The sequence below is a fragment of the Falco cherrug genome, chromosome 9 (assembly GCF_023634085.1).
Source record: "Falco cherrug isolate bFalChe1 chromosome 9, bFalChe1.pri, whole genome shotgun sequence".
Lineage (NCBI taxonomy): Eukaryota > Metazoa > Chordata > Aves > Falconiformes > Falconidae > Falco > Falco cherrug.
The window spans coordinates 19,256,576-19,309,275 of record NC_073705.1 but is presented as its reverse complement, the minus strand read 5'-3'; the positions used below and the strand labels follow the sequence as shown (position 1 = coordinate 19,309,275).

At 39.6% G+C, this 52,700-nt stretch overlaps 1 protein-coding gene across 1 annotated transcript; it reads left to right on the top strand.

Moving 5' to 3' along the window:
* The first annotated feature begins 300 nt into the window (after positions 1 to 300).
* Positions 301 to 44,948, top strand: INPP5F (inositol polyphosphate-5-phosphatase F). The gene is made up of 20 exons (XM_055720338.1): positions 301 to 650; positions 15,701 to 15,781; positions 22,731 to 22,867; positions 24,110 to 24,238; positions 24,960 to 25,127; positions 25,452 to 25,508; positions 27,052 to 27,250; positions 29,591 to 29,770; positions 31,310 to 31,377; positions 31,817 to 31,941; positions 33,294 to 33,371; positions 34,107 to 34,227; positions 36,248 to 36,376; positions 37,875 to 37,992; positions 38,546 to 38,744; positions 39,736 to 39,807; positions 39,901 to 39,974; positions 41,217 to 41,345; positions 42,085 to 42,172; positions 43,397 to 44,948. Exons 1-20 carry the CDS (start codon positions 554 to 556, stop codon positions 44,529 to 44,531), a joined length of 3,384 nt encoding a protein of 1,127 aa, XP_055576313.1. The 5' UTR covers positions 301 to 553; the 3' UTR covers positions 44,532 to 44,948.
* Positions 44,949 to 52,700: the final 7,752 nt, after the last annotated feature.

Below are 52,700 nucleotides of genomic sequence, written 5' to 3'. Positions count from 1 at the left end.
GCCCCAGCCCGTCCCGGCGGTTGTTGCCGGTTTCCCCCGCGGCGGAGGAGAGGGCAGTGTCACCGTTCACCGTCACCACCACCACCTCCCCCCTCACCGCTGCGCCTCAGCCCGGCCCGGTGTGCCCCCCCTTCCCGGTGCCCCTGCGGGCCCCAGCTGAGGGCAGCGGCCTGAAGGGAGCGCCGCGGGGCGGGCAGCAGCGGGAGCCCCGCCCCTCGCAAGCCCCGCCCACCGCCGCGTTCCTCCTTTAAGCGCGCAGCGAGGCATTGACGGGCAGCGTCACGTGCGGCGGCGGGGCCGGAACCGCGGTTCGTGCCCAGCCGGCCGAGGAAGCGCCCTTGGCCGGGACCCGCTGGGCTCTCTGCGGCAGCGCGCCTGCGCGCCCCCGCGTTCGGCTCGGGAGCGCGCCCCAGCCCGGCCCTCCCACTTTCGGCTCGGCGTGCGCGCGCGGGAGCCGCGCGGCTGCGGAGCGGCGGGAGCGCCCCGCTCACCCACCCTCCCTCCCTCCCTCCCTCCCTCCCGGCGGCGGCACGGAGGGCGGCGGCGTGCGGGGATGGAGCTGTTCCAAGCCAAGGACCACTACATCCTGCAGAGCGGGGAGCGGGCGCTGTGGTGCAGCCGGCGGGACGGCAGCCTGCAGCTGAGAGCCGGTGAGCCCCCGGGGCCGGGGCTGCTGGGGCCGGCGGGGCGCGCCTCCGTGCCCGCTTCCTGTGTGAGGCAAGGCGGGCCGCGACCCACCCGCCCGGGGCGCCCTCGCCGGGGGCCGCTGGCGGGAGGGACCGGTGGCAGCGCGCTGAGGGGAAGGGCGGCGGCGCTGCCCCCTGAGGGGACCGCGGCGGGCGGCGGTGCCGAGCCGCGGCTGAGGGTGGGTGGGGGGCGGCGGCGGCGGCGGTGGTCGGTCCTGCGGACCTCGGCCCTCCGCGGGCGGGACCGGCCGCCTTCCCTTAGCCCCCGCGGGGCGAGCCCGGGCCGCCGCCGTGCCCGGTGCGCGGGGCCAAGCCGCGGGGCGGGAGGTCACCCGTGTCCCGGCGCCGGTGGCCCGGCGGGAGAAGCGCCTCCTGCGGGTTCGTCCGCATCCTTGCGCGGGGTGTTTATCTTTGTGCACGACAGTGGGGCTGCCCGCGCAGCCCGGTAGTCGGTAACGTTGGGAGGCATCTGGTCACCGTGATGGGAGCATCCGTAAATCAGAAGGGCCATCTTGTGTTGGTGCCAGCCTTATGTAAGTGATGCTTGCAAGTGTCTCTGAGTGGTGAGCGCATCTTTGGATAAACGCAGTCCCTGGTCCCCCCTTCCAGGAGGAACTGAACAGGTGTCTATACTTGGGAGATGTTCTCCAGTTCTTCTAGCGGTTATAGGTAGCATAGCTGACAATCGCAGGGGAGGACGATGTGTGTTACTGTCAGGCTGAAGAGACGGCAGTAGGAACAAAACCTGCAGATATACCGAGTTATGTTAATGGAAATTTTGCAGCAGTGCTAATTACAAGACCCTGCTGGAGAGCTTAGTCAGTAAAGGTGCCTGTAAAATGAAATACCATCCCTAGAAATCGGCTTGCTTTGAGTAATACATGTAGCTTAGATGTAAAGGAGTATTGTGTACTTGTGTAGAAGTTAAAAATACTCAGAATAGCTAGATGCTTCACCAAATATGTGACAGGTTCCACTGGGATCTGTGTTACGCCAAAAAAGCCAGTTAAGCATGCGTATGGCCAGGTTGGCTGAGTACAGTATGCTTCAGCTTTTTTTGACTGACTGGAAGAACTTTCTATGTAAACATCAAATACCATTGTTATCTGTATTTATCCAAAAAACTGTTTTTCATACTGGTCTTTCTTGTGCTATGTTTTCATACTTGAGTCATGTCTTGTCAGTGCAACTTGTTCACATCCTTTAGATAAAATTACAGTCCATCTCAAGTTAATGTGACTTTTGTCCAGCAGCTTTACTTATGGTTCAAAGTCCAGTAACACTTTGATTTATCAATCACCTTATAAAATACTTGATGTTATGTTAGCAAACAATATTGCTAGTCAATGGAATACATGTTTTTTACAGGGAGGGGAAAACCCCAACTATCAGTTTTAGATTTGCGATGGTTATAATAATCTGCCTAGGCATAAAAGCTCTTACTGGACCCAGAGTAATAAAGGCAGACTAGTGAACTGCAGTTCTGGAGATAGCGTTTGAAGGCTTTAATTTTAAAAGCATTCAGTTGCTTGTTTTCATGCAGCCATTGCTGTGATTTTTTTTTTTTTTTTTTTCTTTTGAAGACCATTAACTTCATGGAGGCTTTGCCAGTGCCCAGCAGTTTATCTGCGTGCTGCTCAGCAGCATTTTGTCCTTAGCCTACCTTTTAAATTTTCAGTCAGTATGCATGTGATCCCTATTGTATGTGACCTACAGATTAATGAAAGGTAATATGACACTGAATTCTCTTAGTCTGCTTCAAACTCTTGATTGTTAGTCATGCTTTCCCATTTCAATGTCTGTAGTTTTGTTTGTCCAACCCTATCTGTGGATCATCTTACTGAAAGTGGGCTCTAGGGCTGTGAAATGAAATACCTTAATATGTTGAAAATAAGCCCAAGAAAGAAACAGTTCTTTTGCAAGAAGTATTTCTTTGATCGGTAGCTCTTGCTTGTATTAAAACAAAGCTGGATATCCTTAAGTTTACAATTTTATTGCATTTGACCATTTATAATCAAGGCCACTGTCCGGATATGAGTAAATGGATTACTGTGTGATGAGTCAGTGCCATATTAAAAAAAGCAAAGTCATAACTTGTGTTTGTTGACATGTTTAGTAGTCTGTCAAAAGGCTATAATGTAACTGTGTCTTTACTTGGTTTTGGAGCCCTTGGTTTTATTCTGCCCCACAGAGGCTGTTCTGAATTAATCTTTATACATTCAGGGGCTGAAATAGATAATATTGGCAAACCTTGCAAAGTACTGCTTTATGTGATGGGTCTGAACCTAAAGAGCTGATGCTAAGGTCTGTAATACTCTCCTCCTTCAGCTGTAAAGGCATGCTCAGAAATCTGCTCATCTTGAAAGCTGGATTTGTGACCTCTTCAAATCATGGAGAGAACAGCTTGAATTAAAAAAGGCAAAAATAACTTGGTAAATATTTGCTGTAAGCAAAGTCTGAGGCTGGCCCTAGTTTAAAGGATGTCTGCCTGTGTTTACAAGATGTTTCTGGTGGTTTTTTTCTCTGAAGTGAAAGCACTAATGAGTCACCTGCAGGAAATCCATGAATCATTTTGGCATCATAGATTTTGTTAGGAATTTAGCTGTCTACAGTATACTTTTTTCCTTAGTGTAGTGAAAAAACATGGGTTGTTCACCTGTGCTTTAAATATTTTACTTCAGATCTTGATTGGAATTTCACTCTTGGTTTACTCTGTTTATGCTCGGCTTGGCTGTTCCTGATTGGTAGTTCTACACAGATCACAAACATTGTTTTATTGATATTGTTAGTATAAGTTATTTATTTATATATGCATGTAGATAGATATATAGGAACGAGCAAAAGTGAAAACGCTGACTTCTTGCAATTTGCTTATCAGCAGAAGAAGGAATGAGACTATGGGGTGAAAACTTATATTACCATTGTATTTGTCAATAATACTTTGGGCAGTAGTGCCATATTGAATAGGATTGGGAATAGTAGTACTAGTAATAATGCTGGTTCCCACCACCCTGGAGGAAAAAACCCAAAACATGAGATGAAGTGATACATAGACTGGAATTATTATAACATAGCTTTTGGGGACTTCATGCCTGAAGACTTGGTTGCCTTGGGCTGTGAGAGTAAGGTGGTGGTAAGGTGTGCCTTACCTCTGGAGTTGTAACTACAGCCAAACGAGCACTTGTTTGTTTTAAACGCTTTAGGAAATTAGTATTACGGTACTGATTTTCATCTGTTATAAATGGTTGTGAATCAGCAACTAAAGCAATGACTCTTGAATACTTTTAATGAGACATGTTGCCATACTATTTTCAGAGGATCAGGGGACAGATTTCAGGTTGGGTGTCATAGTCTGATGTGTGAAATCTTCTCTGAATCATGAATCGTAAGGCCATCTAATATTCTAACTACGTGCGCATGCCTTACTCCTCAAAGGCATTACAGGAGGCATGTAGGAATTGCATGTCAGAATTCCCAAGCTGTTCCTCATGATTGTAGACTGGAGCAGAAGAGCAGTTCCTTTGTTTGAAGTCCAGTGCCTGTATGTGCTCAAGTGAAGACCTTATGAATAGCGTAAGGAGCAATGCCACTGGTATCAATAGGTTTATCAGTAGGTTTAAGACTACAGAACAGTCCTAAGCATGGTGCTGAGGGATGATGGCCTGAGTGCTGCTAACTCGTGCTACCAAATGAAGTATTTCATACCAAACTGACTTCCTGAATTTCAGCAGTATGTCTTGAAACTGCCTGTCTATTCTGGAAAACGAATTCCTGAGGAGGCAGTTGTAGCTTCAGAAAAATTACCTCCCTATTTCAGGTTACTTCATAAGGAACCTCAAACTGTTTTTTGACACTCTTTAGCTACAGTGGTTGCTGAACTGTTTCTCACCTTTGCCTGCTCATTCTATTCCCTCTTTTCTGTACACTTAGCTGTCAGCACAACATACTTGTGACGTATGTGACAAACCAGATGTCAGAACTGATCCGTATTAGCTGCAACCCAGCAAGAATGTATGCTTAAAAAATCTTGAGCAGTTAGATCGCTGTTGTTGCTTGTACCCTCTCACAGAAGAGAGCAGAGATGACTAGGGGAAAGGAGTGGGGTGCTGTATATCCCTTCATCTGACAGAATATTACATACATTAGTCAATTTTGTAGCTTCTGGCTGTGAGGTGAGATCCTCAAATTTCTTTACCAGAGAGAAATTTTCTACTTTCATTAAGATCTACTTTTTAATTCCATCCATGATTCTCTTTACAGAGCATAGTAAACCTAAACCTGAGACTTCAGTGGGTCGTAGTATGCTCTATCCTAACCTGGTGAAAATTAAATAAATGTTGAAGTGAGATGTTCCTTTGGTTTCTTGATGCGTCTTAGTAGCAGATGACTATATGAATTGAATGTAACAAGAGTGTTCCTGGTCCCCCCCTTTTTTTTCTTCCCCTTTTCCTTATATCAAGACATCTGGAAATGGCAAACTTATCCCAGCTCAAATGCATAGGTGACTTGGATTACTGCTCACACTGAAAACATTTCAGGTTTGAAATAAATACATGAAAAACCTCTTAAGTTTGATATGCTGTTGCTCCTGGACATTCCCTCCCCCCCCCTCCCCCCCTCCGATTAAAGTGGATCTGTAATTCAGGTGGATTTTTGTGGTTTATATTTTGCTGCAGAGGTCAGACATGTCTTTGGGCTAGTATTAACTAAATAATGAATAGGCAATGGCACAGTAACTGCAACTGAAATACTTAGAACAGAAGGCACTGACAGGTAGCAGCCTTTAAACTAAGAAGGGTTTGCATCTGTATCAATGTCTTGTGGTTTTTTGATCTGTGAATACTGTTGTTCTTACTAGGTTCTTTCACAGTTTAACAGTGTGGGTGATATTTCAGTTGTATGTGTAAAGAAACTTTAGCATTTTAAGTGACTTAAGTTTTCAACTGAACTGTAGGAAAAGGTGACCATTTGTGTTCTTATGCCACTTATGTTCTTTCAAAACAACTGTTGTTGATTGGAATGTGATTTTTTTTTAAAAAAAATATTTTAATGGTCTTTAATTGATACTATTAAGCATACAGAAGAGACCTTATGTTGCTGAAGTTACACCACAGAAAGAATGGTTAATGCTGTAGTTTAAGCTGGAGGGTGTAAATTTAAGACCAGACAGCGTTGGGTAACTTTAGGAAGTGATGTGGTGGGCAGTGGGCTGCTTGCTGGTAACAAAAGAGTGAGGCTGAAAACAAGAGAATGTTTTCTCTTGGTTCGCTTCCAAACTGCTGTGCTGTATGGGAGGTCCACCAGGAGCCCTGAGATGTCAAAGGACTTTACAGTAACTTCCACTAAATACTTCCCTCAAACTGTGAGACTTCTCAGATGGTTTGGAATTTTCTTTTAGAAGCAAGTTCTTCAGTGCAATATCAAACAGGTCTTAATTTGTAGCTTTATTAAATAGTGAATTTGTGTTTCAGAAAACCATTATGCTAGGGTTGTGTATTAAGACTCAAGGCTCACAGTTTGGCAGACTGTACTTTTTTCCCCTCAGATGTCTCAAAGATTTGTGACTAGTGACAAGAGGGGTTTTTTTTTGTCAGTGTTCAGAGGCTTCATGATTCATGTTATAAAGAACGTGAATTTTTAATATACGTAGAGGTTTTGAGAGAAAAAGATACAAACTGGGTAATTCAAAATTTGCTTCTCATCAAGTGTTAAACTTATTAAAATCGCATTTATAGTAGTTCATCAACTGTTCTGGATTTGTTATAAAAGTGTGTATGGTTACTCTAATTAAGAAATTCACATGCACAACTAAATCTGTATTTCTTGAAAACCCGCTCTCCTATTTATTAAACAACAACAACCTTTTCCCAGTTTATCTTCAGTTGTGGTTTAGCCATATCACTTATTCTTACAAGAATCATTTGCAGAAAACTTACCCAGGAGACAATACTTGTTGTAAGATAGAACATGAAAACAGTCCATTGAGGAGGGATGTTCCTATGGGTATTTGCAGGTTTCTTCTTCTCCCTCTGCTTAAACCTTTTGTGAAGTGCTCGGATTCCTGTCTGTGGAGTTAAGGCTTCCAGCTGATAGTCATCACTTCTATCAGCTGATCATATTCTAATTATATCCTTCTTTGTCAAAATCATTGCATTTCCCAGGTCTTCATAGGAAGCTAGTAGGAATGGAGTGTCAAGAAGAGAAGAAGTTGTTGGGCAGATTTCTAGGGAAGGAATTTGGAAATAGTGCAAAACCCTTTTTTTATGAAAGCTTTGCTTTAGTAAACAGGAACATTGATACTCAATGATCGGTTTTATATTCTTGTTCCAAACATCTGTAATTCCTCCCCCAATAAAACATGAGAGAGGTTGTTTGTGTTTGTTTTTTTTTTTTTCCCCTGAAAGCTGAATTGAAATTAATTGAGTTCCATTTGAACACTTAGGTTTTCCTTATAAGGGAGAAATCTTACTTGAATGGAAGCCCTGAAACAGTGTTCATTGTGTCTTTGAAAAACTGAAAACAAGGCATTTTGAGTGTGAAAACTTATGGTCTATTTTGAGTACTGTAGTTAAGTCTTTATTTCTGATAAAATGTTAGGGATCGTAAGCAAGATCATACTGAGATGCTGAAATAAATGGTATAAAGTGCCAGCACTGTGCAAAACAGAATTCTGAGCAAATTTAAAAGTATATGACCTTGCCCAAGAGGTAGTTGCAAAATGTAAGTGGCAAATGTGCTGATCTGACATTAATTGTTAACTTCCAGTTTGTTTTCTCCTTGTCCGTTTCTCAGTTTAGGAAAAACGGCAACTTTCCCACATATGACTAATGCTTAAGTTTTTCCCTACGCTGATGTGACCAGGGGAGGCCACGAAGATGACCGGAGGGCTGGAGCCCCTCTCCTACCAGGACAGGCTGGGAGAGCTGGGGTTGCTCAGCGCGGAGAAGGGAAGGCTCCGGGGAGACCTTAGGGCAGCTCCCAGCACCTAAAGGGGCCGACAGGAAAGCCGGGGAGGGGCTTGTTACAAGGATGTGTGGCAACAAGACAAGGGGGAATGGCTTTAAGCTGAAAGAGGGGACATTGAGATTAGATACTAGGGAGAAATTCTTCCCCCTGAGGGTGGTGAGGCGCTGGCACAGGCTGCCCAGAGAGGTGGTACGTGCCCCATCCCTGGGGGTGCTCAAGGCTGGGCTGGATGGGGCTGGGGGCAATTGGTCCGGTGGCAGGTGTCCCTGCCTGTGGTGGGGGGTGGAGTGGGATGGTCTTTAAGGTCCCTTCCAACCCAAACCGTTCAGTGATTCTATGTCTTCCAGTGGTGGTTGAATGATATATTGCTTCTTGTCATTTGATTAGTCAATTTTTCCCCAACAGTTAAAAAAAAAGCTGTGTGGCATGAAATCCTTTACTTTCTGTTCTTGAAACACATGTCAAGTTTTGAGTATAACTCTCTTATTTTGTGTTTGAATTGGTTGTTCCCAATCCATAATTTTTTTCTGCTTTGAATTTGATTAGTTGGGCAGTCAGAGAGGAAAGTTAATTATGGAATGAAAAGAAAAAGTGACAGTGAAGGAAAACCTTTCTCTCATGGTGCTTAGGAAGCATTAACATCAGTTCAGTGATAAATAAAACTTTTTCATAATTGTGACATACTTCTGCTCAATTAATGTTTATCTTTTTTAATTAATGTAATCAAAAAATCTTTTGAGGATGGGGTAGCTTTCTTGCATTCTCTTTAGGATATAGCTGTAACTGTTGAGCAAAATTTTAAAACCGCGTATCTTCAGAATGAGTGAACATAGTGTTTAGGCTGACAGTTTTGTAAGTAGGTTTGAATAAAAACTCTTGCCTTTCTGATGATTTCCCTCTTACAAAGTAAATCAGATTAAAAGAAAATATAGACAGCCTACTGCTTTCCTAGCTTTAAGGGTATACCCACAAACTTGAGCTTTGTTGAAATACCAGCTGAAAGTGGGAATGTGTGTTAATCTGTAATAATATTAATTAGTACAGTGTTGTTACTTTTGGAGGGATAAAAGATATTCTTTCCTTACCTTAGTGTCTTCTGAGAAACTATGTGTGTGCTAGTAGAGGACTTGAGCAGTGTAGAAGAATAAATTGAAATTCCAAAATAAAAAAAACCCACCCAGAACCACTGAGCTTCAGTGGCTTAGTGCCTACTTGCATTTTAAGAGTCACTGCTGGTCACTTGTCTGAATGGTATTTACAGGTTTGTGGGAGGGCTGAGGAGGTGATTCAAATTTCAGGTGGTTGAAATGCATTTAACAGCTTGTGGCATGCATTTAGCCACCTACAGCAGTGGTCTCTAAAATAGGGTGCACATCTCGTGAGGGTGTAGAAGACAGTTCATTGGGGTGTGGGAAGAAAGTATTTTGTACTATTAATAAAGATAAACAGTATTTTAAAATTATTTTATTTAATCCATTTAAAACTCCTATTTTTGTGTTTATATATTATGTATGTTTTATAATGTATGTGATATTAGTACAGTAGGACATGTATCTGGGGTGCATGCTAAAATATCTTTTCACTGGTGTGGTGTGTGATTAAAAATAAGTTTGGAGACCACTGATCTACAGGCTCAAATTCTGTTTGGAGGGGAGACATTTCACCTGGTGACAGCAACTGGTAACAGCAGTTTGTTACCACTTCTAGTACTGGAGTTCCTTGTGCAATTACTTGTAATGCTGGATACTCTCCAGACAACTGAACATTTTCCATGTTTTTACATTTCCCTAGCAGTGCCTGGTGACTCAGGGGACTTTATGACTGCAACAGAATACAAAGAAGTGTTCTTTTATCAAAGTGAGTAGTTGGGTTTCATTTGTGTTAGGTGCTTTCTCTGGGACTTGCATCCTGCTTTTGCAGCAATAATACAGACTTGTATGCCCCCATCCCCACCAATTTAAATCTGTCACTATACAACCTGAATTGTGCTTGAACTGTTCCTGTTCATCTAGGCTGACTTTGAGATATTGAAGAGACGTGTCCAAAGAAACTAAATAACCGTTTCATTTTTCCTAGACACAAGCAGGTAGATGTGTACTTCGTTGTGTGTGCTTCTGTAGCTGAGGCAGGCACTCTGTAAGAAACTTGCATTGAATTACTGTTTAGAAAAGGTGCTTCTCATTGTTGGAGGATAAGCAGGCTTTGTAGCCAGGCTGTGAGGTGTAGTAGCAATGAGAAGACTAATGGATTTTTTTGAAATCCTCCTAGTGTAGGCTGCTTAAGGTGCCTGTGTGTGTGTCAGGTTGGAGTAGTTGTAGTTTAATTTCTCTCAGAGCAAAAGCATTTCAATTATAAGTGACCGAGGGTTCTCAAGACTATGACAAAGGCAGAGCAAGCTGTATAAATGACAAAGATAATTAAAACAGGTGATTAGCTGAAGGGATAACTTGTTTAAAGTTTGGGGGAGGATATGCAACTAAATAAAGTTAACGCTTCATGACAGTTAAGAGCTTGTACTTGTAATACTAAATATCTTAATACTACATCTTTCTGCAATTATAGTAGCTTAAATATAAATTTAGAAATCTGTGCTAAAAATACTTAATTAGCCTAAGTTTTGTTTGCATAAGTAGTACTTTATTTCCTAAAAGAGAAGGAGGTTCAAGTTTATACTCTTTAAGTCTTCCCAGTTAATTCGTAATCTCTTAATCCTGGCTAATATTTCAGAGCACTATTCAATGATGAACTGGAACTTGGAGGCAGACTTTCTTCTGAAAACCCAGAAGAGGTCATAAGGGCTGAACAGTGCTAATAAAGTCTTGTAGTTGTCTTTGATCTAAAGCAGGCACAATTTAAAGAAAAAAAAAATCACAAATCTATGTAAAAATAGTATTGAAGTTTTCTCCTGAAAGTTAATACCAGCTGTCAAAAGTTACATTAGCAAAGCTGAAAGATTTACTTTGGCTATTTACAATGTTCTCAGCTTTAACTTTTTATATATGAATGCCTATCACTTGTATTGAATGGTGGGAATGATTGTGGGAGGTCTGTCAGGAGGAAAGAATTTTTGAAAAATAGTATCCATTCCTGTCTGTGTTTATCCCCTTATATATAAAGTGAGCTTGAAGTTCAGTGAAGTTTTGTATGTTTTTTCCTGTCAGTGTACTCAGCGTAACACCTTCTAGCCAAGGTCCGTTCCTGAAAGCCAGCAAAGTTTGAGGAAGGTAAGAGGAGTATGCTCCCTGAACTACAGCAAAACTGGAAGATAAGTAGTTAGAGCTATTCAATGGATGAACCAAGCAGCCTGTCAGTAGTAAGGCCTGGATTCCAGTGACTACAAATGAAATCTTTTTTTTTTGTGCTGCCTCCCCAGAGGAAGCTGATAGCCTGCCTCTGTACACTCTTCAGACTTTGCCTGGAGTAATTCAGTGTTGAGCAAGTGGCTTATCTCAAAGCAGCGGTTTGTTTTCTTATCAGAATTTGCCTGACCTAGGATCAACTCTGCTGGTGGTAGACTGGAGAAACAGCTAGAAAGCACTTTTGGCTTTTGATGCTTTTCCAAGTTGTTTTTGTATCACCTTTTTCAGGGTTACATTTGTGCAAATACAAAGAATTAAAGAAACTTCATCTGTCCTTGCGTGACCCTACATCACTGCTGTAAGCTCTGAGGGGTGCTGGTGGAAGTAATAGCATCAAAGCTGGTTTTGTTCTGAATTTGTGACGGAAGCTCTATTGTGCTGCAACTACAATGCTGATACCATCACTGTGCAGGGCAACATGTCCTCAGCGCTCGTTAATCTCTGACGGGAAGCAGCAAAAAGCAGCAATGCTTATTTCAATAGCTGGAATTTAGTTAGTGGGATAAGGGAAAGAATGAACAATTTTGTACTTGGGAATGAAAACTTGGTAGGCAAGTACATATGTCAGAGTATTAAGGGCATGTGTTAAGGCTTATCAAACCCTGGCAATGCTTTAAAAATTAAAACATACTGAGGACACTGGAGAACTCCCCGAGTCAGGGAAGATCTTCCATGGGGTTCAGCTTGCTGCATATAGTGACTTTGTTTGTACATAGCTTCCTACTTTTGGCTTGGATGGACAAGGGCTATTTTGACAGGGCTCATTATCACCAGCACAGTACTGTCAGAAGCCTGTTTTAACAACATTGCTCTGCAGTTTCAGGTTCTAAGGTCTTTATTCCTGACTGTCTTGAGTTTCAAGAGATCACTAGACTACTAGTGTGTCTATAGGAAGATTAGTGGTATTGATAAATTGTATTTCAGATTATATCTCAAAAGCATTCAGTCTTATTTTGGAGTAGAGGAAGGTTCAGTGTTTCCTTCGATAGAGCCTTGTGGTAGTTAATTCTTCTTAATAAGACATTTCTTAAAAAAAAAGGGGGGGGGGGAGGAAAATAAATGCTCAGACTTTCCATGTGTTGTTTCAGCATTCAGAAATGTGGCTGCATGTCTCTTACCTGAAAACTTTCAAATGAGGATTTTCAGTTTTGTTTTGTATGGTTACTTTTTCCCCCTTGGCTTTAAAAAATAGAAATACAATCTGTAACGTGTATCACTGTCTACCAACTTATGCTGCCTTTTAAATTCCGTATTTTACAGTTAAAGACTAATCTCTGACAGGCTTGCAGTTAGCCTTCTTCGATCTCTGTATATTTAGAATTGTTAGATAAGCAAAGATTAAGTTGTTTATGGTTTTCAAAGGTACAAGATGGTGGCCAAAGATAGCTGCTGCCGGAATTGCCAGGCAGACTAAATGACTGCAAGTGAACAGTCTGGAACAATTTTACAGTATTAGCCAAAAGCTGGAGACAGCTTCTTCCAAAACAGAATAAATAGAACCACACTGAACATGAAAGCCCCTATTCTTTGGGGGTGGGTGGGTGAATTATAGTTAAACCTTTTAATTTGGTTCATCCATCTTACACTCTGGAAATGTACTCCTCAAGAGCAAGAGGTTCATATCGGTATTTACTGTAGTGATGTTTATCCATCAGATCGGGTGTTGACTTTGAGTTGAGCTATGGCTGTTGCACAGGAGACTGAGGACCAAAGTTCTGATCAGGTCAGAACCAGGCGTGTTTTATTTAGTTTAAACAACTAGCTTTCTTCTGTGCTGTCACACATACTTTTCTATAGACTATTTCTAGAGAATTTTCCAAGTGTAAGAAAAATAATCCTGTGATACTGTCACCAAAAAGTCAGTGTGATTCCACAATTAGTATTTTTTTCAGTCTACAGGTGCTTCTCCTGTAAACTTCTTTGCATTTAGGTTTTCTTGGACATTGAAAAAGAAGTTAATTTCCTCAAGTGTTGCTAAATATGTGCCTTTTTTTTTTTTTTTTTTTCCCCTGTGCCCTGCCTTCTCCATGGAAAACTTTGAAATAGTCAGCTTTCACTGTTAGTAGCTTGATAATCACACTTATCTCAAGAGCCAGTGCTGCCCAGCTGGTGGGTCCATATTTGCTGTTTTTAAAGTATTGGGTGTTTAACTCCAAACGCATTTTTTTTTCTTTTTCCTAAAGCTCATCTATACTTTAAGTGAACATAGGACTGCAAGTTTAGAGTCAGTTCTCCTTCTGCCTCTGTACTACTGGGGAGAAGTATTCCTGTAGAAGTCTTGGACATTGTGTATGATTATGTCTAGGGCTACATATATCAGAGTAACCCACAAAACTAATAAACAGCTTCGTAAGACCCACTAGTCCTGCAGTTCCCAGTGCCAGTCTCCTTAAGTGCTTTTGCAGGCAAGTCTAAACTATATTTTCCTTATATCTATAATAAAAAAGTCTTGTTCTCTTGTTTTTTTTTTTTTCTTGTAAGCTACTAGAAGAAAACCTCACTTACTATCCAGAGCTTTCCCACTAATATCCCTTGTTGTAGTAGGAAATCAATGGTTTAAAGAGACTGAGATGGTATCTTGGATTACTAAGCTTGTAGTAGCTATGGCAAGCCTTCAGTGGTTTGCTTCTTCAAATTCCTCCCGTGCCTAGCTTTTTTTGGCTGATTGATGTTTCTAGCTCCCACAGTGGAATATGAATGTGGAGGTCAGTTGCAGAGATGGCAAAAGGTACGTGAAGTCTGAGACAATACAGCTGTAGAAAGTTCCTGGGTGTGAAGACAAGACTCTGAGATTGTGTGAGTGAACTGGGAAAGAAGGTGGAAGATTCTGGAGTGAGGAAAGCTACCTGTGATCCTCATAAGTGTGATAGCACAGATTTTCCATGCAGCACACAGATGCTCTTGCATGTTATTTGGACTGGAACTCTGATCTCAGGTTCCTAGAACTTGTTTTGTATGAGCACAACTCTTTGGCATGCAGATACAAGATGAGTTTAGGTACTTCAGCAAGGTTTGAGGGCAAGTGAAGCTGTTCCCACTGTCATAGCCACTGTTAATTTGTAATGCCCGTCTATCTGTATTAGTCTCCTTAAGAACTTCATTGAATTACAGCATGATTCATACTATGTTCTGTGTACACACCAAGTAACTGTCTGTAGCAGTCTTACCACTGGAAGAACCAGGAGTTCCTCTGCAGATGCAGTCCATTAAATGGTACAGCCTGGTTACATATATTAATTTTAGCTCTGTACTGCCTCCTGCAAATACTGTTTTTAATTGTGCTACCATCCGCTCTTAGTTCTTGCGGGTGTGCATACAAGCACATGTGATACATCCCATTTAAATTAGGTCAATTTAGATCTACCCTGACTTCAACCATTTCTATTGTATCTCATGTAAATGTTTGTATTTAATGATTAAATTAGATGAGTGTTGTTTACTAGTAAATGTTATAGTGAAAGCTAGGAATAAATGTGTGTTCTTGGAATAGCAAAGTCCCAATTACAAATGCTTCAAGGAGGGCACAGTGTTTGGAAATAAGTAGGAAAAAAAATCAGAGTATGAGTTGTCATCTGCAGATCTCCAACTTCTGAGAAGAAACTCAGGTCTTACAAATAAAGTGTGTGTAGGTGGATGATGTGTAGCCTTAAGATACTGAGTTTGTTCTTCCAGATGTTCATCTGCTTATACTGGGAGCAAACATATTTTATTTATCTGAATATTAAAACTGGAGAAACTCTTCCACCTTGGAACAGTTGAATTTTGGTAGATAATAACAAACTCTTTGTTCTTGGTATAGAAAAACCTTCTCCTTTGCAAGTTTGCTCTCTCCTAGAGAGATAGATATTAATAGCTTTTAAGGATTTGTTTTCACTTAAGACTTGACTTACAGAATTTATTTTTTCCCACAGTCTTGAACTCTTGACAGATACTACACCACTATTAGAAACTCTTATTGAGTATCAACAATGTCTTATCTGTGTGACCACAGTATACTCTTCACCTTTGTTATCTTACTGATTTGTATCAAGTGATGGCTTGAATGCATGTTGAGAGGAGTACCCTTCAGATTATACAGTTAATGGTGTTGCCTTCCTGCTTTCTCTCCTACTTCCTACATACTTAACTGGAATTCCTTCATGGTAGGAGAACCAGAAACCTAAAACTTAGTTCTTTGATATTCCGTATAGCTGTTGAGAATTTTTAAAAAAAGAGGAAGTGTGTGCGTGTGCACGTATATAGGAAGAGGATGTGAAACTAGTAGTAGTTAAGAAAGGAACAGGAGAGAGCTGGGACGGAAAGTTAACTTCTGCTAGGTTTTTGAAGCTATATAACTAGCTTAGTGACCTGTATTAGATTTCACTACAGCCATGTAAAATTTCACTTAAGTTACAAATTCTAATGGGTATTGGAAGAATTAAGCCTCCATGAAGTTGAATTACAGTAGCTCAAAACAATTATGTATTTTTTTCTGAAATATGTGGGGTAGGGTTTTACATTGGAAACTTTGTAATTTGGTCATAGCTACTTGGTAACAAGCAAAAATAGAACAGCATGTATGTTACTCATTGCAGGAGTCATGGTGATTTTCTGCTCTGAGGTGGGGAAAGTGGAGAGAATTACCATCACTGAATTAATTGTCCTGTTGAGTTTACTTTAAAAAAACCAGGAATTTGTTCTGTTTTGCAGCCACTGATCTTCTTTTGGCTTGGAATCCCATTTGTCTGGGCCTGGTAGAGGGAGTCATTGGTAAAGTTCAGCTTCATACAGGTATGTGGTTGTTTGGTGGGTGTTTGTGGTATGTGTGATTTTTTTTTTTTTTTTTTTCCTGTGTGTGTGTGTGTTTTGTTTTTTTTTTTCTTCTAGTGCACTTGTTTTAAAGTCAGTGATACTACAGATAATACTATGTAGCTCAAATGGAATTATGTAGTGTTCTTTGCAACAGAGGAGTACTCCCCAAGTGTGTGAACTTGCCCAAATGCTGTGGATGCTAGTTCCTCTACTTCACAGCATATATTTTAGTTTGTCACTGTCATGTAAAACTGGAGAGCCACATTCACAAAGAGTAGAAATTTGTGGTTTTAGTTCTATCTGAGGCTCCATGTGAAAGATATAAAATTCTTGCACCTTTTTAAATAAACTTTTCAAGCAGATTTCTTGTTGTTCTTCTATGATGTAGTGGAAAAACTAATGATGGAAGTTTTCACAAACATATAGTGCTTGAATTCTCAATGCTGTATGAAAACCTGAAGAATAATTACTACCTTGGTAGATGACTATTTGAAAGTAAAAGGAATACTTAAACTTATTTGTAGGTAAATGTAAGACACTGCTATAAAATGAAAGCAGACATAGAATGCGGTGTGATTTAATGTTAAGCCTGTCTCTAACTGATTCTAGCAATTTTGTCTTGTCAAATAAGGTTAGTACTCTTCTAGCTTTAGTCAGCTGCAAAGTCCTGTAGCTGTAATGTTTATTTTGATATATACCAGCATTCTCTAAAAAGATTCTTCTGCCAATAGAACTCTGGATATCGATTTACCAACAGGTAGGAAAGCTAGCTGTTGAACTCCGCTTCCCTTACTGTGCGCTGCTCTTTTTGTGAATGCTTAGACCCTGCATTTAAAGTAGTGCCTGGCAGTATGATCAATACAGGTAAAGTTTCAAGTGTGTTCCAGGATAGCAGGATGGATTAAGAAATGGATCAGATGTTTGTGGTCTGTTGAATAGAAACGGATAAGTCAAGGTGGCAGTGGTATACTAGCAATAGGGGAGGGAGGAAAATGGGGACTGGTACAGCACTGGCCATGGCATGTTTAGGCCATGACAGATTTAGTTCTGGGAAGTGCTTGGGTCGATAGTTACTGTAACCCCTAGGTCTCCTTTCTGAGAATAGTAGTTCAGAGCCCATCTCTCCAGGAAGTTTATGATTGTGTCGTCTTTCCAGTTGCATCACTTAATCTTCTTTGAATTTCACCTGATATTTTTGTCTGTGCTCACCCTACAGATCTGTTCCGCCATCACTTTTCAGGTCTGATGATACACAGTGGTTCAGACTGCCATCTCACTTTCTCTTCTCCTCATCTAGGTTGTCTGTGCCGTTCAGGATGAATGATGGCTAAACTCCAGTAATGACCTATTTCTCCTGTGGGAAAATACTCAATGATTGTTTTTTTAGCATGTGTGTTGGTGGGGTTTTTTTTTGTAAGTTTGGTTTTGTGGTTGGTTTTTGTGTGTGTGTCCGTCCCCCAACCGAGCACTTAGGTACACAAAGACCTCTGCACCCCCCCTCCTCACCCCACGGGGTCTAGTATAAAAGCTTTTGAAGGGGAGACCTTGTCACATGCTTTCTGGAAGGTCTAGTAGGTTTTGGCAACCGATTATCCTTGCATGTGTGGTTATTGTGAGGCACTTCCTCGGCTTATGAAAGCAGAGTTGGAACTTTCCCCAGCATGTGACGCTTCAATGGGTGCCAGCTTTCTGTTGTCAAGTAAATTAAGATTATCAGGTAATAAGCCTGATATCTAGTCTTCTTTCCATGTGTCCTGTGGAGCTACTGAATCAATTATGCTCATCCAGGCACTTCATTCAGTTGCTGCTTAGGCCAGTGGAAGCATTCTGTTACCTCTCTGCCTGGTTTAGATGATACCGTCGCAAACCGTTCACAGACTGTCCCTTCTTGTTGTAGATAATCTGGTATTTAGCGATGCAACCGTCCAGTAAACAGACATTGTTTTCTACCATGAAATGTCTGAAGAAAGATACAGTCTCTAGCTATTTATCCTTAGTCTTCTGCTGAGAACTGCTGTTCCCTTGAATTTGCTGACAGTTGTTGAGTATTCTCTGTTGGGCTTCAGGTGAAACAAGAGGTCTGACTGAGATGTCTTACATAGTCAATTGAAACCTGTTCTCGTCAATGAAATCTCGCTTGAGCTTATTCAAGTGTAGTTTTGTGTTATACTCTAGCTGAATCATCTAGCACTCTGTAACAGTAACCTGTCTTCATTAGTTATTCTTGTATCAATCTTTGTCACCTGGAAACTTTATCAGCAGCAGTTTTATAAATATTTAACATTGCTGGACCATTATCTCTGGACTTAGTAAGAGCACTGTGCTGCAGAAGCTGGGTGAAATGCTTTTCCTCCAGAGCAGCAGGAGGACTTGCTGGTCTGATTTCTCTTCCCCTGTCCCCAGATTATAAGGATCAGAAAACTTAATGTGAAGCTCTGTTGGTTAACTAGAGTCCTGGATGGGCTTGTCCATCTCAGAACCTTGCTATCAGCTATTCTTGGAAAGAAGTACTGGTATGTTTTCGAAAATGTTTAGCACATCCCGACTAATACAGGAAACTTCAAATACGTTTAAGTATTGAAGTTCCTACCTATGTGCTCTAAAGCTGTCACTAAGCCTTATATGCACTTTAATGTCTTGGGCATAAATGCTTGAAAGATTTTTCTTAATGCAAGAGTGCTGCAGTAGTCCTAAAATGACTGTGAAATACCCCTCTGGTCAGTCTTGGGCTGTCCTTAACTTAGCATTGAAATACCATTGCCAAATTCCTGTAACTAGGGATGGGATTTAACTTACTCTTAATCTTGCTGATTTTATTGCTGGCCTAGTACAGGAGAACTTGTAGGAAAGCTTCTGTGGCAGGGAAGCAGCCTTGCAGAAACCAGCTAGCCAATATTACATGGTTTATTTTTCAGTTCTTTGAAGAATTTTTGCCGTGAGAGGGTCAGTTGTACATTTGGACATAACTGCACACTCACACTGGAGATGAAAATCTACTTGAAGTATCATTTGACTCTTCCCCAATACTTAGTCGTCTTTAACATTAAGATGACTTTATTTTTTTGGGTGGGGGGAACCCAGCCAAAAAAAAACCCCTGAACAACAAAACCTTAATTGAATTTCAGAATGCAAGGATATGGTCTCTTAACTTTTTCTGGCCCATCCCAAGATGACTTGTAAGAAAATGTGGAGTAAAAATGGGAATAGAAAGAGAGGGAGTTTAGGATGTGTTGTCAAGATAAGTTACTGAAGCAGAACACTGTGCATCTTCTTGGTACTGGTGCACAATTAAAATTATCTCTGTGTGATCTTGCCAGATAGAGGCAAGCAGATCTCTTGCATAAGCATTGTCATCTTTATAGAATATTAATTTTGGGTTTTTTTGGTCCAGTTAATGTGCATACATACAAAATGTAAGTGTAGCCATTAAATTTCTTTTTGTCAAAATCCCAATACAGAACTAAAAGAGGTGTGGGTTTTTGGTTTGTTTTTTTTTTTGTTAGAATAAAGTAGATGGTAATGGTAGCCTGAAATTGAATCACTTCTGATCAGAGACTACTTCACAAGTTGATCAAACATTGTAGTGCTAGAATATGCTCAGAGTTAATATGGTATATCTAACTATAACCAAAGCTGGGTTTCTTAACTGGTTCCAGCAACTGCCACTTAAGTCAGTCATTGCCACCGCATGTTTTTCTGTTTTTTGGGCAAGGCACATTTATATGCAGTTTAATGTCTGTACTTGCATCAATTTGGTGTGCTCTTCCAGTACTGGTTAATTAAGACCCAAATTAAATGCTGCTCTCAATGTTCCATAGACTCAGAAAACAAGGGAAGTGGAATTCTTTCTTCCCTATCCCCAGGAAAGGAAAGCTTTTTTGTTAGCGTGCCTCTGAGTCTTGATAGAAACAATGAGTGGTTCAGCATCTGAGATCTTCAAGGAGATGTTGCTGCTGCCACTTCTAACTTTAAACATTGTTTTTGCATGCAACTAATTTTTAAGTTACCCAAGTAAAAGAAAGAAAAGAATATGGTAGCATAGGATTTCTCGGCTAACATCAAAATACTTGCAAAAATCAGCATTTATAGTAAACTTATGTACAGTTTGAGGAAAAATTACTGCAAAATCATTTGGGGAAACTAAATGCTAGATTGTTTGGGAAGTGTTAGAGAAAATAATACAGCAGTGGTGTACGGACAGTGTTGAAGCAAAAGAGCTCAATTCTTGTTTTAGAGAGGAATAGGAGGTAATAGTTTACTTCAGATAGAGTACTTTAAATCATGTTGCCCTCGGCTCTGCCGTAGTTCATAAAACACTAAAAATGAACATTAGATCTTAAGAGATCTAAAACATGCAGTATTCTGGAATGATGTATAGCTGTAGTGTTTTTTTGCCTGTACACACTAAGTACACGATATTTTTTTTTACGCTGTTTGTGGAATTACTTTTTTAACTGTGGAAGCACATACTCTTATTTAGGGATTCATTTATTTAATTATTGCTGGCAATTATAATATGCTGCTTCTATGGCTATTGTTGAAGCTTTTACTTTAGGGCATACTTTTATCTGCATAATTACTTCCTGACTGTTTTCTTTTGATCTGCTGGGGAATTCCTGTTTTCTCTCAGTTTTTTATGGCTCTGGCTGTAATACAAATAGTTTTGAAATGTACACCGAGATGACTTTGAGTGCATTTTTAAAAATGATAAAAGGATACAGAACTCACTTGGCTGTATTAAGCTCTTAAATTCTTGTTTACTGCTACCAGGGCTTGTTAATATGAGGTAAGATGAAGAGTAGACAGAGAGGTTTTTCTTTTCCAGTTTTCACAAAGGTGTATCTGCATAGAAATGCCTTTACATCATACTTACTTTTCCTATGGAATCATTGATTATTTCACTGTACCTCTAGATGATATCCTGCCCTTTAAGAATATATCTTTTGTTTGTTGACATACACTGGTGGTCTCCTCAGTAGTAAGTTGTGTGGTTAACCTTCTGCAGGTGGGAATAGATGAGATTATAGGACTGCCCAACAGGAATATCTTCTGTACTGCCCTTCTGTTAGGCTTGGCTTGCCCTGGGTTTCCAGAGACTATATTATTTCTGCCTACTGGAAAGCAGTGCAGAAAAAAATACACCTTCTTTTTAGATGAAGCGGTAGACATCTTCATCTGTTGCTGGTGTTCTTGGCAGCATTTCAGTTTCCCCTTTTAAACAGGATTTTCTTAACTATTCATTGGTTTTCTCACTGTTGCATGGATTCTGCCCTGTTTTTCATCAGCTTCCCTGCTTTTATTCCCACCGTACTCCCATGGTTGCTGGGTGGAATCCTGGAGGCAAAGGCAGGTTTCAAGTAATTTTGCCTGTACCTGGACAGAAAAACTGTTCCAGCACCTGCTGTCAGTGAGGATAACTGTCTTGCTGGCATTTGCTGTCGCTCTTGTCCTTATTCGTTATCTTTTGACCAGTTTCTAGGAGACTATCCTTATGGATAGCCTCATGGCTTTGAGTAACCTGGTCCCACCTCAGAGCTGACCCTGCTTGAGCAGGGTGACATCCTGAGATCCCTTCCGAGCTGACTTCTCTATGTGATCCTGTAGAGATGATGATCCTGATGCTGTGTTCAGGAAGAGGTGCAGGACTCCCTTTAGAAGATCACATACGTTAAATAAGTGGTGCATGTCTTCATTTTCCCTTCACCCCCTCCCTTTTTGGTGGGCAGCCTTTGGTTCTCACAACTTTAATAGACCTTTAAGTCTATGCTGAGAGTATATTGGAAAATCTGGGAAAGAGAACAATCCTGGGTGGCCTGTGACTTCAAACACATTATCCTGGGCTTTTGTTAAGGGCTCAGAGGATAAAATACAGTTTAGATTTTACTAAGCAAGGAAAATGGAGTTTGTATTGGATATAACGACTCTAAATAGAATTTTCAAAGGCTGTATATTGGTGTTCAAAGGCATGATACATAACAGAATGTACTGTCAGAAGTGTGGAGGCATATTTAAGTGTACCATAGCAGGCTTTTAATGTCTGTCTGTGGCCTCTTCAGTTAAACTCTGTTGCTTCTCCATTTGGAGAAACAGTGAGTGTGTATGTGTGTATATCAGACTTTCTGTGCCTTTTCCATCTCTCCCAACAGAATGATCACTTTTGACTCATAAAACCTACAACATAAAAGCTCAAAAATACTACTAGCATGCTACTGATCTAACAAAGGGATTAAAATGTAGGGAACTAATGTCCAGGCACTGTTCAGCAGTCAGCAGGAATGTTTGTTGTTCTGTTTCTCTGTCCTTTTAAAGTGCTGAAGCTATAATTGCAAATGTTGTAGACTGAATGTGTGTATGGAATGCACCTGTTAGGAGTTTCTTCAGTGATCTTTGGCTCATCAATTTCAGTATGACTTAGATGCGTATACTTCAGGAATAATGTTGTAAAGCTTTAAATACACAAGAGCTGCTTTACGATGCAGTCTGTTTGCTCACCAGATTTAACTCATGAATCTTGTAATGAGATGTTACCTGTGTCTGTCTTGTTTGCTGTTTTATACACGACAGAAGGTACAAAGGGAAAATCTTAGCTTGCTTTATGAGCTCCAGCTGTTCTTTTCAAATTCTACTGCTGTTAGTGACATTGGTGGGAATGTGCATCACTGTAGAGATTGCCTGTTTGCTGTAGATGAATCAGTGGTAACCTTACCTCTAATGGGTAATTCTATGAAAGAATTAATCTTATTATATTAGAGACTGAATAAGTGTGTTTTAGCATTGTGGAAAAATTGCAATAGCAAATTACCATTCTCTGGAGCCTTCTAGTCCAATGGTTACTGGCAGAGGTTTTAGACTGGGGAGATGCTTCTGGCAGACTAATCAAAGTAAATGCCTGACAGACAAATCAAAGTATCCACTAATCTTTTTCCAGATTTACCGTGGTGGCTACTTTTAATTCGTCAGAAAGCATTAATTGGAAAACTTCCAGGAGACCATGAGGTTTGCAAAATAACAAAGATTGCAGTGATCCCACTTTCTGAAACAGAACCTCAGGATCTGGAGTTAGAGGTATGACTGTCTTCAGTGAATTCTGACTTTCCCCCTATCCATTTCAACGAAATTTAAATGTAAAATATCATAGTTAAGCAAATACCTCTCATCCCTTTTTCCTGGTGTATGCAGACATATTGAACTTTTTGTGCTTTTTAAATTCTGTGTTTTGATTAAAAGTTCTTATTTTTAAACACAAATCACAAGTATTTTCCCTTCCTAGCAGAACAATAAAATCATATCCATATTTCATAAAGATCCTTCAATATACCACACAAAACCAAAATTGTTAGGGTAATTGAGCAGCAGGTCATTTGAGAACGGAGCTGTATCCACTGGAATCATCCAAAGCTGCAGTCTAGGACAGGGACCTTTTTTTATTTAAAAAATAAAAAGAGAAAGAGCTCTTCTGATTACCTCATGATGACTAGGATGGTATGATTTTCAGTAAATCCTAGTACTCGGGGATGTGCACTGTGATTAGTAGGCTGTTGGGAGAACAGTTCTGTCTCCAGGCTCTCTTTTTTGAGTGTGTGGGAGCAAGAAGAGCTGCTGAAGCACTGCTTCAGAATCTGAGTGTTGGAACCTCCCAAGGTCTGGGATACAAGAATATGACTTGAAGTCTAGATGTAATATCTTCCTGTTCTTAGTCATATAGCCATCTGCTTGGTGCTTCTGTGCCTAGAAGCCTGTGTAAGAACTAGGTTTACAGTGCCCTCTCCCAAGTACTTCAGCTCTTTTACTCCTGAGGTTATCCCTGAATATCACAAGGTAGGGCTTCATGTGTGTGGGTTTTGTGGGGGAAGAAGCATCATATCTTTGCCCTCTGAATCAGGAGAAAGAAAAAAAATAAAATATATTTTATGGATGCTCTTGCTTTCATCCTGTTCTGGAATCTTGATTCTGTAACTTAGCTTCAAGGCAAACCCTTACTTTAAAAGTTGCAGAATTTTTTCCAAAAGAGAACAGATAAAGGAAAACCAGTACAAGTGAGTAATACTAATTTACGCTAATTTGGGTAGGAAGTTGATGTGGCTCTGGATACTCAGTCATGTCAAATTGAGGCAAATGGTCTTAAAATCACAAGAAAAAACGCCTTTTATAAAAAAAGGTGGAAACCTGCATGTTCCCCCTGTATTTTGGAATGTCTCCCCTAGGTTTGTGGACACTGCAGTCTGCTTTTGTAGATTTTAATTAAGATTGTCTTGACATTTTAAAAGAGTATTTAAGTATTGGCTTTAATTCAGTATCATTGTTTAGCTTTGTAAAAAGCATCACTTTGGGATAAACAAGCCAGAGAAGATTACACAGTCCCCAGATGACACAAAGTTTCTGCTGAAGACTCTTACTCAAATTAAATCCAATGTGTCTGCTCCAAATAAAAAGAAGGTAAAGCTTTCTACTGATTTCCTGTTTGTTGTTTTTTTTTCTTCAAATATTTAGTTGGTAATTCAAAGGTTATGGTGGATGATCAAATGGAGTACTAAGAACTAAAAAGAGAACTGGTGAAAAACTGCAGAATGTGCAAGTACTCTATCTTGAAGTTCAGTTTAATTTTTGATTATTTAACTGTGGCTTCTATAATCTTTCATTTTGTAATTGTATAATTTTGGCAGAATTGCTAGTAGAGTGCCTTCTTACCAGGATTAGCTTCTAGTGGGATTCTAAGCTTCCTCCAATTGCTTTTCATAAGGGTCTCATAATAAAAATTGGAGACAATTTGGTGCATGGTTCCTCAGAGAACACCATGCATTCTTACCAAAATGCTTTTAACATAATAGGGGCTTAAATTAGAAAGTCTGAACAACGTTTAATAAAACTAGAACAGGTAGATGCAATATTTCTTGACCTCTTGAGATTGAAACGTACTACTTGAATGTAAGCTTCAAATGTTAGTCTGACTGCTTTGCTAATGCCCTTACTGCTAAAAGTAAAAGTATGATATTTCCAAAGGTGCTGTCCCATATGTTTATCTCTGCTAGGAATTTTAAGATCCTGCTCCTCAGTGGGAGAATGTTTGTCCTACAGAGTTAGAAATGGCATCTAGCAAATAGGGCTGGAGCCTTTTTCAGTCAGAGAAAGGTGTAAGAAAGCCATTACTTTTTTTCAGATTAAAGAAAGCAAAGAAAAAGAGAAGCTGGAGAAGAGATTATTGGAAGAGTTATTCAAAATGTTCATGGATTCGGACTCCTTTTACTACAGCCTGACATATGACCTAACAAATTCTGTGCAGAGACAGAGTGCATGTGAGAAAACTAACTTACCACTGTGGCGAAAAGTAAGTGTGGGGGGTTTTGTTTGGTTGTTTTATATTCCCTTCTGGGGGATGTGCTGTTCAAGAATGTATGTGGTCCAAATTTGACTGGTCACATTATCTGCTGGTATAATCTACAGCAACCAAAGTTTGCCCTGTAACCAGCTTTAGTGCAAGGAAGTGAAACAAGTCTCCAACAGCATGTCTTTAATTGAGCTGTTATATTTAAAAGCAGTGAATGCTAGACTTCTCTGTACAGTTATAGTGAATAACACTGGTGTCTTTACCAAAGGTATTGCCAAACCTTACTTAAAACATTGCAGAAACCGCCCTTTTTGTTTTAAACAGGTTGATGACAGATTCTTTTGGAACAAGCACATGATTGAAGATCTCATCAGCATTGATGTGAGTTATTTCTAACAATAACATATGTTTAGGAGAACTATTCTTTAGTTTCAGTTGAAATGTTTGCCTAAGGCCTCAGAAGTTTACTTAAAAACCTGCTTGGCAAATAGGTCAGGATCAGGGCTGCATCTTCTGAAGCTGAGTAGCTGGCATTACCTTCTTCCCCAGCCAGCCTTCCAGCAGCCTTCTAGCCTGTGATCACTGCTAAATAATCAAACATCAACTGAATTTAAAATTTTATTCCAACAAAACAATGCAGAGTAATTTGCGTCATACATTTGTGCTGATTTCTGAAGGTAAACTTGAGATTTATGCATCTGTGAAATGGATTATCCTTGGACAGAGCTGAACTTCATAAGGAGGAGGAGCCAGAAAAGAAAGAAACTCTGAACTACAAAGTTGTCATCATACAAGAATTTTTGCCTTCCTAAGTGGAGGATACTCTTTTTCTCCTTGAACAGAGTAGCTGGTCAGTGTAACAATAGTGTAGAACAAATTATTCTGAACAGCTATTCAGAGTAGATAAAGCATTTTCCTGGCTAATGAGCACATGAAAAAACATAGAACAACCACTTTTTTCTTCAGTGTATGATGTAACCTTGTAAGTAAAGGACTGAGTTACTAACTACTGTAGTTGTATGTTCTTTTAAAGATGACCGCAGACACTTATATTATGCCCTGTGTCTCTTTCACTAATAATTTTCCATACTCTAATGGTTATGGAGTCAGAGCAGGGTAAACCTAGATGCTCTGTGAAGAGTTATGTATGATGCAGGAGTTTAAATAGTTGTATTTTTCATGTTATAGGATATAAATGGATAACCTTGAATTACTAGGGAGTTAAGATCTCAATTCTGCTCATGAAACTGAGGTTTTAGGGATAACAAAGCACTAATGTGCAGGGCCCTGAACAAGTTGGCTTGGGTACTAAGTGGGCCCATATAAAGCTTATGATAATATGTTCAGCTGAAAACAGACTAACAACATTACACTTTTAAATTTTTATCTACCTATATAAATGTAATATATGTCCACACGGAGGTTGTGAAACAAACTTTACCCAGTTTCTGCCTTAAGGATTACCTAGATTTCCTACTGTATCTGAACTGACTAGCCTTGTCTTTGGCATGAGAAGTTACTACTTCAAGCTCTTAATGTGCTTTAATATCAGGTGTAACATTCTATGGAAAATTCCCTTTGGGGAGACTGGAAAAGAAGCTTTTAAATACTGTAGGTTTTTTTCTGTCCCTAGATAGCTGAGAGTAGAGGAGGGCTTTTTGCCTTGCCTTGATTCAGCTTGCTTCATCTTTGCAGAAAAATCTTAGGTTGCTTTCTCTTTCTTCCTCCTGATCTAAAAGCCCTACAACTAATGGAGAAAAAATGTTGGTACACCTCTTACAGGAATAAGACAATGATATAGCAAAAGTGTCTGAAAACATGAATAAGTGTGCAAAGCAACTATTTATAAACATGAGAAATGGCAGAAGGAATTGTAGGTAATGTAGAACCAACAGGAATGTAACTGGGTTTTTGTAACCTTCAGAATGCTGAAGTGGACTTCTGGATTATACCCATCATACAAGGATTTGTGCAAATTGAAGAACTTGTAGTAAACTACAGTGAATCTTCTGATGACGATAAGAGCAGTCCTGAAACTCCTTCTCAGGAATCAACTTGTGTAGATGACATTCATCCAACGTTTCTGGTGGCACTTATTTCACGCCGAAGTCGGCACAGAGCTGGTAGGCAAATCTATTTCAAGGTATTGGGATTGTTCCTGAGCACTGGAGAGGGATGCAGAAAATAAAATTTGGGTGCTGTGTTGCGCAGCATATGGTGAGCCCTTGTCAAAGTTTTTCCTCCTTAAAGGAGGAAAAAAGGCTGTAGTGTGTACAGCACTAGACAGCTGTTACTTAGAGTGGTTACTAAATGAGCTTTACTAGTTTCCTCCTGAGCACTGAATGCATCTTTGGAGGTCACAGTGTGGAGGTGAAGTTCCATCTTTCCAAAGAACACCTTTATTAGGACCTGGCGTACAGCTGTCCTGATATGTTTCAGTAGCCCTGACTGAGAGTTAAATTTTCAGAAGTCTTTGAGGGCTTTGACAGCAGCTGAATAGTAACTTGAAAAGGCACGTGGGTGTGCGTGCCTGTGTCCCAGATGTTTATGTAGTGCCAAGGTGTGAAATAAGAGTCATGCCTTGGTCTTGCACCTTATTTGACGACTTCTAGTAGTAGCAAGGCAAACAAATTATTCCTTGTCTTTAGGAGCACAGAGAGAAAGGTTGAATCACTTTACAATTTAGTAAATCTTTTCAATCTACCAGACTTTTTAAGATACTCTCCACCATGTCAAACTCCTTTCCTACACAGTCAGAACATGTCCAAAAAATAAGAAAAAGAACTGGCGAGTTTACCCTGATGTGGGACTGGCCTTTGCACCACAGCTTACTTCAATGCACTTAATTAATTTCCCAGGAAAATTGTGTCAAAACACCTCTGAGCACATAGTTGAGGGTTTCAGGGTAGTATCTAGCTTGCAATATGCCTTATACTAAATTGTTATAACGATACAGAAACTGAATAGGAGGGCAAATCTCTCAGTGATTTTTCTCTTACTGTTAATGACACTATACTCATCGGTTTGCTAGTCCAGAACATACACTGTGTAGAACTTTCTCCCTTGACACAAAAAGATTGCTTTAGTAAACTGATGCAATATTTTAAACAATCCTATAATTATTCTTCAATTCATTCTGTAATACACAATTTTAGCCAAGAGTTTGAAGTGTTTTCATTTCTGAAATAAAAAAACAACCCCTCAAAAAACCCCAAAAACCCAACAACAACCCAAACCCAGAGGAATCATTGACTTGAAAGCCTAAGATACTTCTCTGTATGATACAGTGATTATTTGTCAGGCAGCTTGTTTGTGATTTAAAAAAAAAAAGTAACCCCTGCACTAAATTATCAGTATGCCCAAGACCTTAGGGAAAGGTATAATGAGATAAAGGAAGACAGCTGCTCTTAAGCTTAAGAGAGTAAAAGCCTAGTGTCTGCAGAAGTTGAGGTATCAAAAGTAAGGAAGCTGAAGTTTCTTATGTAATGATTTGGTTTGGGTTTTGATATAAGAGCTACTACTGGTGGCACAACATAAGTAAAGGCTATCTGATGCACTAGTCTAAAAGCCCCTGTCTGGTTAAAGGCATAATACTGCTTTGACCTTTTGTGACCCTATAAAGGTCCCCATGATAAGTATTTTATATTCCTTTCACTTCCTTATTTTTAACCTCTTCCCTTCTCTCCCATAGTCCTTAGCTAGTACAGTTGAGGTTCAGTTTAAAAGTTTGGTCGTGTTACTTCAGGACTTGGAACAGAGTTGTTCTGATTCTGTGGAACTGAATTTCTATGCTATAAACCATGGCCTTGAAACTTTTTCCAACTCTCTTTACTGAGTTCTTCCCCATCTATTGCTGCCATCTGCATCCTTTCTGAAATAACAGTGTAGTCTCCCTTGAGTAAAGGATATGCAAACACCGGTTCTGTGTAAGGATCAGATCAGAGATGGTTTGGCGAAAAACTGTTGTCGGAAGAGCGGTATCCGTTCTTAATGTGAGCATTAGTTATACAAGTTGAGGGCGATGAGGGGAGTCTTCTGTTTTGTGGGACATGCAAATATTCTTGGGCTGCTTGTGGCATCTGTTACTGTGACAAGTGGAGCATCTGTCAGTAAAGGTGGCCTTTAGGTTAATGGAAAATACCAAGCACTAAAGTTAAACTTTCTGCTGAACTGGACAGAACAGGAGCAACGTATCCTTTAGGGTGGGCTAGATATCTGGGACTTGATTGTGCCAGTAGACTGCCTTGCCCTGCCAATGTACTGGCATACCATGAACAGCAAAAAGTAAACTTCACCTATACAGTCAACACAACTTTTGGGGATTAGACTAGGATAGGAGTGAATTTTAGCCAAAAATCCATGATCAACAGTAGAACTCTCTTGTGTTACACTTGTTAAAAATGATAGTGGAAATTGTTAAGACTAATACTTGTATATGAATGGATCATTCTTATTCATCCTAGGAATGCGGTATAAGCGAAGAGGTGTTGATAAAAATGGAAATGTGGCAAATTATGTTGAGACGGAGCAACTGATTCATGTTCATAATCATACTCTTTCATTTATACAAACAAGAGGCTCTGTGCCTGTTTTCTGGAGCCAAGTTGGATATAGGTATAACCCACGGCCCCGACTGGACAAGAGTAAGTATTTGAGTGGAATAGCTGAAGATCGGAGTTCCCTTAGAAATGGGTTAGTTGAAGTGTTGCTTTGGCACTGGTCTTTCAGTGGCACTTCCTAGAAGCCAGGAATGACAACAATGACTTGATTCCAGTTAACTGCTGCTCTCATTGCCACTATGCAGAGCTCTGACTTCTCGTCCATTGTAAATTCCAACAGATCTTGAATTTTAATACTTAATGAAGTATCTGTTTTACGTCTAGTCTTATTAGTTGCAGTGTTTTCTGGGTTGGGAAGGGAGGCAACTTGGCTTTCTCTTGAGAACCTGCTTAGACATTCATGTCTTATGCGTACCTTTGTCCACAAAGTAAACTTATGCTGAGGTTCCTTCTGCATTAAGAACTGCTATTTCAATGTGGGGAAACAAACATTTCATAGAACATCAGTTTTGTAGTGTGCTTTTGTCTTTGAAATGCAGTACCATCTAGTGGATTTTGTCAGATCTAAATTTGCCTCATTTTCCACTCAAAGATAATGTAAAATCCAAAACATTTAAGAATACTAATGAGAATATTGTGGCCAACCTGAATGCTTGTATGAATTATGTATTCATACCTGTACTTTATTAAAAGGTAGAGGTTGACAGAATCTTCTCTAGGTTTGCCACTGTAAAGGAGAGACTTTTCTCAGAAACACTTTATACCAAATAACCTGGAGTTTACTGGAGAAAGATAATTTGTTGCCACCTCATGGAAATGAAAATCAAAATAAAATCATAAAGTGAAGAAACTCAGAATAAAACACCTCCCAATCCCTGCCCCTGCCCTCCCCCCCCCTCAGTATTTGGAACACTTGATTGGTTCCAACTGGAAGCTTGTGCTGTGACATCGGTTTATAGAACTGAGCAGTTCTTATTCGTTCATATCTTTTTTTTCTTTTTTTATTCTTTTCCAATAGGTTTAGTTTGCTTTTTTTTTAAAAAAAAGTGAGGAATTGGATTGAACTTGATAGGTTTGCAGGTAGCAGTTGAGACTTTGAAGAATTAGTAGTGCCTTGAATCAACTGGGTGGTGTTTTTGGTTTTTAGTTACAAGTAGTTTTCTCCTTTGGGAGAAATGAGTAACACTTCTAGTGTCATGCTGTCCTGCATGTGCCCCTTTTGCAGTTTGCAAACGTTTCTTCTGAAAAAGCAAGTAGAAGTACAAGATGTGAAACAAACACAATCACTTTTCTGGGAGAGGTGTTTATGTAGATGTTTGGTGCCTATGTGAGAGGATTAAACAGGCATGTTAAATTTTTGTCCAATCTGCCCTGCATAAAAGCGAAATATAAGCAAAATTTAACAGTGGTGCTTCCTGTACACTATAGTAGTAGAACAACAGTGTTGAAGTTGAGCGAACTGATGAAAACGTCAAAAGTAATTCTGTACAATGTGGTGTTATGTATCTAAGTACTTTAAGGGAAGCTATCTTGGTTTTTTCGAGTACAGCTTTGGGTATAATTCATACTTCAAACGGGACTTGTTGCTGAACAGGCTTTTTCTAACACTGCTCTGACTTGTAGGTGAAAGTGAAACTGTGTCTTGTTTTCGTGCACATTTTGAAGAACAGCTGAAAAACTACAAAAAGCAGGTGAGTGCTGCATGATAAAATAGTTATTTTATGAAAATGTAGGAGATGAACATTCATGTTTTTAGTTTCTCTTGTTGATGATATGTCGTGTGGTTTTCTAGACGCTCACTGGCAATTGGAGGGGTGGTACGTAAATAAAACTTTAAGTTTTTCAAGTGTCTCTGTAAGTAACCCTTAAAAAACAGCAATAACTTACAGAAATCTCTATAAGCCCCCCTTCTGTGTACCTGTTCTGTAAATTCATAGCTCTTCTGAATTAAAATTCAGGTAGGCATGCAACTACTGGAGCTTATTTGATCTTGGGTATAATCTAGCAAAGATTGTAACTTCAGCAAGATTGCCTACAAATCTTTTAACTCTTGAGCTATTTGTCATTCCATGGTATGTATCTAAGGAAGTTGTGTAGCAGGTGACAAGTATTAATTAAATTTTTTAACAGGTTATTATTAATCTGGTGGATCAGACGGGCAGAGAGAAAATTATTGGAGATGCTTACCTTAAACAAGTTCTTTTGTACAACAATGCAAATCTGACTTACGTTTCGTTTGACTTCCATGAGCACTGGTAAGAACCCTTTTCAAAAGTGTCACTTTGCATCTTTACTAGCATGAAAGGAGAGTAGAAGGAAGGAGAAGAGCCATTATTATTTTACTTCTGCATGAAACACTATTCTTTTGAATAGGAAGAATATAGTTTGTGAACTAACGTGCTATAAAAGTTCGAGTTTGGGTAACCAAGCACTGCAGCTTGTTGATCTTGTGTCCCTGACTTGTTAAATATGCAGTTATTTATTAGGCAAAGCTTAGAAGTTGTTATGCATTTTAAGCAAGTTTCCTTAAACATGCTATGAATGTAAAGCTGTGGCTGACCTGCTTCTCAGGCTGTGTAGCTTTCCTCTTTAATTCTTTACAGCAAGCTGTTCCTCTGTTTCCCTTGCTTGTTTCTATAAACATACAATGGATTCTTTCAGGACCCTGATGCTGTTTTTCCATTATAAAATACACTGGATTTTATTTTAATCCAGTATAAATAGTTGCTGTTTTCATGACTGCACTCTGTTGGCGTAGTTGAGGGCAGTGTTCACATGCCCAAGCATACACAGGCATGTATTTCTCATGCTTCTGTCAAGCAGACTGCATTTGTGTACAATTATGGGGCTCTAAGAACTGTATTAATCTTAATTTCCTAACTTAATCTTAGGGATTGCATCTGGCCTGGGAAAGCATTACAGACTGAATAACTATGTCATCAGTAGATACTCTCTGAGAGGGGGAGGGAGGAGGGAAAACCCCTTCAGAATTGTAATGACCTTTGAGATTTCTTTCTGTAGGACTGTTATCCTGAACTGATTTCATACAGACTCTTTTATTTAAACGAGCTTTTGGTTTTGCTTGTTTGCTTTTCTCCCAAGAACTGGTGTAGTGGCCAGGACTGTTCCTTTTTGTACTGTGAGCATGAGTGAATAGATAGCAATACTGAAAACGAACTGGTGTGGTGGGGGGAGGAGGGGATGATGTATCTGTAAGTGGTTTTTCTGTAGAATTGCGGGTAAAGCCGGGTAGGCCACCCTGATTTCAAATCTATAGTGACCACTTTTGTTGAGTCTGTCTAAAATAAGAACAGAATGGTTACACATGCCTGAATGACTGCACACTTGTTCTTCCTTATGGAGGCAGCATTCAAGAATGCAGATTCCTCAGAATTTAAAGATCTCAATCTCTTGCCTTGGATTTGGATATCGAATGGTATTGTAAAATATTTCTGAATATTGGCTGCGATTTTAAAGTTTATCACAGGAGAGAATCTCTCCCACTCAGTCAAAATACTATCTTTGTTAGCATTGCAAATAATACAAAATAATTAAGAAAAATAACCACTCTGGTTCAAACTGACTCCTGTGAAATTCTGTATTTTAGCCGAGGAATGAAGTTCGAAAATGTTCAAACGCTGACTGATGCCATTCATGATATTATTCTTGACATGAAGTGGTGCTGGTAGGTAGTTAACTGTTTTTAGACTAGTATGAAATGTTTATAGAAAATGAAACTACATATTCAGAGGCCTTGATTTTTGTCATAACTAACTGATACATTTTGTGTTCCTCTCTTGATGCCCACCTTGTGCATCCTGAGTTTTTGTGTTCTGAGGTATTGGTGTTCTACACACGTAGCAGCAAAAATTCTGAAACACTGTTTTCTGCCTGAGGCTTACTGCATTTAACACTTCTAGGGTTTTTTATATTTAATGTGAAACACGCTGTGTTTGACCCACAAACCCTAGAATGCCAGCCTTGCTACTGGAAACAGTAGGCATGCTTGAACTTTAGTTTGTACTGATTAAAGTTAATGCATTGTGGTAATAAGTATGGCTGCAGTCTTCAATCAATTACTGTATATTTTCCAATGTGTTTTGTGAGTGAGATGTTGCTGTTGTTAGATTGTATGTTTCTGAAACTCATGCCTTTTCTCCTGAAAGCTCATTATTAGTATGTTTGAATTTGATTCAACATCTGATTACATACCCAACATACACCTTATCGGGGCCGTAAACTTGGTATCTGGCCTGAAGAGGAGGATGGGTGGGAACAAGAGTTGTTAATTCGGAGTGGGATGTGGCTGGGGTGATGAGTGCAACTCCACGCTGAAGTTTTCTACTGTTTGTAGAAACTGATAAATTACACTGGGTGGCAAGTGTCTCAGTATGCTTTTGCTCTCTTTTTCTGTTGAAAGGGTTGACCAAGCTGGTGTGATTTGTAAACAGGAAGGCATTTTTCGAGTTAACTGCATGGACTGTCTGGATCGTACCAACGTCGTGCAGGCTGCTATAGCAAGAGTGGTCATGGAACAGCAGGCATGTATAACTAACATACTTTTTCAAGTACTGAATACCTCAGAACTTAATTGTAATCTGCGTGTTTGAAAAATGCTAATCTTAATCTCTGCTGAAAAGTCTTTGCAAACTGCTTGGAGAGCTCTGAAGCTGAAAGTAATATGTACAATTAAAATAACATGAAGTTGTTCTGAAACAGTGATGCCTAGTGTCCTCCTCCAGAGAGGAAATCACTGTCCACATCTTGGAGAGGATTCTCTTGTTCTGATTTAGTAATTTTAAGTTACGCATTAATACAAAGCTTAAAAATACATCCCAGCCCCCAAATCCCTCCCCGGAATGAGATGTTAAAGGACTAAATTCTAACTAGAAGTTGGATGCTGTTTTAGCCACTTTGAAGTGAAATTCTGTGGTGCAGTGGGGTAGGTAGGTTAGTTCTCTCCTCTGTGTGAGAGGAGTAATTAAATCACGATGTAAATATCCCAGATGGCTGTGACTACTACGCTCTGGAATAGTTTTCCCTGTATAGAGAAGGAATTTCCGAGCAGACTGAGAGACCTTCCTTTAGTCTTTCTCCTCTTTGCCCTGACCCCCATTTGTTGTTTGATGTAGAAGCTCAGTGATGATAGTCTTCTCCTGTGAATACTTAATAGTACTGTCACTGAAACTTTGAAGCTTCAGCTACAGCCCAGCCCAAAACGAGCAAACCTGTTTATGTTTAGAATGAAGGATGGTGTGGGTCCTTCATTAGGATGAAGAATGAATGGCTCTAACGGTTGTATCTGGCAGTTCCTCTTTGTCACCTGCTTTTACGAACTCCTGACATACTATAAGAGTATTGGGGATGAGGTGTGAGACCAGGAATCCCACAGCTGTTATTTTAAAACAGGATTTCCAGATATATTAACTCTGAGTTCAAGGGTAACCTCTCAAAATCAAGAGTTAGACTTTTGTGAAGAGGACTTGAGTAGTCATTGCTCTAGTACTAGCCTGTGGTGTGCTAGATCATTCTCATACTATAGCTGAAGTACTTTGGAATCAATCCATAACTGAGAAGTGCCCTAAGCATTGCAAGGTACATGACATAAATTAGAAGTCGGAGTTACATGTACCTTACCTTTGCACTTCCTTGGAACAATAGAACTTCTCTCAGCTGGAAACTTGATAGAGCTTTCAAAGTCAATGTACAGACTTGTATCAATTTTCATCTAAATTACAAAGAGTGCTTGCGCATTTTTTTTATTGGTAGTAAGTTGAGTTTTGCCTGTGATTTAGTCTAAATTATCTCTGCAGTTGGCCTAACATTTAGTGACTGCACTGCAGTGTTATGTATGAGCTGCTTTATCAATTTAGTTGGTATGTAAAACCACTAAAGTTTGTATTGTAACCGAGCCTTATCTTGGGAAAACTTCAAGTACAACTTGTTCTGAAGAGTAAGATATCTTACTTTCAGTATCAGTGTTAAACAGTAACTGTCCAAAATGTACAAGCATTAATAATAAACACAACACATGAAGTTGTTTTAAGGTTTTATTTTGGCAGAGGAGAAAGTTTGAAGATGGCACTTCTGTCTAGAAACAAAAGATTAAGTATCTGGTGTGCTTTTCTTGTAACTAGTAAGAGATTCCATTTTTTTATTTTCGGAACTATGACATCACAAATGCCTTTGCAATGAAAGATACTAACTTTTTTATCCCTGTTAAAGTTTTGTGATGTCTGTTCTCTTGATATTTCTCTATAGAAAATGGAAACACATCCAATACTTCAGGTACTTTGTTTTCCTGTAGCTAATTTTTTGTGAAGATTGGCTCCTACATCCATAATTAATGTATTACTGCTGCATCCAGTGATATGATGTTTAACAAATCAATGATTCATTGCTAACAATTTAAACTGTCAAAATATCAGAATGGGTTCCTCTTTCAGATCATATAAAACTTAATTAAATGCTTGGCAAGTGTTCCCATTTTCTTTATCAAGCTCTGATGCCGAGAATGATTTTTACCTTGACCCTTATGTTAATGTGTATGTCAAATTCCAGCTGAAAAAACTGGGTGTGATGCCACCAGAACAGCCTTTGCCAGTAAAATGCAATAGAATCTACCAGATAATATGGGCGAACAACGGAGATGCCATAAGCCGGCAGTACGCGGGCACAGCAGCCTTAAAGGTAAAGGTAGAGCGTTATCTGTTCTGGTGATGAGCAGTATTTTATGTTTCAGGTTTGATGTCCAATGGAGAACTCCTGTATATGTAAGTTACCCCAATATTCTGCATGCTTTTGTCCTGAAGATGTACCAGGCCTTTTAACAGAAGAATATTTTGTATCACACTTGGCTGGAGTGTCCCGGTGTCCTGTGGCAGTGCTGGCTGTATTTTAACTTAATTCTGTTAGTTTTGCATCTAGATAGAAAGCGTGGCTGAGCAAAGGGTTTAAGATCTGTATCAAGCATTACTTCTGTGTAAATTTAAGCATGGTTATAGTACTTTTAAGCAGTTACAGTACTTCCAAAAGATACTCTGAAGGACTGAAGATCACATTATGTAGGTAACAGGGTGATATTTAGTTAATTTTGTAAAGACTCTTAATTAGTTGTAATGCAGTCTGTCTACCAAGGTCAGACATCAGTCATGAAACTCCTTACTCCTGCTGCTTTGAAAAGTTACAGAATTTGAGCTACTTTCTGTGTGTATATAATCACTGGTGAGACAATTTTTAGTATTCCTGGTATTTGGCATTGGAAAAACCTTTACAATGAAAATGCTGAACATTTTAATCTTTTTTTTTTCAAATCTCTCTGCTGAACTTAGATTAGCCTTTTACATTATTATTTTTTAAAAATAAAATATCTGACATACTTGTATCGATAGTGAATGTTTTAACTTTAAATCTGAAGCACAGGCTCACTTATACATCTAAATTTTCAGCTCTTCTGCTTGAAGATTTCTCTACTTGCTGTTGAGGTTCATGGATTAAACTTCTTTTCAGTTGGATGGCAATCACTCTCTTAACTTGAAAGTGAAACACACTTGAAATATTCTTCATAGTAGTTGGCATGGCTTTTAAGAGTGCTCTGTGCCAATGTTCGGACAGTCTCTGAAAACAGAATCCTCTAGTGAAATATAACTATGAAAACTGCTTTTATTCAAATTCGAAGCCTTCTGTGGCCTAGAAACTTCCTTTTGTTTCTGAGCTTGGGAAGCTATGTACTTTTTCATTCACTATGTTGTTCTTGTTTTGGTAGCAGAAGCAGAGAATATGAAAACCACTTCTCAGTAAGCTGCAGTCTTCGCCATTGTTCCAGTAGTGTTCCTTTTACATAAACATCCAAAAAATGAGGGGATTTTTTGAGGTGTACAAGCATCACAGTGATTGATGTCTTGAAAGTTCTGCTTTAATGTTAGCTGGCATGTATGTCCAGATTAATGTTTTCCATCAGGAATTCATATAGAAACGTATGTCTGTCAAAACCACAAGGTTCTCGGCACAGTCAAACAATGCCATGAGAAGTAGATGCTCTCTGAAAATCCAGCTTCTATATGAAACAGTTACTTGAACGTAATTTCTGAGTTGCCATCTATTCAGTTCTGAATTTCAGAATGCCAAAGCTTTTGAGCTGAGACTGCAAAGTTGCATATATGCATGATTTGTATGTTCTGTGTAACAGGGTGACTTCACAAGGACTGGTGAAAGAAAGCTGGCGGGAGTAATGAAGGATGGAGTTAATTCTGCCAACAGATACTACTTGAATCGTTTCAGGGATGCTTATAGGCAAGCAGTCATAGGTAAGAATAGGATTTCAGCTAACCTGAACTACGGTATTTAGAAAAGTTTATTAAAATCTTCATCTTTCTGACTGATTTTATTTATTCCCCAACACCCCCCCCCCCACCCCCCCCCCCCGAAGCTTAGAAGCACCTTGAGTATGTATATAATGTTCATGTCAATGTAGTGGACGCCATATGAAATGGTCGTTCTCCATTTGGAGATGAAACAACACTGAATTCAGGGAGATTAACTGCAGTATAACTCCCTGTAGAATTTGCTCCTAACTTCATTTTAGCATTAACTGTTTTGTGACATCTCTCTTAGACAAAGTTAAATTTATGTAGCAAATGTTTTTTAAAATGGTGAGTTAACTCTTGCTTTTCACTAGGAGAAAATAGTATTATACCTACTGAGTCTTCAGTTTTGCACAACACTGTTCAGAAAGAATAACTGTTTTTCAAGAGTCCATATATGAAACATCTGGAAGACATTTACAAAGTAATCGGACTATTGCTGTATATCACTTCTAACTGTTGGTTTCTTGTTTGGTATTTTGTGGGTTTTATTTAGATTTGATGCAGGGTATCCCTGTAACAGAGGATCTTTACTCCATATTTACAAAAGAGAAAGAGCATGAAGCCCTGCACAAGGAGAACATCAGGAGCCATCAGGAACTGATCAGCCAGCTGTTGCAGAGCTACATGAAACTGCTCTTACCAGATGATGAAAAATTCCATGGAGGATGGGCCCTTATTGACTGTGATCCAAGGTTTGTTGAATAAACTCATGATTGATCAGCTGCTACTATAACACATCTCATCTGTTAATCACTACTGTTGTTAAATGATTTTGATAGCTGATGTGTTAACAGAATACAAGTGGAGAGTTTTGTACAGTGACAAGAGTCCTTGACGGGGTTGAATACTTCTAACTGTAAAAGCAAAGGTTCTCTAAACGTGCGCTTTTCCCAGAGTGCCATAAGAGCGGTGCATGCTGGAGTTACCTTTGCAATACCATCTGGAAAGGCGTGCATTCAGTTAATATTGCCAAAATGTGGCTGGCACCCTGACAAGCACTTCCAGCTGCCCTTAGTTCTAGAAGGTGCTGTTTGAGGAGCTGTTGTTCCTTATTGCTTTGTAGGGAAAGTACAACTTGACTTCAAAGCCATCTCTATCGGGTTAAAATCTTGTGTAATGAGTCAGTAGTAGAAAAGCCTAGATTTTTCTTCATGAGAAGTAGTGAGCATAAGCTCTAACTTCACTGATAAATCTCCTTGTCAAGTTCAAAGTTCACGAACTTGTAAAAGAAAAAGTGGTTAGATCTACTGAACGTTGAACTTCAGCACTTAAAAATAGCAAAGCAGGATGTTATGATAGTTACTCAAAGCACAGATTCATCACCTCGATTGAGTCGGAGACATTTTTCCATTTAGCATTTTTAATAGCTTGTGGGTTTCCTATTTATTTTTTGACCTGCTGCTGACCTATTTGAGCTGTTAGACTCCAGGTTTGAGAGAGAGTGTTGCTTATGTGGATCCCCTTACTTTATGGTAAGCCTAATGACACATCACATTTTGGCTTGTGAAGTGTCTCGCCTAACTGGGTTTTTCAGTGGCTGTGAAAAAGTAGCAGCATCACGGGTGATGACATACTGTAATGTGCCTTCACTTTTAAGAGGGTTCCTAAAATACCTTGGGGATGGGTTAAAGCTGTGCAGGTAAAACCTTCTCCCCTGTATTAATTCTTCTTTCCCTTCCTTAGTCTCATTGATGCCACTCATAAGGACGTGGATGTTCTGCTGTTGCTCTCTAATTGTGCCTACTACGTGGCCTAGTAAGTTACCACTTTCTCTTACTATGTGTGGTTTAATTCTAAGTAGCTTTATTTCAGATTACTAGGAAGCATTAAATTTTGATTCTTTTGTAGTTATGACGATGAAATCGACAAGGTGAATCAGTACCAAAGGTTAAGCCTTGAAGCTCTGGAAAAAATAGAAATAGGTAAGAATGTAGTCACCATATATCTTTCTTGAACGCTTTTAACAATAGCTTGAGCGCTTATCAAAGCATCCTACAAATATATTGAAACAGCGAGCCTCAGTGTGTTGCATATGTCCTGTGCAGCCCGCCATAGCCAGAAATGTGCTTTTTCTTGCTGATAATGGATGCCAGAGTTGAGTCTGGGGTCTCATATACCTGTCTTTTGCTACTGCTTGAAATAGAAACTTTGATCACTAAATTTTCCCTCTTTCCCTCTTTCAGGCTTAAAACCCCCCCATGGATTCATCAAAATAAATTGCATTGCTTATCAAATGTCAATAACAATTTGATCAACGTTTATGATGAATCATAGGTTTATGCATTTTTTCTTTGAAAATACAGCAGCTGGTTCTGAATTGTACTTTAAATCTGTTTTGTAACTTTTTAAAACTTCCTTCTCAAGGTCTGTTAAGAAACATGCAATTATGAAATAACCTTGTTATGTTATTTCAACTTACTTGTTGACTAAGGAATGTAAGATCTGCAGGATAAATCCAGCATTTTCCACTGAAAGTGCTGAAGATATTACAGCCTTAATTTTACAGATGAAAAAGGTGTTCCAGTTGGAGAGAAGGGGAATTTTTGTGGCCCTCAGTGTGTGCGCTCTCCAATAGTTTAATCCTCCATTACACAACGCATAGTGATTTCACAGTCTCCTTACTGTAACTTCTGCTGTGCCTGTGCAATTTCTAAGAGTTCAGTGGAAAGGTCTCTCCCACTTGTGTATGGTGGAGATGCATAATATATCCTGATGGACAGAATATAGTTGAAACATCTAGACCAAATGCCTTATAAAACCCAACACTCTCATTTAATGATATAGATATGATGCGGGGCATTGGAGAGTTGAAGTACTTTGTCTAAATCTTGGTAAAAATACTTGCTTTCACTTTAAACCTTGCAGGAACATACCTTAAACCACAGGGTGTAACAGGTGGAGAGTTCTTCCTCTTCTGTTTGAAAGGGTGATCTGTAATAAACAGATGGATTATAATAGACATAAACAGTGAGTCTGATTGCTTTTTGAAAGTAATTGATTGTTTAGTTACTGGGACAATAATTTACAATGTCTAGCCTACTCTAAAGAAAACATGAAGCTTTTTAGGCTGAAAGACTGTCAACACTTATGTTTAGGCACAGGTTTTGGTGCCATCTCTTTTGGGTTTTGGTTAAGGAAGCCTTTTAATCTGGTTTATTTCCCAGGGCCTGAGCCCACTCTCTTTGGCAAACCGAAGTTCTCTTGCATGAGGCTGCATTATAAATACAAAGAAACGAGTGGATATTTTCACACTCTTAGAGCTGTGGTACGCAACCCAGAAGAAGATGGAAAAGGTTTGTTTCATATGTAGAAGTTGTATACGTAAAAAAGTGTATTCAGTATACCAGTGTTTACTTTTCCCATTGCTCTTAAATAACTTTGGAAGAACAGTAAGTTCTAATATAGTCAGTTGCGTGGGGTGAGGAACCAACAAAACCCCTGTGTGGCTTCCTGTTTGAACACTAGAATGTTACTGTTTTAATGCAAAGTAAAATAAGTTTGATATGGCTTTAAAGCAGCATGTCTCTCTAGAATTGAGGCGTGTCCATGTTCGGATCTTTACTGCTCCAAAACCTGATAAAATGAACTTAAAATTAGTTCCTAAAGAGTGGAAGATAATTCATTTATTTCATGAAATCAATGTCTAGAGATGGTCTTGCTTGTTGTTTAATGAAATTAAATGAGCACTAATAAGGGGAAAACATCACTTCTTACCTGGAGCACTGAGTTCTGTTAAAAAGTATTAGAATAAATAATAATCGCTTCTCTTCCTTACACAAATGATGTACCATGGCAGTGATTCACTTACACCTGGAGGTTAAGGCTTAAGGAAACTATTATTTAAGCTTTAAGTCAGAATTGCAACTTGTAGGGTGCAGCTATTCTGTAGGGTGAAAGGAAAAAAAAAAGGCAACCTACAAAACCAAACAGACTTACATATGTTAAAATTAGACTAATTTCTTTGTAGATTTTGGAATGTGGGACTTCAAGGGTTTTTTTTAAGGGTCTGATAGGCTGCTACTTGCATTTCAGACACTCTTCAGTGCATTGCAGAAATGCTGAGAATCACAAAGCAAGCAATGGGATTAGATGTGCCCATTATTGAGAAGAAGCTGGAGAGGTGAGTGCTTAAATGATGTGAACCCTCTGTATCCCACTTTTTCAGTCCTGTCAGCGGCTGACAGTACATGCTAACAGTCATATGTGATGTCTGTATCTAGCTGCTGTGCTAGGAGTTAATCTGTCTGTATGCGGCTTCCAGTAATTGTCTGCAGGTACTTAACTAAAAGTATAAGCAAGAATACTATTTTATATGTGTGCTTATGGTCAATATGCACTACCAAATGTAATAACATACTGCAAATCAGTTGGTTTATTAGTTTGTCAAATTAAATTTTTTCCTATCTGAACTTGATCTCTGCTGCCGTAGTAAGAAGGCAACCCAGTGACAATCTGGTGTGGATTCCACTGCAGCTGAGTGGTTAACAGATCCAGATAATGTTACGGGTCTTGTGTGAAGAAATGGCTGAAGTTAAACTTATAAACTCCAAAGTGTCAGTCAGAATGGCACAGAAGTCTTTGTTTTGCAAGCCCATTAAGAGAAGGGGGCACGGGGAAGCATAACTGATAATTAAAAATACTCAATAGACTTTCTTAGGTAGCTTTCTCTAAATCAGTTGCCTAAATTAAACAGAAGTAACCTTTATCTACAAATACTGGTGAGGTGTGGACTCTGGAGTAGAAAGAAAGAGGATGGCTAGCTGAAGCTTAGCATGTTTAACCAGTTCAAGTGTAATCTCTGCATTATTTTGGACCCTTTACGATTCAGACTGTATGAACTACTAGAAAATGTGTTGTGTGGCACAGTGGTAAATGGTCAAGTGAAAACTGCTAGGGCATGTACGTCAGTAACTTGCTTCTGCATTCGTTGATTGGGCGACTACTTTGGTTTCTTTTCCCAGTTGAGCAGGAAGTGTAGCAGGAAATCTTGCTCTTTTTCACAGTACTGAAGACTGAGTATTTGCTAAATCTGGCTACAGAGTACAGCATACACAAAGTCAGGGTTACAAATACAAAGAATTAAAATCTGGTTTCATCAAAAACTAAAAATGCCTGCAGAAGCTTGCTTTTCCTCTTGCTTGGCTACCATTCCGTATCAGCCCTCCTTTGGTTTTGTTGGTTTGCATTTGATCAGCTTACATGGGTACAATTATGTCAGGAAGGGATAAGTTGGTAACCAAAATGTCCATCTCTATTACGGACGTGGACTGGAAGACTGTAAATACTTGGTGTTTATAAATGAGACTGCCTTGATTTGTACACTAAAGACTTTTTCTTCTTCCAGGAGGAGCAGTAAACCTCATGAAGACATCATTGGCATTCGTTCTCGGAACAGAGGGTCCCTGGCCCAAGGCAAAAATTATTTATTGAGCAAGTTCTCATCTCTCAATCAAAAGGTGAAACAAACCAAATCCAATGTAAACATTAGCAATCTTCGGAAGTTAGGCAGCTTTACCAAACCTGAAGTGAAAGTCAATTTTTTAAAACCAAATTTGAAAGTGAATCTTTGGAAATCAGATAGTAGCCTTGAAACATTAGAGAATCCAGTGGTAGATCCTAAAGTCCATACTGAATCTGATACAGAAGGATCAGATAATGATTCATTCCACTCTGATGACTTCCTGACTAATTCCAAATCCGATGAGGACAACCAGCTAACTGACTCCCTAGAGAACATAGGGCAGACAGACTACGTGCTGCCTAGCTGTGGGATCATCGCCTCAGCTCCGCGGCTGGGCAGTCGCTCCCAGTCTATAAGCAGCACTGACATGAGCATCAGCATTCACGTTCCGTCGGAGATCCATGTCTCTCAGGCTAGCCAGTCTGACTGTGAAGACATACCCATGCCTTCTGCTGACAGCGTGGAGATGGAATTTGCTAAACCTATTGATGTGTACTGCCAGAGGTTTGTGCACGATGCTCAAAGTAAGATGTCAGATGTTTTGGAGGCTGAGGCTGGTTCTCAGGAGCCCCATCACATAATAAATCAAGCCAGCAATAATCCATCTAAGAAGGCAGAAACCAAGGCTGAAGCTATCGGAGACATTCCTTCCAGGCCATCCAAGCTGGACGTACAGTCTTCTGAGCCAGATCCTCAGCTCTTAGCTGTTGGTGGGACAGATTTCACTAAACCTTATAAAAGCCCAGGATCGGTGTCTGGTAACTTGGAGACGGGACTCCACATGACTCCTTCTCCAGCTGACAGTAGCAGCAGCAGAGCTGTATCTCCTTTTGCTAAAATTCGCAGTTCCATGGTCCAAGTTGCTAACATCACGCAAGCAGGATTGACTCAAGGGATTAATTTTGCTGTGGCAAAGGTCCAGAAGAGCCCTGCAGAACCAGAAGCTATAAATGAAATCAAACAAAAAGAACTGAAAGAAATGTTTACGCAATGCCAGACACGAATAATTCAAATCTAGTTGCTAATTTAGGAAGTGTTCTTCTAGTTGTGGCTTTTTAATACCATACTAAAAAAACCCCAACATTGGGACTTACTGTGGCATGAACTGCTACAGAATACTGGGATCAATAATATAGATAAAATTGTTTACAGGTAGCAAGAGATGCAAATGGATTTGGTTCTGACCAAGCTTCAGAATTCCCTCAGGCAGCTGAGACAAAAGAACGGTAAATCATACTTAAACAGGTAGCTTAGACACTGGGATTTAATAAGCATGCTGTCTATCTTAAATGTGTTGCACAGTTATTTTTCAAGACTAATTTTGTAGCTCTTCTGACTTACGTAGAAAGTATTTATACTAAAAAGGTGATACTGCACTCCTGTGACCTTACTTACCTTGCACTACACCAGCAAAATAACTTACCAGTAAATTACATTTTATTTATTTTTGGACTAGTATTTTTACTTGTTTTCATTGAAGTTTTGGATGCGGCTTTCTATGAATTGTGCCTCTACAATGGGAATTGGTGTGTTTTTGTTGAATTCAGTTACATTAACCAGAAGTCAAGATTTCTTTTCGATGACCTCCTCTTTCCACACATCCTGGGACACTTTCATTAAAGGTAAAGCATATAGCTCCAATCTGAAATATCCACAACTCTGCAGTGCAAATTTAGTTTCTGGGGTTTTTTCTCACTTGTTTTGAGGTGAGGGGAAATGGAGAAAATGTCCTCTAATTGCCTGGCCCATGATAAAGCTATTCCTACTTGTCTTTTTTTCCAAATCCCAAACAGTGGCCATTTGCTCTAATTTTTTTTTTTGTCTTTACACAAAGACAAGTCAGATACTGACCTTCAGACACTGTGTCCTTCTGTGCTATGATTTTTTTTAAAAAACTATATTCTAAATGTCCAGATGCAAAAGTCCAAATAATTTCTAAAACAGAAGGCAAGTGTCCTGTTTCATAAAATCAGTGTTACATTAGAGCATAGTTGTCAGCATCTAATAAAACAAATTCATTACCGACTCCAGCTTTGCATACTTGCAGGATAAGGCTAAGCATCCACTCATGCTGGGAATTGCATAAAACCCCCCAACCTTATCTGTAGGTGTCAAAAGATTAAATCTAAGTTATTCTTTCCCAGAAAAGCCTTGCCATGCCATTCTAGTATAGATTATCCAAAAGCTACTGTAAAGCAGGATCTTACTATGCTGTGGTTGGTAACTATAACCACCGTTCTAGACCCAGTGCCTCTGTGTTCTAGTCCATGTCCTGTAGATAGGCTGCACGTGGTGTTTGGAGAAAATAGTCCTATGGGTAGGGTAGTACAGTGTCTTACGACTTCTAGTGTGTCTGAAGTGATGATCATCTAACCCTGAGGGGCTGGAACTTTGATAAACAAATTTGGCTTATTTATTTGTTTTATTCAAGTGATGTGGGTTTGGTTTTTTTGAGTGTCTATACTTGTGGCTATATTTAAAATTCAACTACTGCTGTATTTTAATGTGAGCAATATACATGAGGTATTTTAATAAAAAAAGTGGAATCAGAAGATGGTTTTTGGCTTGTGACGTTACGGGATAAGGCACTCCAGGGCTGCGGGGTTTTAGGTTTTCAAGATGGATGGGTTGTGTCTTGCTTGCTTCTGGAAACCTCAGGAGGGCTGAGGTTGGAAGGGGCTGCTGGAGGCTGTCTGGTCCACTCCCCGGCTCAGGCAGGGCCAGTGGAGTTGGTTGTCCTAGACCACATCTAGGTTGCTTCTGAGTAGCCCACACTGGAGCCTCCATCACCCCTCTCGGCAACCTCTTCTAGTGTTCAGCTGCTGTATAGTAAAAAGTATTTCCTGATGGTCAGAGGGAACCTCCTGTGTTTCAGTTTGTGCCTGCGGCCTCTTGTGCTGTCACTGGGCATGACTGGAGAGCCCGGCTCTGTCCTCTTTGCAGCCGCCTTCCAGGCACTTCCAGATGTTACTAGGACCCCAGTCATTTAAGCCACACATACATGACTTAAGGCCTTTTTCCTTTCCAGCTACAATGCTGGTGTTGGGGGGGAGAAGTCACAGAGAGGCTGATGAGGGGACTCCTTAAAATCTGCCTGTGCCTTGGTGTAATTGTAAAGGTTCTGCAGGAGGGAGAAGAAATTCCAAATATTTGGCATTATTGTGGTAGGAGAAAGAGAAACTGATCTGTACAAATACTTCCATAGTGACCTCTACAGTCTAAAACATCCTGTGGGGCAAGGGTAGTGATAGCTATCAAGTCACTCGTTTATTTTTATTTTCTTTGAAATAGATGAGGCTTAGGCACCAGTCTGGGGTATATCTTCATGGAAACTAATTCCTGATCTGCTCTGTTGGTTCATTGCTTTTTTTACTTGGTGATCCAAGAAGTATTGTGTCCTTCCAGCTTATGAACTGCATCCAATATTTATGAAATACTGGAGCTAGTCGTGGATTACATGAGACTATATATGCACAAAACTATCCTCTGAGCAGCACTGAAAGACAATGTCACAACCCAGCTAAGCGTTCCCACCAGGCCCCCTTTTGGAGAGAGACTTAATTTTCTTCCTACATTTGTTAGTTGCTTATCACAGTCACGTAGTGCAAGTCAGATGAAACCATGAATATTCATTTTAGTGTTCAAAGAAAGCTGCAAGTGATCTGAAAGGGCATCAAGCTTGGCTCCAGTTTAAGATGGCATAATAAATACTCAAATTATTATTAATGTGCAGGGAAGAAAAGGATGGTTCCAGGCTGGCTGTGCAGCCAAAACCAACGTTGTGATTAGAAGAGGAAAAATGCAGTAAAAAGGAGGCACACCTCTTTGCACACTTAGGCATGAGAAAGCACTACATTTAAACTGATAAAACCTTTATATAAATGTGGCAGAAGCCCCTTTTTCTTGTTCAGAAGATTAACTGAAGCAAAATCCAGAACTAGCTCCATCCCAGCCTCCGGCAGGCTCTCTCCACCAGGACAGCCCTACTTGCTCCCACATTGTCTTTCTGGCTTACTCCAGCTCCATGTTGGTTTAATGGTTCACTGCTTAAACCACCCTTGTTGAACTAGTTCTGCAAGTCACAGCAGGGGCAGTATTACCTCTGAAAACCAGCTCAAACTACAGTACAAATAAGTATGTAGAGACCATTCTTAATGCTTCATTGATATTATTCAAACACTTTAAACACACTGCATTACTGGTAATGTAGAAAGAAATGTTTCGTATGAGTACATGAGCATCACCAATTCTCCAGTCAATGCTTTTTTTAGAAAGAAAGAGGAGTTACCCCTGAATAAAGCTCATTAGCGAGGTCTGAGAAGTTAGTCATGGTCATCTTTAAGTACAATAAAGATGTATTTCAAACTGTAACCATGTCACAGACAAGATCCAATCACTTCTTTTGTCGATGGTGTAATCACCGTTATGCTGCTGCTACAAATGCAACATGCCTTAGCTTGTGGGAGCAGCAGCACACAGTTCTAGATGCTAAAGCTAATGCTGCTTTCAGCTGCAGCTGCTGGCTAGCTGAAAGCTCTCAGCCTCAGAATTCAGCCATTCAAGAACTGCAGCACAAACTTACTCCAGAATAGAGCCTACCACTGCTGTGTATGAAGGGCTCTGGCTTAAATTTTCTTCTCATTAAAGGAAATAAGTTTACGCAACTTCAGTATTAAAGTTTAATATCAAACAATTTGCTCATTGTTACCAATTTTCAATTACAAAACAGGCTCCAAAAAATCTTCATAAAATACGTTTAACTGGCTGAACAGAGTTAAGTGTGTTCAGACTGCAAGGGTAAATATCCATAATTTTTTGGTATAAATTATCTACAAAAACTGGTATAAACAATATTCCAATCTTAGTATGGGTTCCATCTAGGATTAGACAAATTCTCACGGCGACATCCACTATTAAAGTTCGTTCCCGTTAACGCATTTCTGCTGCTGAAGCCGGGCTTTGCGTAATGCCTCCAGCTGTTTTGCTCGCAGCCACCTCTCTCTTGACAGCGTTGTCTGCCCCGCGCTGAGAGACAAGAACCTGGATGAGCAGAAACAGAACAATTCACAGAACAGAACCGTTCACAGTCAGGTTCGATAAGCTAACACAGTACAAACCCAGTTTTCTTTCAGTATCTTACAAAAGCCCGGGAAGAAAGGGGGAGGAAACACGTCACTAATTAAGAATCTGTGACAAGAGGAACAAAGGAAGAGGAGAGTCCACCTTTGGATTGCCAGCAGTCTCATGCAACTGCGATCAAACTGCAGAATACAAGCATTGCCTTTGTTACCAGCTTGCTAGAAAGTCTCAAAGTTGTGAGGAACAGCACTACCCACCTTGCTACAAGCAGAGTTCTGTGCAGATCATCAGCTGTTATACTCTCAGGGTCATTCTTGCGCATTTCTACAAAGTCTTCCTCTACTGCCTAGAAACAATACAGCACGTGATTAAGTGGCAAAAAAGAATCTTTGCTATGAGATAAGCTTTTAAGGAGCTAAATGCCATAATTACCCTTAGATTTCAGGAGAAACATTTCAACTCATTGCTGTCAGGAAGTGAGCCTGAATAAAAAAGAGGCTACTTCTCGTCTTTAAAAATAATTAGTTTTCAAAATGTGGTTTAGAAAGCAGGGTACGTGTGAAGTATATACTGAAATACTCGACAATACAGATCTTTGAAGGCACGTTCAGGACAAGAGAATGTGTCTGTTGGGTTTTTAGAAAAGTTTCAGGAGAATCGCTGATGGGGAGAGAGCAATGGGAAAGTACAGTCACTTTCTATTAATGTGCCTTCTATCTGAGTTGCAAACATTGGTGAAGTCCTCCATACCTTGGTCACTTCATCAGATATACTGTAGTCCAGCAGCCTCAATAAACTTAGATAAATTCGAAATTTGTTCAACACAGAAGGCAGCACTGCTGTTAGGAGGCTGTTCATATACTCTTCCATGTTTGGTGGAATTATCTGTGGTTGTAAGTGGACTTGGCAATCTGACTGAAAAATAAAATTACATATTATCTCTTTCCATTTTCTATTCCAAGACTGATTTAATCTCTAAAGCAACAGAAGTCACTATTTCCCAAATTTAAGGTGAGACAATATTTAACAGTTCCCTTTTTAAAAACCAGCGTGAAGTCCTTACTCAAGCAGGAGCCAGTTTCACTTAGAGGCAAAAGAGCGAACACTCAGTTCATAAAGCTGAAATGCAAGAGATCAGGGATTTGTAAGCTTAGGCTACTCGTTTATTCTAGGGTCAATGCCAGACCCGCTGCTCTTTATTCCTGCGCCCATCACCTCAGAAACGACTGGGCTAGAATAAGGCTTGGAGAGCAGCAGTGTATCTGCAGGCTTTCCCCACTACTGGGATGTCTGTTAAGAACTTCGGTCACTGCCTTGCCATCACCATGATTCAGCCAAGGGGGAGGGAAGGTTGGCCTCCTAGTTTTCTGATGAACAGGTTTTTGGCCTGGCTGCAGCCATAAGTGAGAAGGCCGTAACTAATGCTAGTGTCATGACCAGCTCAGTCACAAGACCGTTTTCCTGTCTTCACTCGTCTCTGGAATGACATGCTCGAAGTAAGTAGCTACCAACTATAGTTATTCCCCAAATTCAGGAAGACCTTGCCATACCGGTAGGAGCGATCGGCCCTCTGAAGTGATAAGAACATTAATATTGCAGGGGAATTCCATCTGGTGGTAACTGAAGTCATAATCCACCTTCTGCCAAGTTATCAGATTACCCAGTGCTGTCACGTTATGTACACCTAGAAAAGCAAGAATAAATTCTCTGACAACTGGACCTAAACAAATAGCAGACGTGATTCCCCACCCCCCCCAATCTGTTTTTAATGAGCAGCTAGCAGAATAATCCTTGCAAGCATCCTGTTTCTTCCTGTATCTGGTATCTTCCAGATACGAGACAACCATTTCTTAAGACCAAAATTAAGAATTCTTGAAGGATTTCAAGCCTAAATTTTATCTGGCCTAGTGTATGTGTTAACAGCTCTCCATAGGTCCTACAAAGCCAGATAACAATTTACAGTGGGGGAAAAAACACCCCACAAAACCTCTCTTCAAAAGAGAAGAAAACACTACCTATTACCTGACATGAACTGCAATTAAAAACCACCAACAAAAAAAACCCCAAACCAAACAACTCTTGCTGGATGAAGAACACATTAGATAGGCTAGCAAGACCAGAACAGCTGAGAAACATACTCATTGTCATTTTGCCAAATATTTATAGAAGTCACTGCTTTACCTGGAACTAAGTTATTTGAAATTTATAAAAGTTAAGAATAGACAAACTAACTGGTTAACTCTTGGAATCTTCCCTTTGAAATGCTGACGTGTACCTGACAGTTTGAATTTCTCTTCAGCAGTGTTACTGCATCAAACAACATATTTATTAAAAAGAAAAACATAACAATAGATGAGTATTAATTTACTATACTGTAAATAAAGGCAAATTTAATATTATGGATTACTTCTGGGACATTTTCCTACTTGAAATGTCTAAGCTGTAGCTTCCAAGCATTCCAAACCAACTGCTAGATTTGAAGATACTTATTCCTGCCTATGATTAAATTTTGTTCCCAACATTGTTATAAGAAATTAAAAATTCTTACTTTTTTACTCTACATTCAGTAGAGAACATCATCACATCAACAGAAATGAAATAAAATTAACAAGCCTTTTTTTATCTGCAACATTTAATACTTATTACTTTTCATTAAATGTTGAGGGGTTTTAGATACTAAGGACAAACATTTTAGAAAACCTATAATCCAGCACAGCAAGATTTTTCTGTAAATTTTAGTGTGCCCCCCCTCCCCCCCTTTTTTTTTTAAACAATGCAAAGATTTCTACTATTTTACTGTTTTCTTTAGGGAAAATTTTTAACTTTACTAAAGCACAGGAAGAAAAAATTACTGAAGATTTGAAAGCAAGTGCATAATTTGAACAAACAACTTCTAATAGCAGTAATTAAAAAAAAATAATAATGTTTCTAAGTAGAATCAACCTGAAATCTGAACCTCACTAGTTCTGCCAGACTAAGTGCTTGAATGGGACAGAGTACTGGTACTTCCTAGGGAGACCCGACAGTTTACAGCATCACACATTCTAGCAGGTTTCTCAAGATCGCATTTTTATTTTGAAATAAGCCACTTCCCATGACTCTTTATTCTTCTTTCCTTGAAATCACCACAGATATCTGTTCTATGCATTCTCCAGTTACTGAATTTCTAATAGGTACTGCAACTCACCTCTTCTATGTAGTTTATAGTTAAATTAATTGTCTAAAGCTCTGTAGAAAGCATACCACGCAGTGCTACATCAGCATACAAGACAGAATCATCATGCTGTTCCACACAGTGATAGCTATTTTTTATCTACAGTTTTTAGTTCGGTTTTCAGTGATGGTTTCCATATATACAGTGAAATATAAAGAATTAGGAAGCAGCATACGCTTCCCCCACTTCTTCATTCATTATCACAGGGAAGTGAAAGGCCTGATTCATTCTAATGAATCAGAGGTATACTGGTCTAAAGAATTATTCAAATTATTCGCCTTTTCTACCAAGTGACAAAGACACTGTCGGGAGTTCTCTACAATGCAAGCAAAGCTATACCAAACAACGGCCATCTTGTTTCATTTTATTGGTCATCTGTGGTCTGGGATAGAGATCCTGACTCAATGCAAGCATTTGAGCAAAACATCAGGAACTTCCAGAAAATAGAACAGGGAAAAAAAAACCCCAAGACATCAAGCCTTAAGTTGCCTGAGAGGGCTGCACACTAGCAGGAAGCTAGTTCAAGCAACGAAATAGGATATGGAAGCCACAAACAGTTTTGTAATAGAAAATTACCTCCGGGACACACTTAGCATCACTGTCTTTAAATGTATCAACTTTCAACCTTCCAGATGAGATTCACTTTTTTTAAAACAACCAACCAACCAACATCTACCTGTTGTGTCAAGCTGTCCTTGCTCAAGCTGAGTCTCGTCTACTACAAGGGAAGTGTTGCTGGCAAGCTGCAATACTCCACTGACTAAGCGATTGGCTGTGTAGTCTTTGTGCGGGATAAATCGTGAATGGTTCATGTTTTCAATGGTCATTTGTAGCCGATAGGACTGCAACAAGAAAAGAAACCAATCAGCACATTTCCTCTCCTCCAGCTTCCCT

What these genes read in the sequence shown, in the direction of transcription:
- INPP5F (XM_055720338.1), top strand. Translation starts at nt 554, where the DNA reads ATGGAGCTGTTCCAAGCCAAGGACCACTACATCCTGCAGAGCGGGGAG. An exon ending in TAAAGTTCAGCTTCATACAG is followed by an intron (nt 15,782 to 22,730) that starts GTATGTGGTTGT and finishes ATCTTTTTCCAG; the next exon opens with ATTTACCGTGGTGGCTACTT. An exon ending in ACTTACCACTGTGGCGAAAA is followed by an intron (nt 25,128 to 25,451) that starts GTAAGTGTGGGG and finishes TGTTTTAAACAG; the next exon opens with GTTGATGACAGATTCTTTTG.